Genomic DNA, 60,948 nt, shown 5'->3' on the forward strand with positions numbered 1-60,948 from the left:
GCCGATCGAATGGGTCAAAACAGCGCGGTATCTGGGGGTCACCCTTGACGCCGGGCTTACCTGGTCGGCGCACGTCAACCAGGTGGGAAAGAAGGCGGCGCAACGATTAGGTGTGCTAGGCCCGCTCATCAATAGGAGAAGTGGCCTGTCCATCAGGAACGGTGTGCTGCTCTATAAGCAGCTCATCCGTCCCATGATGGATTACGCATGCCCGATCTGGAGGTCAGCTGCCCGCACCCACGTCCGGAAGCTGCAAGTTCTGCAATCCAAGTGTCTCCGCATTGTTACTAACGCGCCCTGGTACGTTAGTAACAGGCAAATACATGAGGATCTGGGGGTCCCTTTCTTTGCCGACCACACCAGAGCACTGACTGAGAGATTTGACTCGAGGTTAGCTGGTGTGGGGAACCCCTTAGTTCGGCAACTCGGGAGGCACTCGTGCCGAACGAGGGCTGCCAGAGGTCGCCCAAGGGCAACCGAGGGCGACCGATGTCCAGCAGGCCAGCCGAGGCCGTCCCCAAACGACGGCCAAGTCGGCACAACGAGTGGTTAGACTACTCGGCTACCCTGACTGAGGTTTTCCGTGCTTTTCCTCAGTTGTAAGGCGAATGCCAGGGTATAACTTAATAGGGGCACGGCCCGCCACCCTCCCCCCCCGATCGTGGAGGCCATCAGCTGAAATGATCTTCCCCCCACGCCGCAGAGGCCTTCAGCCGAAACGGCCCCTCCCTCTCTGGGTTCAAACCCCAGAGATCCAACCAACCAAATTCCTTTGGACAACTTGCCTGACGGGATAACCTCCCATCAGCAGCAACAGATCCCAGTTTGAATGGTCGAGGCTCCAGCCACGGCGTAACCCTGTTAGCGTCAGCAAAATTTTCGTTTTTTTTTTTTTTATATTAAGACCGTTTACCATTTCCAGCAATGCGCCTTGAGTGCAGGAATGGTGTCACCTAGGTAGGGACGATGCTTGCGCTTGCGCAGGCCTCCGCCCTCGGTTAGCTTTTTGGTTGGTTGGTTGGTGCCTATTGGCATATTCATCGCCCTGATGACGGAGGCAGTATGACCTCTGAAACGTTGGTTAACATCGACCAGACTACACAGCGCAATAACCCAGAAGACAGAAATCTTCATATTCACCGCTGTGAGAACCTCAAGTCTTACAAAGCATAATTTCTTCAGATGTTAGAACTCCTTAGTAAGCCATCTGAAACTAAACCAAGATATTAAAGTTATTTCACTTTCAAATCGTTTTACGAGGACGCTTGCAGCATAGTCCTTCTTGAGAAGCTGATAGTCGCCCATTCAGTAAACATATTCCACGCCTTTAGTGGAACTTGAAGGTTTATTTTGGTGTTCACAAAAGCCCCACGACGCAGTAGTGCTGAAATATGAATTACCTGTTTGTAATTTTCGCAATTCGTACCATATATCTGTGCTACTCATTATACGTAGAAGAATATAAGGATGAGATAGATATATTAGGTGGACTTTAATTTATTGGGCTGAACAGATTTAGAGTAGTCCACGTTAGTGGGTTATCAATTAGTGATGTATAAAGTACTCAGTATTATGGACGTGAACGAAAGGCGATAAAATATCCATTTAACACCGTGGATTATTTTTTATATTTTTAGTGATGCGAATGTAAATTTTCAGACCACTGAATGAACATAAAAATTACGCTGAACACATCTACATAATACCCGAAAATATATGAGTGGATGGTCGGTGGTTACCCAAAAAAGTTCCCATTATTTTAAACTGGGACAAACTCGGTAAAAGAAATATCATACCAGTGATTAATTATACGAGTTCATCAGACCTTATTAACGTATAATTAGTTTATACAAATTCAGGACACCTGTTGCCGATATATGGCTTTGGCCCAACAATTAACATCTGTAATTAAATTTTAAGTTAATATTGGAATATATGGAATTTATTAAAGCTGGTGTCTTGCTCGCTCATACACTCTGTCCAAAAACATGGACACTCATTTAGTGAATAAAATAAATATATTTTAATAAAGTAAACAATTACATACGTCGGAATTGGCACTTAGTGAATTAGCGAATCTGGTCCGAAGGCGTACGAATTTTATTGGTTGGCATCAGAACGACCACATAGACACTGCACCTTAACGTTTGTGTCTTCAGTGACTGCGCTGTTTTCAGGTTAGGTGGACAGACAGACAGATTGATTGATAAATGCAAGAGTAGATGGGGGCATGGGTGGTCAGACTGTCGGGCATGCAGATAAACAGGTAGACCCGATAATTACGTAAAGTCTTGCAGCTAAGCATGAAATGCCACCTGCTCTCCTTATGTACGACGTGCGGAGTTGTATCCCGGTCGGTCCTAATGGTACAACGCTTAATCACACGATAAAATTCTCCTTTCCTGTTGCCTGGTACTCGGTGTATATTTAAAGCCATTCAGCTGTATATTTTTATTAAGATGTGTTATATTTATCATAAAACTCTTTGTGCCCAAGAAGACGGAAATGCGATTTGTGTACATAAAAATGCACAAGAAACTATTGTTTATTGGCAACTCTCCTCTGCACGCGTTGGAAATTCTGCAAAGCGACACTCGGCAATCACGTGTTCGTTCTGAAGAAGAAAGATGAATGAATTGTGTGGTCTGGAAAGGGAACGTGCCCTTTGTGGCAGGATTCTTCTTGAGAAGCTTGTATGGCCCCTCATCTGTCGAAGCAATCTGTGGCTTTTATGGAAACTGAATGTTTACTATTATCTTCTCACGAATCAAGCAAAGATTTCTGTTCTCACCTAGACGAAATCTGCCCTCACACTCTCACCGTAGTTGATAACCAATTAAAATTACATACATTTTAATATGATTCAAGATGATACAGAATTATTTTCCAGCTTCTGAAAACATTGTCATCGGCATGTGAATTAACGTGGATGATTATGGGGGTTGCGTTAGGGTGTACTCTGTAGGCTGAATTGTATGAGCCTTCAAATCGACTCGCCATTTATGTCGCGCTCAAAACAGCTTTGGCCGACAGCCGCGGGTATTCGACGCGCGTTATTTGCAAGCGAATCATCTGATGATTCTCTCTCCCGTTTGTGCTCAGCGTTAAAAAATATTGCGACTACACGTTTTGACGATTGGTGGGTCTTCGAGTGAGGAGCTGACAGAGAAGCGATGTTGTTCCGCCTGAACTGGGGCTTGCTACGTCGTGCGCATGCGTGTCTAGGGAGCCTCAATACGCGACTCTACTCTAGTCATCACTGTGCAACATTTCGCCACCAGCGAACGGCTTCTGTTTCTTCAGAATAAGACTGCGTAGGCTTGGAGCTCCCTAACGAAAGTCGATTTTAGGTTAAACACGTCGCATCTCTTACTCCGTGAATTGCGATGCTCACATTTTATACGACAGAGGACTCTGCTGTACTGTGAAGTACTATTGAGGAATTTTACAACTGTAGTTCAAGGTTCGATATTTATTGTCTTGGCAATATACACAGAGCATCGTTCGACTTTGTTTGCTCTCTCTAACAGATTTTATGGGGCCCTGCGTTGCCAGCCATCTGGTCCACACTATTCCGCCCCAACAGATCCTTACTTTGTTGTCAAATTGATGTTCGCAAGACTTTATGGACTGTTAGGAGTACAAATATGTGACGACTTTCATTTTATAGGTGGAAAGTTAATTACCTACGAACAGTGTTGACAAGTTGTTCATGATAATTTCAATAAATTTTCAGTGGAACTTGTTTAAACAAATTAATAATAAATACGAAAAGAATAAACTTATAGTACGAAGTACAAAGTTGTTTTGTTAATAGGGACATGGATTCGGAGTGTCAGACTGTCATACTAAGTTCTTTTCGACGTTGCATCAGCAGACGTTTCGTGCCCTAATTGACGTATTCGCTAAATGAAAACTTTCCGCCTACTGAAGTCGTGTCTGCCCTGGTTTCTGTCCACCGCGGGGGGCGTGTTGGAATGTACTTCGGTGATGAAACTTAACCTCACGTTTTGCTCATTGTGAGGTCAGCGAGGTCACGGTCCTTTAAGTCCGTGCATGTTAGATTCAAAGCCCATTTGAAGCACGTAGAAAACCTGCAATATAAATTAAAAACAAAACATTTGCAGTGTGAAATTTTCCCATTTGTATCCCACCATCGTGTGTTGAACAGGAGGAAAGAGACAATTAGGAAGACCTAGACGTGGGTGGGGGAACTTAGAGGTGTAAGACAGAGTGTTGTGGACTGGATTCATCTGGCTCAGTATCGGAACATGTGGCGGGCTCTAGTGGACAGGGTACTGAACCTTCGGGTTCCATAAAATGTTGGGAATTTCTTGCGACTGTTAGCGTTTCAACTGGCAGTTTATACGGACAAATCGGTGCATACAGAGTGTGTCCAAAGTAGCTTGACCTTTCAAATTCACGCATGTACACTTATTGTTAGAGAAATCGTTCTTTGTAAATTTTATAATTGGACGCAAAAGTTATCGAAGTTCCATTTCATGTGATATAAAACCGGTTTCGAAAATATAACTACATTTCATGGGTTTTTTTTCCATAACGTGAGACGCGAGTAAAGTATTTAATTAAATTTACCATAAAACCAGGATATCTGCAGCTGTGGTCAAAGTGGATGAATTTCAAACGAAACGATAAGAGTATGAAAATTAAGAATTCTGAGCGCAGATAAATGATCCCGCTTGTCTCATTGTGGTTTCTGCCTTGCATTTTCTTGTTCGAGTCGCCTGTAAATGAGAATCTTCGCGGTGGTACCCAGAATTAATAATAGGGTAGGCTGTACCGCGTTGCTCTGTCAAGTTCCATACGCATCCTCGTTTATTTTCGAGAGCTCGAGAGCTGTAATTACAAGTAGCCGAGAGAGCGCGCAGTGAACGCTGGAACTCAGTCCACAGACCAGGGGACGCGTTCCAGTCCATCTTATTATCTCTCTTGTGATTCAATATTCGTGCGCTCTGTGCAGAGGCCATTGGCGGGGAAGGGGTTAGGTTAGGTTGCATTCTACACGAGTGGAAGTCGAGAAGTGCACAGTCGTCTCAATGTATTATAAAAGTTCTGTTCCGATTTCCCGATAAATTCTAAAAAAAAACGTTCCAGGAATCTGTTTGTGCCCGTGATTGAGTTACACAAAAGCCAATTCTGACTCGCCGAAACCAAAACCCACTTGGCTTATCTGAAAAATTAAATTTTGGTAGTAAAATGTCAACAACGAAATCCTGCGTGGATTTGTATAATAAAAGAAGGAATGATATCTCACCAGGCGTCCTTGAATCAAATCCTGGAGTATATATTTCTTACTGATGCTGTACGTACCTACAGTTTCGAGTCTTTCTGCAGTAAATGTTTACTTTTACACGAAATCCATGCAACAGACTTCTTAAAAAAATACATCCAATTACGAAGTCATATATAAAATTTTCTGACATGTAAGTATTTTACGTTTAGGTATTTGTCACTCTGTATCAGGCCTCAGGCTTAAGAACCACCCTTTGTCAGCTGTCAGTAACTGATTTTTTAACATATACGCTCCGTGCTGTGAGTACCAGGGACCCACAGTAAATCAACATATATTTCTATACCTACTCAGTTTAAATAAATGACTTTACTTCTGTTTGTTCAGCACTACGAGTAGATTAGTTTTCTTGGAAGACGTGACTGTTCTGAAACATTGCAGTTCTATTAAAAAATTGTTTTAGAAGCTTAAATAAGCTCCCTAGAATTTTACATAGATATTTTGCCTCGTACTCCAATAGTCGATTAGACTGTAAATATCCCAGAAATAAGCAATACACAAATTATTATATTGTTTAATCATCTGTGTGTCACGGATTGTTGAAGTGTGTGTATTGTTTGTCTAAAATGTAAAGTGCTAAATGCTAAGTATAGAACGCGCATTTCACAAATGGTTTACCCACTCGAAGTAAATTGCGATATTTCGTCTAACCAACTGGACTGGTGTAGTAATGCCCACTCTCTATTATGTGCACAAAGAATATTAAGTGGTGTCAACTGGGCTTTGTTGAATGATGCTCTGTGACCATGTGCATAGACGTCGATGGATCAGGTCTTACTGACGTTAAACAAAACGCCTCGACTCGTATAAACAGCAAATGATACTCACCTAAAATAACTCATCAGTCTTGTTGTGGTGCTTATTGTAAAATGCAAATATTCATGTTTGTTCCAATCCTGTAATTACTTCCTCGTGGACAAAACAATGAAGTCTCATTAAATGATTTTTTTTGTCATTATACGAACAATATCAGCATTAATTTTATGATTACTTTTCCATTGTAATTGTGTTTTATAGATGACCACGGGATGTACCACAAACTTAACAATAAATACTTACAACTTTGCATAGCGAATTGTTAGTAAAACGTGTTTAATTAGTTGTGTTTGAAATCTGTGTTGATAATTTCACAATTTAATGTCGCAGTTGTCTGTTATCACTGAATTTAAGCTAAAAATGTAGATTTTTGGGAAGGTATAGATGTTTGATGCTGTTATTGAAATCATTTGACGTGATTTCTTGTGGAAAACACATGGATTGAAAATATTTATATAATTTATAAAGAAATAAATAGCCGAAGACAAATGTCTTCTGGGTTGTTGTGCCTTGAAAACCTCAAATCATAAAAAAATAAACAGCCAATTACTATTGTAAAAGTGATTAGTGTATTCATACTTTTGCAATTCGTTTAATTTAATTTTTTTTTCAAACTATTTTTTATTTTCATTACCAGTTCTACTTCGTTTTCAGTAGGTCTGTAGTTCGGTTCTCGGGTAAGCAGACAGCGGGCTTTATAAAGAGGCTTAGTGATTTATTTACTCTCTCAAGGAAAGGTTGCTACTTCTTCGTTAACCCCCCCCCCCGCCCCCCCCAACGCTGTGTCGTTGACAAAGAGTCGCTACCTATTTGCTTTGAGTGCGTAAATTCCAGGCAGAGAAGCCAGTCGACAGTTAATTAATCTAAAATTAGACATGTTCTATATAATTAAAACGCCCGAAGACTTAGTAGTTGTAAATTCCGGGAAAGCCGTGTACGGTAATATACCCCGGAATATGGACAATCTCCAAAATAATAACAGAACTATGAATTATTAATCAATGCCACGGGACTTCAGACAACTCTGATGTTAATTAACTTGTCTTTTATACTCTGATATTTAAACACATGATAGTGTCTTAAATTTAAGCAAGGATGACGCACTGTCCCGTCAAATGACCAGGTTAAAGATACGAATCGATACCAAAATTTCCATAAATGGCGGCTTGTATGACAGTCTTTATGAAGCTAGATCGTGAGTACCAGATTTTTTTTTAACTGGAATGTCACAGGCAGATTGGGCGTCATCCAAATTCCAAAACAAAACACCTTTCTTTTTGCGAACCGCCTTTGCTGCGGGAGAGAAATGCATTGTGGGCGCAAAATAGCTCTACGCTGTAAGAATGACTCAGAAAATGCACTCGGTTTATTAAATATCGTTTTAGACAAAGTATCTTGCAACATGGAATATAATTTCGTTCATCTGTTCCAAATAAACATTGCATTTGAGACCACGTTTTACAGTATTACCCAGTGAAGAACCAATTGATCTGTTTAATGTTTGAACATTTGCTGTTGAGCAGCTCCAATCTAAAAGACAGATATGATTCGATTTACTTCGCCATGTTTGTTGATAGTTTAGTATTTAAAAATTATCTCCGACCAATAGGCTTACAGCTTATTATTCACATGACAGAAAACATAGATGGGAAGATAAATATATGTAGTCACCCGTTTGGGTGGGCCTTAAGAAAATCTCGAAGTTGGTATACATTTTTCCCTGAGCGTTACTGCTGAATATCAGCTTTTCCTGGTGTCTGTGTTGCTTTAAAGCAGGCGTCGAGACTGTTTTATAGTTTTAAATGAGTGTGCCAGCTGCTAATTACATTATACCAGAGTTTCTCATCCTATGGTACGCGTACTAATGGTGGTACACGATCCAATGTTGAGTGGTACTCGAACTAAGTCAGAAAATCAAATGTTGATATTAACATAAATAAGTTTTCCCAGAACCCATTTTGTTAGTGGTACATTTAAATTTAGAATTAGTGGTAAGCCAGCGAAAAAGGGTGAGAATCCCTGCATTAGATAGTTGTCGCAATTGGCAGTGCTTAATGTGTACACAGTTGTTATCTCATTCGTCTGTAGTGGACTTCAAATAATCAGTGGTAATTTCGCTTGCAATACTTTGTAATAACGCATTTCAATTCGAGTCATTTCATGTGATGGAAATTAACGCTAATCAGAGAGTGCAGAAGGCATTGTTTATAGGTTAGAAATAATTAGTTTCAAATCAAGACTGATTAGAGGACTCACCATCATCACCTACGTTAATTATTTAATTGGAATAGATTGAAATATTCATAAAATAACCTTTGTTGGTGATCGAACTTCATTACTTCGTGGCTGGTAACTAACGCAGAGAACTTTACAAAATGCTTATCCCAGACCCTGTCACCGATCGTGGACAAATTACCTTTTGACACTGGTAACATTTCGATGAGATTATTTGGGTCCTACAGTTTGCACGAGTGGGAAGCGAGCTGTTTATTTAGGGGCTCGGAATTTGCTGGTACTAAACCTCTGCGTTCAAGGCAGAAAAATCATGTTTGTCAGACATCGATAGTCGCACTCGTAAAACTTCAGGGTTTGTTTGTCTAACGTCGTATTGGAACTCATCACGATATGCCCACTTGTTCGTAATGAAATGACGTGTGGGTGTGATTGCAGAAATGACTGGGGGGTCGTGTCGCCGTGCCACGAAGCACGTACTGATCTCGTGTGTTATTATAAATTGTTTACGCCGGACGGTAGGTAGTTATTTTATTTTTCGCCGAAACGTCGAGGCCAGCTCTTTCCAGATCGTTTCTCTTCGCGCGATCCGCAGCGTTAATGCGACCGGAGCGTGAAGCCTATTACAGACCTTCGTGGACTACCGGAGTTAAGAATGTGTCGAGCTATACCTCGATCCTTAATTACGTATATTTCATCTTCAACACTGCTGAATCCTTATTTTGACGTAAATACGTCTATATTTTAGGGTCAGTGTCATTCCGCAAAAACGTGTGACGAAAATGTGTAAGATGGTTACCTAGGAAACTTCATCTGTTTACTCGGAATTGTTGTTACCTATAAAACATTTCATTACTTTACATTACATTCAGCTACCACAGAGCCATCTTAAGCGTAACTAATCCAAGTTAAATAACCAATGTCTTAATCAAACTTTACTCAATTGTAAAGCATGTATAAAGGAAATATTTAGAATAAAGCCAATATATAAACTTCCTTTCCGTATAGACGTATTTACGTCAAATTCTCCGGAACCGTGGTTCCACTGACAATTTTTTACGATGTGTAAGAAGTCACTGCTTCGGATTGTTTGACTAGAATTAGTGTTGATCGAAAATTAATGACGATAATAATAGGTTATGTTATCGAAACTGATTTTTTAAAGACTTGAGAGCCGTGTCGAGTCATTTCCCATTTTTACGAGCGCGGAGTAGAAGATATTCTGCTAACATCTGACTTACTTACAAGAATTGAATTTTTCTGTGACGATGTTGGCAAGAATCGAAAAATTGGTTCTTAGCTATTTATTCTTACACAGAGAAATTTATTTATGTTATGTTCGTTTCTGTTTCTGAGACTGAAATGGGGCTGTGGTCAGAGACTATTTAGTACAAGATGACAGCATGACAGGAGAAATGATGATAAGATGAAGTTGGGAAAATAAAATAACGAAGGATATTAAATAAATAAAGAAAATGAAGCTATAATAAAAGATCATGCCCTCGTTATACTTTTAACAAAATCTTGTTCTCCTTTGAGGTAAGGACGATGATAAAGCAAAATAAATTGCTACTAAATTGGGTTTACAGAAAAGGCTAAAGGAAGGCCAGAAAATATGGTAGCTACACTGAAGTTCACTGAGAAATACGAGGGGAGACGGAGAACGAGTGAATTCAGATTGGAATGGCGGAACTAAAAATGGGGAAATGTTGCACTGGGAAAGAATCAAAGCGATTTTGGAAGTGAAACACATTCGGGGGAGGAAAGATACACATGTGTGTGTGTGTGTGTGTATGGAATGACGTGAAGTAGGACGTCACGTAGGATGAAGGAAACAACGAGCGATCGTAATTTAAAGTGTGGAAGAATTTGGCGTAAGTAGAAGTAAGGTTTGAATGCTTCGTGAGTAAATTGTGTTAACCAAAATAGTTTTAGGGCGAGGGGAGGGTGGAGTGAATTGTGGTTAAAAAATAGTGAATGATGAGAGTCTCAAATAAACATTGTTACTATGGCAACGAATGTGGTGGAGTAGTTAATGCATGGATGCACTGAGGATGGGACGACCTTTTGATCAAGAGCGGTTATCAGGATAGTGGGTTTTTTTTTTTGGTACGGAAGACCGCGCTCACAAATACGTTTTAGAGGCATCTTCATTTTTTAAAAGAACTTTCGTCGACACTGACGGGAAGTTTCTTTCAGGAGACGGTAATGCTGTACTTAAAGCAGACTCAACGTCTTCCTTGTAGGGACAATTTATCTTTTACGAAACCTGTGATGGCATATAACAGTTGCCTAATAAAGTGTCGTGATGAAACATCGCTTGGCTCTATTTCGCATGAAAAGTGATTCGTAATATTAATATGAAGAGAGTGAATCGATTATGAAAATTTTTATAGTCTTGAACTTATTACTATTACTGATACAACACACTAATAATATAGAATTTAATTGAATTGAATTTGTATTATTTGAATAAAAATTTTCTTGGATATTATCCATCGTCTAGTAAATAAAATATAATACGTAAAACGACGTTTCGGAGATGAGGCTTTATCTGAAGACAGAGATAGAGCCCCATCTCCGAAACGTCGTTTTACGTTTTATATTTTTAAGATGGTAAAGTTGCGTCATATTGTGACATAATAAGTATATATTAAATCTTCTTTTAGGAACTGAAACATGTCGTGAAACATGAAAAATGATGGTCTAATGTAAATCGAATATTTCGATAAAGAACATTATTTAATATTTTAAATGTTTTAAATGTTAATTATTGTAATATTTTAATATTTAATAAGAATTTATTGTGATTAGACGGACAAGATTTAATATATACGTTTTATATTTTATTTACTAGACGATGGATAATATCCAAGAAAATTTTTATTCAAATGCTTATCACCATCGTCAAGAACTTTTAGATTTGATATGAATTTTGTATTAATTTAATTTATTATTTTTTCTACTATTACTGACAGGTGTGTGTGTGTGGATAGATATTGCCTCGCAGGACACAGATTAAAGGCATTTAAAAATGGTGCGAAGGAGAATATTTGGATTTAAGAGGGAGGAATTATGAGATGGTAAAGTTGCGTCATATTGTGATATAATAAATATTATTAATGTAAATCGAATATTTCGATAAAGAACACCATTAAATATTTTAAATGTTAATTATTATAATATTTTAATATTTAATAAGAATTTATTGTGATTAGACGGACAAGGGAGGAATTAGTAGGGAACTTGATATTTCGTAACATTAAGTTAATACTAATGTGATGAAATGAAAGTGTATGAGGTGGGTGGGACAAGTAGCACGCATTTAACAGATTTTCACAAGATCTGAAGGCAGAAGATTACTCGGTGAAATCTCGACATATGGGGATAATATTAAAATGGTCATTACGGAAACAGATATAATGTGGACCGGATTTATACATACTGCACTCTTAATTTTTCAACTTTAATTAAAGTCACTACGTCAGGATTCTTATTAAAACGTTGTCCGCGCGTTTCTTGCAGAAATTGTTTTTGCTGGTAGGAGGAACAGAAAATTAAATATTGTAGTTCTGAAGCCGTTGCCCGCTTGTAATTTTGAAGATAATTTACACGAAGAAGCTTCAGCTCATAATCTGAGTTTCTTTCATAAAGTTGCTCACCTTAAAAAAAATATGTACATAATATAAAACGTGTCTAACTCGACTCAATGCCCTTTGTATGAAACTGTTCTATATCTGTGTTTGGCCAAACGTGTACAATTACAAGTCCCAAGTGGTCGATAAAGTCAAATAGTAATTAAATAGACAGTTTCGTGTTTGCTTTGAAGTAGACCCTGACTTTTTAAATTCATGAAGTGTACAAATTAAAGTATGAAATAACCCGGCGTGTGACCTTTTATTCAGGTCACACAGTGAAGTCAAATTCCTCCGTCAGAGTGGCCCAACATTAAAGTTTCTGTTCATTGGTGTTCGCTGAGTTTCCCACACGTGGCACGCGTACCATCGGAGTGCAGAAATTAAGAAATGGGACTTAAGAATTGTCTTAAATGTACAAATATTTTGTATCTGGCCTTTCACTGTATCCACGTTGTATTTCATGCAAAAAGGACTCGTGTGGCGAAGCATGGTAAAAGTGGCACTGTTTTATATGTTACGAGTCTAATTACCTGCTAAATGTAGTGAACTGAGCTGTTATGTCAGATAGCCCTTTGTTTGAAAACAGTGTTAATGTAAGGGTTGCAGTGTGTCCAACTTAATTCGCAATTATATCCCTAAAGCCACGATGTATGACGTCATAATTTAGAAGTTGATATGTGGAATATACCGAAACGTAGAGCCTTGTGTTGTCGATGCTGAAACTGGTAAAACCTCACTTGAGGCGGGGAAAAATCTATCTGCGTTATAAAATTATACACACACGCATCAACCCTCAGACATCATACCATCGATCTAACTTTCCTTAGAAGTGGAAATGGAGTAAATTTGCATCTTAGGGAAATAAGTTGAGAAGATGCCAATTTGACTCAAACAAACTCATGTTAGCTCCGAATGGCGCGAGATTCTCTAAACAAGAAGACGATGCTCGGTCTCCCAAAATGCAACGAAATCTTGACAAGCTAAATAATTCCAATTGCTCATGGAATATGAAGTAATATTCTCGTGATACAATATTTTTTAGGATTATACTATCTGTTGTACTTCCATTATGCTATGTCAGAACTTATATAATATTAAAAACATGTAATTAATTTATTTACATAAGCGAAGGCAAAGTAGAATCTTTCGTAAAAGTGCTATTACGGATTTTCGAGGGCAGTATGAGAAATGACACTTGGTCTACTGCTGATTTAGCGCTGTTTAGAACTTTTATTTAAAATTGTCGCCAGATATACAGCGTTTGCTACCATATAAATTAACTTGTTTCAGATTAACAGATAAAGATTTGGGCACAGACGGAGCGTGTTCAGCGTTACTCAGAACACCAATATTGCAACGTTTTATTCCGTACAAGACCTTCGGTTCACTTGTGGGTCGCGATTTACCGTCTAGGGACTCCAATACGTCTTGTCCACTCTCTCTTCGTCTGTGTTACTTTCTCCAATCGATCTGCCAGTCAGAGGCTTCATTTCAGTCGAACCTTAGCCCTTGGCTGTAATAGCATCACTTTAACAAACTTTCCCCTTTATCCTATCTCGTAACTAAGCGCTCGTAGATCAAAAACTCAACGCTTTCTTTACAGTTGTCGTATATAATAATAAGCTCCTCGAGTCTGACACTCTTTTTCATTCCCATGACAATTCTCTAGAACAAGAAGTGAAAATATAAATTGTCGGTTGTCTCGTGCAGCGAGGTGTGGCGTGCGGTTCTGTAGTCCGTGGTTAAACATTTGTCTAAGTTAACAGAAGTGTTAAACGTCGGATGAAACCAACGGGTGGCACATGTGAGTGACTTGAGAGGGAATCAGCTGTGAATTTGAACTCAAATCTCCTCGGTCTATCAGCTGTGAAGTTCTAAATGACTTCCCAACTTTCGGAGACTGTCTCTTAAAGCCACGCCCTGATTATGGTGGAAGATCTGTTTCCAAAGCTTTCAATACTGACACGGTTTGTGACCCTAGAATACTACATTTCGTTCACTTGCCATGAATATCAAGTGAAAGGATTAATTAAATAAGCATAAATCCTCCAAATAATCTTTGATAATTATGTAATTCGAATTTGATACTCTTGGAAGCAAGTCAGAATGGTAAGATATTATAGAATGCTGAGATTTGCCACCAAGGCTTTGCAGTCGATAATTTTATAAAACAAAGTCTCGTAATTCATGACTTAGGGCTTGGCTGCTGTCCAATACCGTTTGCTCTCTGGTAGAAAATTATACAAAATCTCGTTTATTTACGAAAAGTTGCCGAATTTTGACAATATCATGTTGAAGATGTAATGCATTACGAGATAAATTCCTTAAATGCATAATATGACATTTTGTATTAATCACATGCTTGTTTGTTACAAAGTTAACAGCACTTTTCTCAAAATTTCAGAATATATATAAAAAATATTGTGTAGAATATACCCACTGAATACAATAAGATAATAGCCCTATAGGGTTATACTGAAATATGATACAACTATTTATGTGTATTAGCTAACTAAACAAAAATTTTGTAAGCTGTAAGTTTATAATATGAAAAACATCTTTTTTCAAAGGTACATTGTTTCATTTAAATATAGCGGCAAATATACGAACTAGCTGCTCTAAAAATCAATACGAATAAATTTGATTGCTTGTTTATGTGTGTCGTGTGATTGTCACAATAAATAATTATTTTCTAACAGTAAAAACCTTTTGATCTTTGAAATGGTGAAATGTTGTGTTCTCTGTGTCGAACGGACTGAATTATTAAATATTATTCGGACGAGTTTCGGATTTAAAGGATTAATAAAGTGAATACAGTGATGTTAATAACTTACATTGTATAAATCTAAGAATTACTTATCAAAATCAAAAATGTTTGAAAAGTAAGACCCCAATCTTTTGAGAGTGAACTCATTTGTATGAAGAATTATCTGCTCTCCGTTTAAACTTATCCAGTTTCGTTTGCTGTCCACAAAACTTTTTCTGCGTTCCTTAACAGAGATATGAGATTATCAGTTTATTGTGTGATTATAATTCTATTTTAGGTTTGTATACTGCATATTCGCTCATACCTATTATGTTCTTTGTATGCAAATGTTTGTGTATTTGGTTACACAGAACGTTGAAATAATACTTTCCCACGAACAGTCACGAAGACCGGAAAATATCTGCTCGTTTCTTTAGCAGAAACTTTAATAAAAAAAATAATTAACGCTCAGTTGTTTTCAGTGTTGTCGTCCGTCCAACTTCACGCTCCATTCTGACGCTGAACATCAGAGTCGGTAATGGTCTTTGTTCTCAGAAGAGATTTATGAATTTTGTCGAGTCTCCCAATGTAGGTCGGGATTTGATGTTCATTGTTCTGACGCTGACTAGAAATTCAGCAGCGAGTTTGGGACATCAGTGAATAATTTGACGTTGTAGTCCATAACGGAAGGGATGAGATTTTCCACCGCCCGATAAATCGGTTCGCTCTCGTGTTGAAACGAGACATGTTTACAGCAGTTTCTAACTGCGTGACGCACAGTCTTTCCGGAAGAGCTGATGGCTCTTAGCGGGTTAGGTATTCTCGGTCTCTTAAGGCACCCGAAATTCCAGTAATATTTTACAAGAGCCTCTCTGATAATTTCTGTAAAGAATATTGTTTTAAATGCTGTTACAATTATATTATAAACATGGTAGCGATAAGCCTTACATATTATATACTCATGCGTTCTTTGCAACCATATTTCATCTTCGTCATAAACATAATCAGGTATCATTACCACACATATATATGTATAATCAAAAATTTCCGGGTCGTCATACCTAAATTAAATTGTATTTTTATTGATTTCTTTTCTGAGTAGTTTATCAGGTCCCTTGGGTAGGCAACCAACTTTTCGCAGGGCAAGTTCAGTGGTGGGAGTACCACGATAAGCCTCTGGACAGGCCAGTTGGTCACACTTTGGTCTGATCTCTCCCCTTCGACTTTATCGACATGGTTAGACCTTCCAGGAGGTTGAGTCCTTGCCGACAACGCTCCCGGGATCATAGAGACACTCGAATCCTCTCACCGCTACAAGGAACTTGACCGACCAACTTGTAGAGTGTGAAAACTGCTTTAAATCGGCCTTATTCTATTGTTCCCACTTTGGCCACCAGATCGCAGCACATCAGTGTCCACCTCATGATATTTCCACATCCGTCGTTTTTGTTATCACCTCTCATATGATATTCAAAAGTACGATTTTGAGGATGTGCAGAATGAGAACTTCCATATCAAATTTCATCGAAATCCGTCCAGTAATTCTCTAGTTGAATCAGCTTGACAGACGGACAGACAGATATGATCAGCCCATAATGCTTACTCACTTTGGGTTTCGTGCGAAGAACACGCGATAATTCTAAACATAAATTCAGAGTGTAGGATCTGAAATTTTCACGGCGGTGAGTCTGAAGTTGGCTATCTTCTGGGTCGTTGAGCCATGTAGATACCCTAATTATGGAGGCAGCAAGTTCCTCTGAAACGTCGGGAAAATTATACCAGACTACACGGGGCAGCAACCAAATTCAGTATCTTTATGTAAACTGGTTTTAACTTTTTAAAAATATAATTCTGGATTGTGGTACACAATCATTTAACAGTGGAGAAATATTTTTCACTATAAAAGTTGCTGAATTTTTATGTATCCCACATTTTTAGTCCTGTCCGACTAGAAAGTTTTTCTGTATTCTATACGTGGCTATGACATGGACCAGGAGATATGTCTAAAATCATTAGTTTTCGGCTGCTGTGGTAGGAGTGAATAGACTGTGGAGTCTCGCCCCAGGAGAGAACCGTAAGTCTCAAAGGAAATCCTTTAGTGTACAATGGTATATGCTCGGATGATGGGAGTTTGTCTATCTGGACCCAGGACGTGGAACATAACTATTCGACGTTAAATTGAACCGGCGTCCTGGAGAACCAGGTTAGGAATGATACACAAGGGATGGAAACATTCCTACGACCTTACTCATTACTGCAGCTAGTTCTGGAGATAAAGACTGACCCCGTCTGCCATTTGTCTTGGAAGGATTCCCTGGTACCTAACCGCAAGATTAAACAACTCTTGCTAGAGAATAATTGAGTTTTGCTAACGGAAGGAACATCTAACCCAACAAAATAACTGTCGCATTTCCGTGGAAACTTCTATCCGAAGTAAGATTCTGAAGTGCGAGAAGCCACCTTCTGAAGTGTGCAATAATTGAAGCTGAAGCGAATTTATTCAGCACAAGAGAAAATGAAACAAGACGACTCGGATACTGATTAAGTAACACTGGCCTTTAACGCAATTACACGCGGTTATTCAATTATTAAGTAGCTTCAGTATTTATTTATATTTATTTAATATTAGTGTTCTGTCTGACGACAGGTCCATATGAACAGGATCCTTCCATCCTTTTCTCGGACTGGGACCTGTTCATATACGTTCTTGGCAGATGATCCAGAAGTGGTTTGCCATTGCCTTCTTCTGTGTGTGAATGGAGTAATTGTTGGGATGCCACGGAGGAAAACTCCGTGTTGCCTAGACCACGGACTTGCCCAACACAAGTTATAAATTCGGGCACCGCCGGGAATCGAACCCGAGACCCCAGGATTACAAGGCCAGCGTTCTAACCGCTAGACCACCTCATCTTATTATTATTTAGTATTCTGTCTGACGACAGGTCCATATGAACAGGATCCGTCCATCCTTTTCTCGGACTGGGACCTGTTCATATACGTTCTTGGCAGATGATCCAGAAGTAGTTTGCCATTGCCTTCTTCTGTGTGTGAATGGAGTAATTGTTGGGATGCCACGGAGGAAAACTCCGTGGTGCCTAGACCACGGCCTTGCCCAACACAAGTTATAAATTCGAACCCGAGACCCCAGGATTACAAGGCCAGCGTTCTAACCGCTAGACCACCGTGGCCGTTAGCTTCAGTGTAAGTAAACTCATATCATTAATTGATTGGCATTGATGAAACTACTGATTTTATGAATTATGTTTTTTTAAATGCGAAGAATTGTTTTTGTTGTTCGCCGTGTGTACGCGCATGGGTTTTACCAGGGTCTACTCTCCCCATTGAAAAGACTAATAGATACTTCGCCAAGTATTGATCAGTTCTGACGTAATTGGTCCAAGTGGGAGGAGAAACATTTCGTTTTGAGATTGTCTCTTTCTTATAATGAACGTTTTGCGAGAGCGTGCAGGGAAACTGTTGTTCTATTGTTTTTCGTATTTGTAAAATGGAAATTAAGGCTAACCGCTCTACGATTTGTCTGATTACTCATTGATGTTGTTCTTGTCAGCGGCACACAAAATTGTGTCTAAAGTTCTTCTGTCAACTTGAATCGTAGACGAAATTATTGGGTATCGTTAATGAAGAATTCGATGTAATTGCTTAATTACTGATCAGATATTCCGGATTTATGAGATGCCGGACAGTAAATGCTAAATTAATCTGTTTTGTAATCTTTAAGAAAGGCTGTTATTCTGTTACGAGAAAATTATTATACAGAATTCTAATTGAATTTTGTATAAATTCGGTTAATTGTAGTGTGTTTAAACGAAACTTATAATTTGGTAAGTATAGATAAAATGTTAGGTATATTTATTATTCAGAATTATCTAGAAAAAGATCTTTATCGCCAATGCTATTCAACGTTGCTACGGAATACCAACTTAAGAAGTCAAAAAACACGAAGAAGGACTGAAACTGAATGGGATAAATTTGATAAACTATTTTAAAATATTAAAATCTCAAATAGAATTGCGGTTTGGGGAGTATTAGGTGATGAATTTGACGGGATTTGAGGATTTCACGGCTGTGAGTCCGAATGTAGCAGATTAAATACGGAGATTTCAGTTTATGGAGACTAGAATGTTTGCAGGTTGAAACAGAAAAACACGAGAAGGCCTCGCTCTCACTTTTATTGAAGAACAGTCGAAATGCTGGAAGTTTTGTCGACGGTGATGTTTCTGCAGATAACAGCGAGACAGTTTGGCCTGACTTGGACCACTCGGGCATTCGGTCTGCGCCCTGGGCCGACAGGGGCAGAGCCCAAACGCCTTGTCGTGAAATTGCCTGCCATCCATTTGCGGTCCTTCACGGCATTGCTTTTAATCGATTACGGGCTTGTTCAAACTTGAATGATTTATCATTGAATAATTGATTTACTGATTTATGTCGGCACCAGCGATTTAATCAAGCGGCGAAATCAGAAGCTGATGTTTAAAATCTCCAAAGACCCCAAGCGCTGTGAAAAGACAATGAATTAGTATTTATGGACAGTAGGTTATTTACGACACTCTATCAGTTGCAGACATTATGTAGCGTCAGATAATTTGAGGAGATGGCTTTCAGTAAATGAGATGCTTGGGGAGGAAGTGGCCGTGGCATATTTTGTGTTAGTGTCCTGTGCATTCCCGAAGATACGCTGAGAAAGACCGCGGAGAACAGGTGTCGATCAGTGCCGAGCTCTGGTTTAAAAAAATTACCTCTTGGTTGCGCCGTGACGCTGTCCGTGGTTTCCTGCAGTTGACACACAGAATTTAAGTTTTATAATCCTTGAACGCTTATGCTCCATCTGAAATGAAAATGGTGTATAAAGTTATGGGAAAATCGCCTCGTCTTCTAAAGATATTCATCTTCCTTTAAATAATGCAATGAGTTGTGTGCTAATTTATGTTTTCTACGAAGTTAAAATTGTGGTTACGTTTGTATATCTGTATTTTAGCTAGTAAAAAGTAAAAGTAAAGTTTGTCCCACTATACGCCATGTAGGCGCTTGGGGTGAGTGGAGGTATAGCTCCTCTCTTCCTTGACCTCGGCACTAGATGGGGGGTGAGTGGTCAGCATCACGCCCCGGCCGGCTTTACCCCCGGGAAAGGACCCCCGGTACCCATTGTAGAGGAGGCTGGGTGGGCCCCAGAGCCGGTCTGGACGCAGAGGCTAGAGGAAAAATCCTTTGCCCCCGTCGGGGATCGAACCCCGGTCGTCCAGCCCGTAGCTAGTCACTATACTGACTGAGCTATCCCGGCTCATGTATTTTAGCTAGCCTGTAGCATAATAGTCGCTTCATAACCTATGATTTTTTCTGACTGTTCTGAAAGTGGCTAAGATTTTAACATAAGTACAATGTGTGCCTTATTCCCGTTTTCCATTAAAGGAACTGCATTTATTTGGGTCAATTGAATGACTCGTAGGTCTGCCTCGTAAAAATATTAATGTGCTCCATGATGTTATGTGTAATGTACTTTAATACACTTTTGTAGAATTAAATGTGTATGGGCTAGGTTAATGGCTTTAAAGTTAACTGAACTGGTAACGCTCTGAAATGTATCAGTCCGTAAGTGAACACTAACTTTGGCTTAATGCGTTTTGCTAGTGGGATTAACGCCATGGTAAACCTTACATTTATACTGAAATCACTTCGTCTTCTTAAATTAGGTAGCGTCTCCACGGTTATACCACCACGACTCTTACGAAAGAGCGTGGTTTTGCAAAATGGAGTACGTATACACTGCTTGGCGTTGGAGGCTGGTATCAGAATCCTTAAGAGGATTTCGCCACAGATGTGTACGGAAACACATCACATTAATTAACGTTGCTTAACAAAGAGCTACAGAATTGGTGTATGTTTTGAACTCCGTACCGCGTGACCTTACACGTTTCTAAACATGACATTTACCACACGCGCAAAGTAATATAGTTTAATTTTCGCTACGGTTCACGCTGTACTGTCAGCCGACCGTCGGCACACACATATCTGCTCCATTCGCATGATTAATTGGTAACTGAAAAGTTTCTGAATAAATGGGACGTAGCGAGTTTGTAATATAAGTTCGTTAAACCATTATACTGGATCCATTTCGTAAACTGTTAATAATAATTAATGTATCGTGTAAGAGTTAACAACAACAGTAATCAGAGGGTTGATTACGGTGTCAATGAATCCTGACCTCATCCAGGCAAAGGCAGTCGGCATTGTCAATCATATTTTCATAACATCCTTTTTAATATTATCGTCCCATCTGAGCCTCTGCATCAGAAATGTCTGTGACCTTTTAGACTTATAGTCGTTCTTCAGGCTTTAGTTTTAGCTAAGAACACGTTACAGGCCCGTCCATATCTGTCTGTCCGTCTGTCTTACATTATATCATAAAACATAAGATTGTTTTGTAAGATTGTGTTCCCGCTTGGGTTCGAAGTCATGGTTGTAGCTCTTTTTCAGGTGCGTACGAGCTATTTTATTTTCAAAAGCGGCGGTAAATTACGGCACGTCTAGTTGTCCCCTGAATGAGTCCCCGTTCCCTTGCTCTCAACGCCGTGCGTCGCTTTGTCGAAAGAAGTTTCCTGAAGCCAAGTCGTACCCACTCGTAACGAGTGCTACCAACATGACGTAGATACAAATACCTGTGGAATATAATTTCATCCAGCCATTGAATATGATATAATGTAACAGAGTTTGTTGTTGAAACAATTTAAAATTTAAATACCTATGTTACGCACTTGAACTGATGTACATTTATTTTGAGGTGTTAACTAAATCGAGTTTGGTGTCAATCGATATACCACTTGCATGAATGCGGATAATGTTTTGTGATTGTACTGGAGATTACGGTAATCTTGACGAAGCACGTAAATAATAATTCATAATAAGGAACAAAACCAAAACCATGAACAAACATAAGAACCACAAAATCCGCGGTAATTCATAGTCATAATACCCCCAACAACGGACAACCGAAACTCGTCTGCAAAAACCACACGTTTTGTGTAAAAGTTTACATAGAAGATAAATACAAAGTCAGCACATAAAGTTTGGGGTCTATTTTACGTAGTGGGAGCAACACTTAAATCGTCATATGACTATATATTTTTTTAAGTCGCGATGATTATTTGAAAACTTCTCATTGAACAGATGAAATCAAAACATACGATACACGATAATAATATTAACGTCAGGGGACTGGAGAAAATTACATCAGGACCTTCATAACTTTATCTTTCATCAGATATCAATTTAATCAAACCGCGGAAAGTAATTGCGAAATGAATACAGAATTTTAACTGAAATATTGCATGGGATCATACCAACTGGGAATGGTGCGTGAAGCTGTGGATTGGATTGGACTGACCGTGGATGGACACCACAGCCAACTTAGTTCTGTGACAGCGTGGCAGTTTCTTAACCAATAGACGATCGACTTTCCTTCAAGAGAAATTGGGTTAATAAGACAAACCCCTTGAGAAGTTGTAGTCTCGATGTCCCGAATTAGGGTAAGTTTTGATGGTGATATTTTATCTGCAGCGGATATTGTATGACTTAATTGCAGTCACCGTTTTGAGAGCCTCGTTTGGGGGAAACGGGGTACACAGTTTGCATTTAAGGCCGACGTTATAGAGCGCGGTACGTGTATGGAATTCCAGCAGTGCATGTTGCGAATTGCGATGAAATATTCCAGTAATCTTTAAAAAAAAAATTATTATCGTGGTCTTGATGTGGAAAATACTATTATGTGGTCATAAGATTCTTGGAATTCTCTGCGGTCTGTCACGAGCATTTCATAACAGTCCATAACAGAATTCCATCGCCTTGTTAGCAGTAAAGGATCGATTATGGATGTCACCGGCTGGCGTTAACATGATCCTTGTATCTCTGTGGCATAACTTCGTGAACGACTCGACCACTGGAATTTTTGTGACGAAAAATATCCCCCCACCCCCGCCCCGCCCCGTCACAAAATGAGACTGGGAGGTGTTTAAAGCTTCCTGTGAAATCAGCAAACATTTCGCCCACTTTCAATTCTTGTTATTATGCGTTAGAATTCGTAGGTTACTGGTACTTGGGTTCTTGGTTGTTGGGATATTTTAAAATGTATATCACGTGCTGAGGTTATGTAACGGCCGATTCTTCTGTGTAGGATAATTATGGATGATGTGGAAGGACTCCGTCCTGGTATATTATTAAGATATTTTCCAGGGATGTTGTAAAATATTCAGAAAACCTTAAGTTCGTTTACAGCTTATCTGCAGAATTAAGACTTTTTATTACTGAAAATGTTTCGCTTCTGAGACATCGTGCTCGGCGCTGGTTTAGCTTTCGCTAACATAAAATTTGAAGTTTTAAAATGCATGTTAATACATTGAGGTCACTGAAGGATTTGAACGCACCGCCAAGCGGCGAAAGGTTTTCAGTATATCGGCTGTCCCTTCCGGTAGACGGGAAGAGACACAAGCGTTCAACTTTATCAGTGAACGAACTGTATATTTTTTCGAATAAAATTAATCATTCTGTGTTGATAGAAAAACAGTTTTGCGATTTGAATAGTGAGAACAGAGAAGCGATGAGATCTCCTGGACCCGAAAGGGAGAAAGTAACGAAGATTTTGTGATGAGAAGCTTCACAATTTTACAAAATTCTCCGTACGATATTTAGGTTAAGGTAAATGATTAAGGAATGTTGAAATAGGTGGCGGATTGAACGATAGGAAACATAAAACTTGCTCGCTAAAGTTTGAGAGGAGTATCTGAGGAGAAGATAATTTTGTAGACCAAGGCTTAGATAAGAGGTTAGTAACACGGATCTTAAATAACCAGGTTGGAATTGTCTACCTGACTCCCGATAGGAAGCAGTGGTGTGCTGTAACGAATTTTCAGGTTAATTAAAAGCCAGGAATTTATCTTTCCGTACGACTGTTGTTAGCTCCTGGAGCTTTTCGAGAAACACTCTGATGTTTGGAGTTAGTTAATTCTGAATTCGTTTCCTTTGATGGATTTCAAATGTATTTGGTTCGTGTTAAACTCATTTAATTTAGAATTCTAAAACATGTTATGGAAGCCTGGAACTATGTTTAAACTTAAAAGGATGGGTTATAATGATGAATGTTTTATCTGTAGTTTATGTTCTTGTACGTCACCCAGCTTACTTCAGCGGAGCAGTGAGACATCTCTGAGCCGACTCAGGCATTGAACTAGTCAGGCCTATAAAGCAAAGAGTATTAGTTAAAGTGCGATTAGTGGAGAAATATGGTGGAGGGAGGAAGTTAGCATAAAATCAGATTAGATCTGCTTTCCGCAAATTATTTAGTAGTGTCACCGTGTACAAGAAGTGGTTTGCAGAAGGAAATAGATCAAAATATAATTTGAAGTTTAATCTGAGCAAGTCTAAAATAGTAGTTGTTTATTTGAAACAGGTGATATATTGAAAACACTGAAAGATATAATACGGGTGGTTAAATATAGAAGTAATAGGTATATTTAAATAATTAGGAATAAGTAAGACTTGAGGTTCTCACAGCGGTGAGTATGAAGATTTCCGTCTTCTGGGTTGTTGCGCTGTGTAGTCTGGTCGATGTTAACCAACGTTTCAGAGGCCATACTGCCTCCGTCATCAGGGCGATCGCCCTGATGACGGAGGCAGTATGGCCTCCGAAACGTTGGTAAACATCGACCAGACTACACAGCGCAACAACCCAGAAGACGGAAATCTTCATACTCATCGCCCTGGTGATGGAGGCAGTATGACCTCTGAAACGTTGGTTAACATCGACCAGACTACACGGCGCAATAACCCAGAAGACGGATATCTTCAATTAGGAATAACTTTAGAAAATACTCAATGATGGAAGAATCATAAATAATCCATTAAATCAGAAGGCAATCCTTCATTAAACAGTTGTTGACAAGTTTTTAGCTACAAATCTTAATACGAAAGTCAGGATATTAGGTTATATATATATGTAATGTTGTGGTAATCCAGGATAATGTACGTTGTTGAAGCTTGGAAGGAAGTTGACAGAATTCGCATAAGATTTCATAATAAAATTCTGCGTCTACGAAAATTCGCGGTTTATTTGATAAACGTTGAGCTAGGGACGGACAACAGAGCCGTAAATGCTATGTCTTTGACAGTTAAATACTCTGATATCTGGTTTGAGATACTATTCAGAAACAAAAACAAACAGGCCTCAGTAATGATACAGTTATCTCTTAAATACGTCACAAATTTTATGTTTTATCCGTGGACATAAATTTCGTGGGGGGGGGGGTTCTATTCTTATTATTTCTTGGTTCGTTGACCAGTGATAGTGCAACGAACCAAGAAATAATACGAGGGTCGCTCATTAAATAATGCCCCACATTTTTTTTCTCAGCCAATAATGAAGATAGAAAAGTGTACTTTTACATGCTTGATATTTGATGTTTCCCGCGTTCGTGTACGGAGTTTCAAATGAATCCAACCGATGGCGGAGCTGTAGTGAACTGTTAAAATGGCGTCTGTGAACGACTCTCGTTTCAAGCAACGAGCTGTAATTGAATTCTTTTTTGCTGAAAAAGAAACGGTGGTGAACATTCATAAACGTTTGTGTGCTGTGTATGGAAGCTGTGCAGTCGATAGGAGCACCGTTGGTCGCGGGGCTAAGAGAGTTAAAGCTTCAGGAAGTGAAGAAACCGAGCTCCGTGATCTGCCGCGCTCTGGGCGTCCTGCCACAGCCACCACTCCAGACATGTTGAACCGCGCGGATGCCATTATTCGTGAGGATCGGCGCATCACAACTCGACAATTGGCCCAACAGCTTTCAGTCAGTAATGGAAGTGTGATTGCAATTATCCGGGCTCTTGCATATTCGAAGGTGTGCGCAAGATGGGTTCCACGAAGTCTCACAGCAGACCACAGGATTCAAAGGAAAAAGATTTCTTCTGAATTGTTGGAGCGTTTTGATGCTGAGGGAGACGTCTTTATGTCCCGGATCATTACAGGTGACGAAACCTGGATACACCACTTTGAGCCGGAGACAAAAAGACAGACAATGGAGTGGCATCATCCTCAATCACCGAGAAAGAAGAAATTCAAGACAACTCCCTCCGCCGGAAAAGTCATGATGACTGTCTTTTGGGACAGTGATGGAATCATTCTTGTGGATGTGATGCCAAGAGGTGCGACCATCAATTCAGACGCGTACATCAGGACCCTGAAAACCCTCAAGAAGCGTTTTCGACGAGTTCGGCCTCACAAGCATCCAGCAGAAATTTTGCTCCTGCACGACAATGCACGCCCTCACACAAGTCTGAGAACCCGGGAAGAAATCACCAAATTGGGTTGGACGGTGCTACCCCATCCACCCTACAGTCCAGATCTGGCACCCTCCGACTTCCATCTCTTTGGGCCACTTAAAGATGCTATCCGCGGAACAAGATTTGAAGATGACGAGAGCGTGATTCAAGCGGTGAGGACATGGCTACGTGCACAGGACAAGAGCTGGTACCGGCAAGGCATGCATGCACTTGTTCCACGCTGGCGTAAAACCGTACAAGTTGATGGGGACTATGTGGAAAAATAGTATGTGTAAAGGAGACATTGATTTATATTGTCACTAAATTTGAGCCATCTTGAATAAATATATTCTGAGGAAAAAAATGTGGGGCATTACTTAATGAGCGACCCTCGTAGAAGACAAGAACACTATCAGAAAATGAAGACTGTGAAACATAGAGAACAATAAAAATCAGTAATTAGTGATAGGTTTATACTACATACACCCGTTCATGGCTAAATTGTAGCCGAAACTAGTTGTGTAATTAAATGATGTTTTAATCTTTTAATCTTTTAACATTATTATAATTGTGATTGACGGTAAATTTTTAATATATATTTTTAATAGGGTGCCATTTGCTGAGCGTCAGAATATCGTAACCGCACGGTTCAATTCTCTTCTCGAGGAGCGAAATTTTCTTCTTTTAGTTAAGAAATTCCCTGCGTTTAAGTGAACCTGAAGTTGTATTACCACGCTCAAAGGAATACAGTCTTTTAATATGGTATCATTCTGTTTTATTTATTAATATATTTATACTATCTCATCTGAATAGCATTAAAATATCATTTTTGTTTAGCAACAGATGATTTTTTCTTAATACCTTAAATGATGTCAGCGTTATATTTGTTACCTTTATTTTTAAACTTTCTAACATTTACAACAGATTTTTTTAAATAAAATTTAATTTTCGTTTAAACGCGACGGACCGCCTTAAATCCTCCCCCGTGTAATAGGGAATCCACTGTAGTAGCAAAAACCCACTGAATTGTGATCTCTTCTCAGTTTATCGGTGAATTTAATCTTCGTTTGTTAAGATGGTAAAGTTGCGTCATATTGTGATATAATAAGTATATATTAAATCTTGTCCGTCTAATCACAATAATTCTTATTAAATATTAAAATATTACAATATTAACATTTCAACGTTTAAAATATTTTAAATTTTTTAAATATTTTAAATGTTGAAATGTTAATTATTGTAATATATATTTAATATATATTCGTTTGTTGGTTTCGTCGGATCTGTTTCTCAAAAGTTGTTCGTAGTTTCGTCGAGGTGCTCCCTCGGCTGTGGGTCTGGAATAATGCTCTCTTTATATGTTCTTGTGAACAGCGTTCCTCCTTGTCCGTGTGCTCCTGCGTCTACATTCCTGGTTAGAGCTGACCGTCCCTTTCTTTTACGCTTCGCACTTTCATCTGTTTCGAACTTCGCTAACGAGCTGACCAGTGGCGCCTTCGGCCAGCGGAAATTTCCAGCGGAGTTGAAGGCAAGAACAAAGTACATTCGGTTCTAGCACCAACCATTATATTTATTGAAGGTGGTAGAATGTGCAGAGGCATCCGACGTAACTGAGAGGAGGGTGGGATCTGGGCATGTGACTAACTTACAGACTCATTTTGCGTCTTCAGCGTCTGAGTTGACGTCCTGGCGTCATGCAGTCGACGAAATTTTACGAAAGTGTATCTTGAGATGCAAAACTTGGGGTCCTCTCCCGTCAAGGGAAGAATGGATTTAGATTGCCTGACAATGGAATGCTGACGAGAACATTTGCAGAGAAAACTAGAAATATGTTTACTATGAAGAGGTTCATATTTCACAATGTACTCTGAATATTTTTACCGTCATCAAACAGACAGAAAACAGTACGAAAGACGAATAATGCATAGAAAATTGTAGTTGGGATGCGTAGGAAAGAGACATTTTGATAGAACTAAGTATAGATGGAAGGGAAGTATTTAAACGAGTCTTAAGTAAATGAGGTTTGATGTAAACTATATTAATTTGGCTTAGTTTTGGGGACAGTATCATTCTGTTAAGAATATAGTAACACAATTAGGAGAAGCAGACGAATCATGAATTAGCTGAAAGGATTAGTTTTTTTTAGGCGATGGAATTGGCTGTGTATAAGTAATGGTCGAAAATGTTTTGGACTGTAGATCCTCTGGTGATGAACACACGTCCAGTGCTGTTCGCCGTTCGTGTCTTTGGCCGGGGTGTTAGTGCAATCAGCGCCATGAAGAATAATTCCACGGATTCTTGAAGTCGGCATTAATTGGAGTTGACTGCTTATATTCATGCTCCTTTCTCAATTACGTAATAATAAATATATTAATTTCATACTTTTTATTTTGTTACATTACGCAGAAACGTGAACAATAAAAAATAGACGTTTTAATTTTTAACGTGGAAGGTACAAGGCTACTGATCTATCTTTTAGTCTTAAATTGTATCACCCTGACGATATGTGTGTGGAGCGGTACGCACTATGAAAGCTGTCGTTACGAAATTTTGTCCAGATCCGTACATTTCAGTCCCCTTTTCTTATAGTAATTGATTTCGTATCGTGACAGTTTCTTGGATTCTGTGCCCCCCCCCCCCCCCCGCCTAAAATTCAGGCTAGAGATCAGCTGGTACTTCTTTTCAATTACATTCAAGTCTCCCGTCCATTAGAATTCTCAAAAAAATTGAAATCCATTTTGATGTACGGCAGTTTTATTTGTGTTGGATTGGTTCTGAGTCCGCTCTCTTCCTTTGCTCTCATATTAGAACTTCATTTAGTGAATAATGGTCTGTAGGATATGGCTGGCCGAGCCCCTCAGAAGAGATGGGCTTCGGTTTGATTTCCCGTCACATTCAGGCCGCCCTCACCATTCAGTCTCCTACCTTTCTCACCCCGTGATCCCAGGACCCACTAATGGACGCTAATGGAAGACGGAGCCCTTAGAATCTCAGCGGCGAGGCGCCCAGCTAAATGCCTCATAACGCAAACCAATGGAAATCGGTGTAGGAGTCTGTGACGTGAATTATAACCAAGCTCCAAAGGCAAACAGATGTTCTTTGTTGTGATTTACAGGGCTTCGATAACATCTGGAACAGCGAAACATTCCAATAAAATTGTACTCCTGTATTCGTTTGACAGTCACTCTCAGGTATATTTAAATCGCCGAAAATTATTCGCATTTATTATTTAAATATTGTTGGGAAACTTTTAAATAATTTTTAACAAAGTTTACTAACACAGTCTATTGCAAGATAATTATTTCACATGAATAAATTTTGTCCCCAAAAAAAGAATTAAAAAAGTGACACGCAGTCTTTATAGTCCGTTTTATCCCTTAAAACTCCGGGAAATTAAACTTACCCCTCCGCCTATACGTTCTTTTTAATAATATACCATAAGATAGTAATAAAATTCTGTGACGTACAGTCGGAAGAAAGAATAAAGGACATGTGACCCTGTTTGGGGTTCATATGACCTCCTGTGTACCCAGAGGCGCTAGTGCTAATGACAGGTGTGATTGTACTCTGTTTCCCTCTGTCTACACAATATTCTGTGTACTAAATAATTAGCGATTAATTTCAGAGCAGTCATTAACATACTAAATTATTAGCTGACGTAATGCTGTCTCTACATGAACTGCACTGAGCTAGGAGCATTCAGAAACGCAAAGCTGAAAGTGTGTGTCCCTCGGCGCAGTCCACATCTGTGAATTCTTTAATGGCCTTTGGGATATTATTTATGGTGACCAAACGTTTGAGGCTTCAAAATAGGACGAAAATGAATTTTAATATTTTTTCCGTCTGTTAAGGATTTGATGCCGTTGAGAGCTGTGTCCACGGCTTACCCTGGTCCTCACCAGAATGTACCAAGGGCTCTGAGGCCGATAATTGTGACACTCGAATTAGTTTAATTAAAAACAATCCCATCCACATTGCTCAGGTCATAACTGTAGGGCCGCTGGTCTGATTTTGTTTGCATTTTATGTTGGAGGTCCTTGTTTGTTGACCTCGGCAACAAAGGAGGGAGAGAAACGAATTCTAGGTTCCACGAACTGAAAATCTAGGGAAAAGGGCAGAGCGAAATCGCGTGATGCTGGTATTTGCAAACCTTATTTCTACAAAATCTAACATAATGACCGCTGGATGAAGATGTCGTATATGTCTCTTGTCACTCCTCACGACTTATCGACGTGTTTATGCGAAATTTAGTATTGCAGTTAATGTTGAAGTATATAAAGTGAATTAGTTTAGGTTCATACTCTAAGTGGGCTTTACCAAGCTCCTGAAAATGTTTCTTGCACAAAATGTTGTACGCACAGGATTGACATATTTTTGGCATGATAAATATTTACTGAAATGCAAAGACACTTAATTATTTACTTTTTTTTTACGAATTTTCAGTGAATGATTGAGTATACACGGCCTTGTGTTTTATGAAGTTGCAAAACATTAAAATTCGTATTCTGAATTATCTTTTGTAACGTATAGTGCTGTCAAAAATTCTGCCCTCTGCTTGTTTACACGTCTAATTGAAGTCTGAAGACCCAAGAACTATAAATCCTTTTATTGTTTATGTTACAGACAACGGAATTACCACTGGAGTGCAGAACATCTCGAGAAGGGCCAACGACACCAAACATAGCTCTCTTGACGACAACGGTAAGGCAGAATTTTACTATTCTAATCCGAAATTAAACCGAAAACATTTAGCCTATCCATGAGGTTCATAATCTTACCAGTGGCGGAGTCTTATATTTTCGGTTCCCAAACTCTGATCTTCAGTGACATTTTCTTTAATAACCTAACCTAACCTAACCTTTCAAACTAGTTTATTTTGTATTGCTTAGAGCGGAAGGTGTAACGAGACGAATTGATTATTTTCAATATTTAGAATACATTTTTGTTTTATTCTCTAATTTATTCCAGCTACTCCAGAGTAATCGAAAATAGTGCGTATTCTTTGAAGATTAAAAAAATGAAAGTATTATATCTTACTAACTCTGTGATGTATAGTCTATCTTGAAAAGTCAATGGCCACTCATCTGTTCAAGAAATTCTCCAGATTTTGCGAAAACCAAATATTCAGTAACGTGTTCAAAAGAGCCACCGCGATTTCTTGCCCTGATCCGAATAAGTGCAGTCAACACACTCATATTATACATTAGATCCATTTTAATATCATTCCTCTATCTAGATTTTAATCTCCCACACGGAATTTTTTCTGTAGGTTTTTCCGGGTAAAATGTTGCACAAAGGTAGTTTGTGTTCTCGGTTATTTTGCTGTGTAGAATGTTTTTGACTAGGCCTACAACCGTGAGAAATTACGTCTTGGTATGTAGAACCGATTTTAAAATGTCTCTAGACCCCATTCAGTAAGAATCACTTCAGTCTCTGCGTCTTCATAAAGGTAAATTAATGTAGAATAATTTGGTTTCGCGCTACGTATTTCACGCGTTGTGTAAAACTCCACACACTTTTAAGTGATGCACTATAATAAACCAACGAGAAACTGAAACATTTGTTATTGTTGATTATTAATTATGTAAGCTACAGACAATTTTAAAAACTCGGTTTCATGTTTTCCTGTTATGGATATGTTAATAACTTCGCCTATTCTGATGTTTTGAATATTCCTCGTATCTCTGTTGATGATGTTACGCGGGCAATTAGTCGTCTCCGTTCGACGAAATGCGTCGGACCCGATGAAATCCCGACTTTCGTCATAAAAGGTTGTTCTGAGATTTTAACTCCTCTTTTACGCCATATTTTCAACCTTAGTTTATCTAGTGGGAACTTTCCTTTGTTATGGAAGCGAGCGGCTGTTGTGCCGATTTTTAAGAAAGGCAACAGCGCCTTAGTATCTAACTATAGGCCTATTTCGATCCTTAATAACCTCTCCAAAATTTTTGAAAGCATTGTTCATGATCACCTTTCCTTTTATTTCAAATTCAAATTACACCCCAGTCAACATGGTTTTTGTAAATAAAAATCTACGGTAACTAATTTAGTTACCTACCTTAATGATGTTCAGCCGTCGGTTTGTTCACAGGGACAGATCGACTCTGTGTATTTTGATCTTAGGCAGGCCTTTGATTCAGTCCCGCATTCTATTCTTTTGAAAAAGCTAAATAAATTTGGACTATCTTCTCCTTATGTCAAGTGGTTCCAAAGTTATTTATCATCCAGATCTGCCTTTGTTCGCATTTTAGGACAGTCTTCTTCTCTCTACGCGGTGTTATCTGGAGTTCCACAAGGCTCTACCTTGGGACCTCTCTTATTTAATATTTTTATTAACGACCTTTGCGACAAAATTAAGTATTCTAAATTTCTCTTATTTGCCGATGACTTGAAACTATATCACGATATTAAATCTGTGCATGACTGCAGAGCTCTTCAAGCAGATATCGATTCCGTACATGAGTGGTGTAATGATAACAATATGGAACTTAACATAGAGAAAACCAAAATTATATCGTTCACACGTAAAACCAACAGTATCCATTTTAATTACATTGTTAGTGACTTTTTAATCTTGCGTACAAATTGTATAAAAGATCTTGGTGTTTTGTTAGACAGTAAACTGTATTTTCACTGTCATGTAAATTGTGTTCATTCCCAGGCACTAAGGACCTTAGGGCTTATTCGTTTTATTACTTATAATTTTTCCTCTCTAGACAGCCTTGTTGTTTTATATAATGCTTTAATTAGGTCAAAGCTTGAGTATGCCTCGGTCGTTTGGAATAATCTTACACAGACAGATTCTAATAAATTAGAAAATATTCAAAGAAAATTTGCCAGTTTATGCAATTACCGATTTTTCCAGTTTAATATCCCCCGAAAATATGAACTGATCCTATCTACTTTAAATTTTAGAACACTTTATTCCAGACAACGACATCTCGATGCGTTATTTCTTATTAATGTATTTAAGGGCAAAATAAATTGCCATTCCATTATGGACGCTGTTGGTTTACGTGTGCCGGCGAGGCAAATAAGAGAATTTTCTACTTTTAGTGTGAGCAGTGCACTAAGGCATAGTCCTTCAGCCAGGTGCGTCATCGCTGCAAATGACGTATGTAAATCTTTGGACGTATTTAGCACAAACATTGTCTCCCTTGAGCGAACGTTCTCAACAAGGGAAATGATCTAGCTTGGTTATCTGTCTTTTTATATTTTTTAAAGTTTTACAATTATATTAGTGTTCCCTACGTGGATTATTTGTTTTTATTTATATTCCTTCATTTTTTGCTCTGTGTTAATATTGTTTCTATTTTGGGTTTGCCTGTACTGTATATTTATAAGTTTAGTTAATCCGTTTGTGTAATATTTTTAATTTTTATTTCACTATTATTGTATATATTATCAGTGTTTGCCTGTTATTGGCTTCTTGCTGTTGGCAAACACGTAAATAAATTAATTGAATTGAATTGAATTGAATTGAATAACTGTGAAAATAAAATCATTGTGGACTGTGACACAAAACAGTTTCAGTTTAGCCAGTAGTTGGTCTCTCCAGGTTTTTAAAAAAAAGCTAATAACGCCGTGCTTGTACGGCATCTTCTCCGACAGCTCTATGCGCCGGGTAGTCTGGCATTGCAGGCGCTTCCAAAGAGAGAGAGTGGCTACTTCAATTTAGACGAAAGTTTCGTAAATACGCTACGACATTGAAGGTTTTCATTCAGATTCTAAATTGTTGAAGCGGCTACTGTTATTAATGAACGAATCTTTTCTTATGGTAGTCGATGAAAATGGTTAAGGTTAGTGTTCGGTATTGGACTTTATTTATACGGATTTTGAGTCAGGATTGTGCTGCCACAGTGTATATTATTATTATTATCCCATCTCTTCACCACTTCCATGTACCCGAGACAGACCTTGTCCCTAAGGTACATAGGGCAGCAGCTATTTCCGGGATCCATATTCTTTTTAGCAAGTGTCACATGTGTTATATAATTTTATTTTATGAGTGTCTTATACTACTACTACTACTATTACGTCTGTGAGACATAGCTCATAGTTTCTCAGTAAACATTCTTGCAACTGATATGCATAATTTTCTTTCATTCTAGTATATCTTACATTTGTGTTGCCAGCAATGAGCAGGAAGTATGTTTGCAGTTTGTACACGGAAATAGCAGCTGTAACTTGGCTTTAGCTTACATGTATTGTTTACGAAACCACGTCACGTAAAGTGGGCGACGTTCCAGCTAGTATCCCCGCCAGTGAAATATTTAATGTCGTCTAAAATAATAATTAACATAATGCAACTCAGAATTTTTAAACCCAGTTTCAGCTTTTGTGCTGTGAGTACTGAAACGTAGAAACCACGTACATGAATGTAACGATTAAATACTCTGGTAGGCTGAAAGACTGTAGTACAATTGTTTATTTCACGACTCTTAAGTAGTTGAATGTTTTATGCAACGTAAAGTTGTAGCACGGTAGTTAGTAATAAAATTAGTGGATGTAAAGGAAGGGTCCATGACCTACTTTTAGGGGTACGAACTCAGAATTTTATGAAGATGGTCTCAGAAAAATTACGAAAAACAACAAACTTCTGTGGGATGGTTTTTAGACTCGGGCGTGTTTTATATGGGTTATGATTAATATGAATCTGTAATAAGCTCAACTTTAAATACCATTTTGTGTGTATTTGTGAAATGGAATGTCGTTGTTCAAGCCCCAAGAGTGAAAGCTTACGTTTGCTCGTGATCATTGATGCAACAACGTACACACTGGAGGGTGAAACATAATAGAATTTAAAGTGTCACATATCAAAAATTTTGAAATTTGAGTGTATGGTATTGTGTTGCGCTTTTTCAATGTGATATAATATAATGTAATTTGCGGGAACAGTTGAGTGACACTACAATCCATACCCTGTCGTTGCATCCGCTCAGGTTAACGTCACTGAATGATAAAAATGTCGTCATTTCAGTGTCAAAGCATTGGCTATACACAGCGAACTCACGATAATCATGAAAATGGAATCAAGACGTGATTATGTAAACTATCCGAATGATACGTTACGTAAATTTCCCATAGGGAACACAGAATGGGGAAGTGTTAACCATCTCAGGGGCTATCGGCCCGTCGAGGACTCTGTTCCATGAAAGGGTTGCAGCCACGTTTAGTGAGAATCTGTCACGTCATAAAATGGATTGAAGTGGATCTGTGCTGTTGAAATGACGTCAGTTACACCAGCTGTATTCTGAGCGAGAAGAGTGTATTTGTCTGTCTTATCACGGCGCTTTCCTTCAAAATAAATATTCGCCATTTTTCCAGGCTCCCGGTTTTGATCATATTTCAGTGAAGAAAAATTTCCGTTTTCAATTTTTATTTCTGTAATCATCAAAGCAAAATTAGTTACGTAAAATGTTCAACAAACTTACACAATACGCAGAAAGTGCAGTGCATTGTCAGGGAATTACAATTGCAAGGGAATGAGTCGTGTTTTCTACTTTTATTCAAACCAAGCTTTTGGTTAGTTTATTATGAACTCTTGCTTTCAGATGCTTTTATAAAGTCTGTTATAACGAATGTCGAAAACTTTTACGGATACCTTCCAAGTATCGATGATTCCGAAAACAAAATTTCTTTCGAGTTGGTATATATTCAATGATCCGACAGTACAGCTGTCGAATTAAAGGAGAGAGAACAATAACACATTACATTGTATCATATTTATTATTATTTATTTAGTGTTCTGTCTGACGACAGGTCCATATGAACAGGATCCTTGCATCCTTTTCTCGGACTGGGACCTGTTCATATACGTTCTTGGCAGATGATCCAGAAGTGGTTTGCCATTGCCTTCTTCTGTGTGTGAATGGAGTAATTGTTGGGATGCCACGGAGGAAAACTCCGTGTTCCCTAGACCACGGCCTTGCCCAACACAAGTTATAAATTCGGGCACCGCCGGGAATCGAACCCGAGATCCCAGGATTACAAGGCCAGCGTTCTAACCGCTAGACCACCTCATCTTATTATTATTTAGTGTTCTGTCTGACGACAGGTCCATATGAACAGGATCCTTCCATCCTTTTCTCTTCTCGGACTGGGACCTGTTCATATACGTTCTTGGCAGATGATCCAGAAGTGGTTTGCCATTGCCTTCTTCTGTGTGTGAATTGAGTAATTATTGGGATGCCACGGAGGAAAACTCCGTGTTGCCTAGACCACGGCCTTGCCTAACACAAGTTATAAATTCGGGCATGACGAATACAGTTTTCATTATTAGGCCTATTATATCAAGACAAAGTAACTCTTTTAAAATTACTTTAATTTGTATAATAGTTGACTAATACTTGAGTGTTATATGCGCGTATAGACACTGTTTCTGTAAATGTATATTGAAATTAGAAATAGCTGAAGTAATTTCACGGTGAAGCGATTCGTTCAAAATTCCGCGACACTAATAACGCAGAAAGGTTAGGGTACTCACCCCCTACGTCCTTATAGGGAAATAATTACTCTCGTAGTTTTCCACAGGAATTGTAATCGCCATCGGAGGAAGGTAAAAGGAATTTTAGCGCAAATTTCGTTCGATTAATAAACTGAACGACACTGTTATTACAAGGAACGTTGCCACCTCCCACGGGGGACGTGAAACTTCTGCTTTTGGGGATGAAAGAAGTCGAATGTTGAAAGTTACCCGACGTTAAAGTTGATGAACCCTTTATGCGAAAACCTAAGGACGAGAGACATAAGTAGGATACGTCGTGCGAATTACAAATTGGCAGTGCTCTGTTTTGAGGGTGATTGTACTTGTAATGTCCTGTAAACAGTAGTTTCTACGTCAGAATTGTGTCGAGCCATTTTGCTGTTTGCAGTACTCATTATGCAGAAGTGCACATATAAAAGATTCACACCGCTGTAAATAAAAAGCTGAGTTAAGTATGACATTAATATTTCCTTGAGTTATTAAAACCCTTTAATTTTTTCTTAGTAAGATATTTCTTGCCGAGAATCCTGTACATTTGATCCGAACCGAATTACGCAAGATTTCGTACTTCATTACAACTCAATAATTTTATATTATTTTACGGGCATATAGGCTATGAACAAACATTAAAATAATGTGGTTTACAACACACTTATCAATTAAAGTTCTAAAGCTCTTTGTCATAAATTGCTTAGATAGGATTGTCTTTCTTTGGATTTAATTTAATTTGCCGCGGAATGTGGAAAACACGAGCCCGGGTCCCTCTCAATCAGTGAGAGATGGATGGAACCAAACATGGCCGCCTTCCGAAGTGTCTGTGGTCGCTTTGTGCCTCGTGCGATAATTTTGAGGGACAAGAAGGGAATGAACGCAGGTTTAGGCCCTGGAACTTTCATGTCCCTGAATAAGGAAACACAAACAGTGAACTTTTTCTAAAGTGACTTCAGAGGATTTGTGAAGCCTCGCGTTGAAAGGAAAGTGTTGCTGGCGTAACATGGACATTGAACACATTCAGAAAAGCTCGTAATCACTCAATTAGCTCGATAAAACTACCAGGACACAGAATGTTTCTGCCACAGTTTCTGTACGTTGCCAGCTTTAAACTTTTAGCTACTCGTTATTTTGTTTGCTGAAATAATGAAATTTTAAGGTAAAAGTATGTAAAATATTTAAATTTTTAACGCAATATAGCATTTTTGTACAACTTCAAGTTCTTCAGACTGGGTTTCAGCGGCGTGTATACCAACAAAAATTATTTTTATTTGTATTTCGGTGAAGTGGAATGTCGGAGAGGAAGGAGTAATGGATGGTTATTCGAGTCCAGACGAATATCAGAGAAATAGGGTTAAATCTTCTGAGACAGACTGTGATGAGGACTAATCCTGATGAGAGGTTAACACAGAGTAGCCCAGACGATAACCCAAATGACAATTTTTTAGTCCACTCTTTCACTCATTAGTCACTTCCGACCGCCACTGCAAAACGCGAAATGAGCATGGAAAATGGGTGGCGCTGATGTCCAGAAAACAATCAGTTAAGGAGTCGCAGAAGGAGAAAAAGAAATTTGGGATAAAAAATAAACGAAAATACATAGTGCAAAGGAAAAAGAAATGAAACTGAAGGCTGATCCGAAAGTATCAGGGAGACGGAAATTGAATTTTTCCAACAACTTTGCCGTGGAATCCAGCACAGCTGAATGGCTCTGTTTCCTCTGTGACGGAGGCGACGGTACTCTGTGTAATGGGCAAGCGAGACGAACCAATTATATTTCTGATGTCTGTCGTTTCTGTCATGATTAATGCCAACATCACATTTATCACTATTAACGTTAATCTCGCTGTTGCCAGTAATTTCAAACTACTTTGCTACTTTTCTACAATCATTATTTCAAATAATTAGGTTTTAATTAAATATAGTTTGAGCCAGTATATGATTTTACTTTTTTTTTTTTTGAATTTAATGAATATTTTTCATTAACTTTGTGCAGCCTCCTTTTGGCGGGGGGGGGGTAAGGGGACTGTAGTCCGTGGCTCAACAAGTGACAAGATTCATAAAATGCTCAGATGTAATTACCAACCTCCCAGAAGAGGGTGGCCTTTAAACGAAATGAGCCCCCGGACACCGAGAGGCCGAAAGTGACCTCTCAAATTCCTGATATTTAACAAGCAAAATTTCGCCCACATTTCATGTAGAACCAATTTACGAGACAATTTGCTAATGTCTTGCCACTTGCAAGGATTTTAGAAATCGCTGTGAGAAATCGCTTTAAATCTTTCGATATTTATTTATTTATTTATATTTTATATAATGACGCTTTCCAGTTTCTACTGAAGGCGATAAAATAGGCCTGTGAGTCTTTGAGCTGTATAATCTTGTTCTTCTTTTTCACTCGAATGAATAGACAATTGCCTTAAACGTCTTTACAATACATCTCGCCGTCTTTTAGACACATTATAAATATAATATTCTGATATTATTCAGTTCATGTTTCGTCATAATATACGGTAATGTTTTCATGTTGATTTCAAATTCCAATACATGACAAAAATAATATCATAATTTGAATTCAGTTTATTTCTGAAAAAAAGTCATTAATAGGCCATCAGTTTATCTGTTTATCTACATTTTAATAGCGGGGTAATACTTGTAACCACTCCTTTAGAAAAGTAATATAATCATTTATTAATTACGACAGCGTGTTAAGTGCAGGACACTGATTTGTGAGTATCGTTCGGTTTTAAATTTGCCCGTATAGGAGGAGAATTATTTTTTTGTATAATTTATCTGTTCAGTCCATTGACAGTGGATCGTAGGAATTATGCTGTACATCAGACCCAACTTCATATCAATTGGCCACTCAGTATGATCGTCCTATTAATCGCATGAATTGAGTGAAAAGTCGATGTATAAACGCGGGCGGACCTTCATTAAGGTCGCGGGCGCCAATGAGAGCGATTCAAGCTTGGGCAGAGAACAGTCGGCTGGCTTAGGATTACCTGCCGTATGCCCTGTGGTGTTAGTTGAATGAAACTGTGAGCATGTCCTATTTTAATGAAAGAGATTTATAATGCACAGGGTGTGTGTATTTGTACGCACGAAATGCAAGAAACGTTTTGCTGTAAAATACGTTAATATTTTCTTCTAAGCGCAAAATGTACCTACCTGCTAAGTTTAAACTCAGTTTTGTCCTCGAGTCATTAAAATTAAAAAAAAAACAGAAACTTTACTAACGCATTGTGGTACTCAAGCCATTTGCTTGTTATTTGTTTTCGTTGGATTTTGTACAGTACCGAGCAGAGGATATTCATCATTTTTAGAATTTAAGGTATTAATTGTTATTTCAAGAGATCTTAATGAAATCTTCCCGGGGGACAAACCGCGTCAAGGCGAAGGCGTATTCAAGCTTTTTACAGACAATCTGTCTCCATCATCAGGGTATGATGTGAAGGGTGTCCAACCAACCAAAAAGCTAACTAAATTCTGTTTTGGGTCATTTTTTTAACCTCGACAGGTTTTCGTTCAAAGACGTGTAAGGTGTCTTCGACTGGGAATAGTGGTCTTAAGAGGGTCATTGTCTTTCTTTCTTTATTTCTAGTCCTGTCTTATTTGTTTTCGCGAGTTTTCAACAGCGACTTGCTTTGCTGTCGATGGTGCAATAGAGAAGATGTGTTGAACCTCGGTTTGACATGAAGGCGATCATTCGGATGTGACTGAAGAAGACCATGACCATGATGAAGACTTTATCACTTCGTTTTGAACTTATATGACTCGTTAATTCTCGTAACTGCGAGGCACGTATCTGCCGTTAAAGCGTCTCTGGTTTCACTGGAAATGGGTCATACCACTGTCGCACGTGACTGAATTTTAATGAGGTACAAGGGTGGATTTCCCGTGCAATTCCAGACGAGGTTCTGTTGAGGCAAATGCGGAAAGGGATTTCGAGGCACCGCAGACCCAAGTCAATCACAGTTCGGTCCATTCCGCTCCAGAATCTCGTCTGATGGCACTTCGGCTGTAAGATGAACAAGTCAGAAGCTTTTGAACGCTACAAGACTTTCGCTGAAGCTGCCCGTGAACCTCTTATAATTATAAATAATACAGGTCTATTTTAGAGCCACGGTGGTCTAGCGGTCAGAACGCTGGCCTTGTAATCCTGGGGTCTCGGGTTCGAATTTATAACTTGTGTTGGGCAAGGCCGTGGTCTAGGCAACACGGAGATTTCCTCCGTGGCATCCCAACAATTACTCCATTCACACACAGAAGAAGGCAATGGCAAACCACTTCTGGATCATCTGCCAAGAACGTATATGACCAGGTCCCAGTCCGAGAAAAGGATCGAAGGATCCTGTTCATATTGACCTGTCGTCAGACAGAACACACACACACAAAAAGGTCTGTTTATTATTACGTAAATAATTTTGACGCGAATTATCAGCGGCTAACACTTCGTCCTCATTCAGTTTTGAGCATGCGCACTTGCGGTAGTAGTATTAATGTGTCTGTTTCCTTAGGACTGATGTGTTAACTTTGCAATCGTCCTGATGATGTAGGCAGGGAGTACCTCAGAATCGTAAACCTCTGCCGGACTGCGGACTGTAACATCCCCAGAAGACGTCTGTCTCTTTCTTTTCGCCGTCGTGAGGATAAGAAATCTCTCGAAATGTGGTACAGGCCTTTGGATTTCTCTGTAGCTTCGCGCTTCTGTTGTTTTCGTCTACAGAAATGAGATGCTCTATTGCAAAAAAAAAAAGGAAGATAAATCATATTGTGAGAAAATCTAGTTACTAGGTCGTTTACCTAGACGTCAACACGCGCCATCGGTCACTGTACTGAATGAGGCATGGATTTGCCGTAACTCTTCCATTGTATTTCATTACCTGAGTATATTTATTCATTTTATCGAGAATTTCTGTTGGTGAAGGAATGCCAAATTCTTAGGCTTGGGTTCAGAGCTGATAATGTCAGTCAAAAATTTGAAATCTTATATGAATAAACGAAGCGAAAGGCAGTGCACGAACCTTTGGAAACGGCAATTAATACCTTGTATTTGCTGCTTCGCAGTATGGCCTGTAATTATTCCGGCTGATTTATTAGCGTAGCACAGTTCAAAATTCACTACGAAATGCGGGTATGCGTAATTACTAGGTTTTCGTACATTTTATACATGAATCCACGTTCGATTTTACAGTAACATGTCTTCTGAATTCATTAGTTCTGTTTCCTCCATCCACGTTAAAAAGTATTCCGGTTACATACTTAAACATAAAATTGGACTAACCACATCCGTCTCGTGGTTCAAAAGTTGTTATCGTTTATTACGACGCAGACTTTTTCACGTATTATATTTCCTTCTGAAACTGAGACTGTTCCAAATTTGCACTGAAATTCGATGGCACGAGCGTTCTTTGGTTCCTAACTCACATCTCTGCAGAAATATAATTGCATGGGAAACGTTGGTATTATGGAACCCCATTTATTTAGAGCTCTTTTCAGGACCTTTCGGTTTCACTAAATATGATGACTGACGACCTCGTCTTCTGCTTTAATATATGCGCCGATGTTCTTCAATGGATTTCATCAATGCGCGGAGGAGATTCGCATTTAATGCAGGGTTTATCGTACCGAAATTTTTCTTAAATTTTCTTATTTGAACATAGAATTAAATGTGGATTAAAATAGATTTATTATAGGTCTAAGTGTTGACAGTTAACGCTGCATTTGGACTTTACGTGATTACTCTGCCCCCAGATGAATTTTTTTTCAACGATTCACATTTTCCTGATGTCATCAGAATAACATGTTCTCGGCGGCTATAAGCTGTCCTTGCTCAGTTTTCTTCAATGACTGATGACTATTTTAGATGAAATTTCGTTAATACATATTACTCTGTTGTTCCGGATACCATGATGAATTTGCTTCTTAAATTCATTTATTTAATCGATGTACTCCCAGAACACGTAATTTTAAACTTCCCACATTTTGTGAACTCTCTTGGAAAATTTCAATGTATAATATACATGGCCATTAAGCGTAAATACGAGGTGAATTATAAGACTCGAAAGGCGAGGTGAGATATTTTTCAGGTTTTTAGAGGATTTTTTCTCTCTCCAGAGGATAAACATGGGGCGGTTACATCGGCAGACGTCGGTGTCCGTATTACGCCTCCACATCTCGAAATCAAGGACCCTGAAAATATTCAGCTTGGCGTATTCGTGGCCTGTGTTGTGAGAACAATTAACTGCAGCAATTTGGGTTCTTGTATTGTAAATCCCCCGATTTATTACGCTCTTGCACACAACAGGGCACTCGTTGAGAGTACTATTAGATTTCGAAGAACATGTATATTCCGCGAAGTTGGTTCCACGGCATGTTTCAAATTTTGTTCAAATTGCCCGTAGTGTATATATTTGATGGTTGTTTACTGACGTGCGACAGATGAGCCCCGGTGGGTCTGACCGTTTTGTTGACAGCAACGATTTCCCCAATGATGAGATTTAAAAGTCAACAGGGGAAGAAATCGTCCTCCGCTAGGTTTGACTGCAGAATTGTCTCCTCCCCGGACTTTTCCGTGGGCTAGCAAAAACAAATAAGACCAGTTCATTTCTTTCTCCGACTACACGGAACTCCACGTTTTGGAAAGTTAACCCCGGAAATGAAATTCGAAGACCGAAATCTTAGCTGAAATAAGAACGTTGACTGGATAACTCTTTTGGCATATATTTTATGAACAAAGTAAACAGTGCATTGAATTCAGTTCACTTTTGAAGCGTCTGACTAAAGTGGATTTTGTCATAAATTTTTATCCGTGTTTGTAGCAGTTAAAATCTGTCCACGTTTCAGAGGGACTTTTAGGAAAATGTCGGGAGAAGATTCCTGGTTTATTTAAAGGTGCCTATTCAACTGTTGTGGTTATTTATCTCCCGGTGATACGGTGATTGCAAATCGGAATTGGGTAGATTCAAAATAGAGTCCTATAATGACCTATTTTGAAGTAGCAGTTTTACCGGAGGAATTGGGGAAAATTAAAAAAAATATCTCAAATAAAATACTAAAATTCGGAGGGGATAATGAAGTATAAGACTTGCTAGATGGGAAATAAGTTGCCAACCACTACACTGCGATGTTAGATGTTTGGTGGCGAATAAAAACAGTATATGTGGTAGAAGTATCGGCCGCTTTAACGTAGCTCCATACAGTTGCTAAAATTCAGTGATTAGAACGCTTAAGATAGCATATTGTCTACTTCTGTACCACACTACGATGCCAGGCTTAATATTAGTTGTCGTCACACTAAAACCCAAAGAAAACTTTCGCACTGCCGCCATTTTATAGTTAGTTTTAGTTTTATAGATTGCATCTTTCTATAGTCAAGACTGCTTCGCTAACAATTATACATCTGCGGTCCAGATTACAATGCAATGTTTCAAGTATCACCCTGTCTTCCGGATTGCTTGTGCTGTTGTAGTCTAGTGGAAGTTTAACGATGATTCAGAGATGTTTGGTGCCTACATCATCAGATCTCATCGCCACGAAACGTTGGTAAACTTCTACCAAACTACACGGCGTAGCAACCAGAGAAATAGCCATCTCCATTTCACATTGGCATGTATTATAAAACAATTTATATCACTTGATTTGTGGCTGGCGTTAACGTGAGATCAACATTTAAGTAGTCAAAGTATATTTTTGCATCATATCTGTCTGTGAAACTATAAACTTCATTGCCGCTTCTGTTAAAGACAATAGTGAACCACAAAATAGTGTTCCCACAGAAATTAGCCACTTGAATAATACCAAATTTAATATTTTCTCACAGAGATCACGTTAACGGCAACGTGTCTTGCGTAATTTGTGTTCGTTTCTCTGCCAGAAAACGAATAATCCTAATTCGCCTTTGTCTTATCTCCAGAGATACAGAATCAGGAATTGAAGTAGGTATATACTCCGAAACGTTTGGTGCAGTATTCTTAATCTGGGCTTATATTTGGGAGGTATCTGATACAATTATCTAATACTATGAGACGTTTCAGTGGTTTTCCTCAGTATCTCCAGGCGAATACTAGCCATTGTTGTTTCAGTCTAGTTGACGCAATATTAACTCTGTGGTTGTAAGAGTATTATCAAATAAGTCAAAATCAGGTGATCATGTCGCCAGCTCAAAAGGTAAAGGAGGATGATGCTCTGTGTTTGTAAACTTCTTTCCAAAGACTCAGGAACTCCGTTACGATTTCTTGGTTCTCCTGAGTACAATCTGTGAGAGTCCTCTCAGGGGAAACATCTCAGCGGACTTTTGTACATCTTCAGAAGTAGTCCCAGAATTTGTTTTAGTATCAGGTTTAAGTGTGTTGATTTTATGAAGTGCAGAGTCTAATGAATTTCTGGATACAGTGTTTAAATTCGTTTCCAGTTCGTATACTGAAAATAAAATGTAATGTATTATTTTATTGAAAATAAGGAGGCTCCATGCATATCTCTTATCTCCGTACATTCCTTTCTTTTCGTGTGATTTTATGTGAGCCACCACAGAACTTAATACTAAAGAGGACGTGGGGTGAAGTTCGACGTTTCGGAGCCAGTTTGTAAACATTGCGCGCTTTATCTTATTATCGACACTCGAGGAAACAATGAAATGCATACAGAATTTTGAATGTAAGGCTTCAGAGGAATAGACCACTTGAAATAAAAAATTTAAAATCAGTCGTACAGAAATTGAATTTGAAGTGTGGATTGAACTGACTAAGCTCTATGCTTATTGAAAGTTTGACTGTATCCGAAATTAACTACCGTGTATTATAAAAGCATGAAACGTCTTGGCCGTCTAATATAGTCAATTTTTTAGCAAAAGACTGTATCATAGAATAATCATTTTAAATATTTTAAAACAATTCTTATTCATAGAATTATTACAAGTATGAAGACAGTAGTTTGTTTGATTATGTCTCGAGTCATATTGTACAGAATATTAAATTGTTGAAATTAAACCAATATTACCCATAGCTGAAGATTTTGTACACGCCTGCCGATTTGGTTGAATCAGCTGAAAAATTATGTAAATATTAATTTTACAATTTCTTACATAAATTACATATTGTGATGTGTTGGGGTTGGCATTGTTGAACTATTTAATGACATTGTTGTATTCATGCATAGTTGCGTTTAGCATTGTTGTATTTCCATTGTTGCGTCTGTTTATTGGCATTGTTGCATAGCCATTGTTGTAATTGTATAAAAGCCGATTGACAATCGCCTTTGAGAGCAGTGTAGTAGGTGAGAGTGGAAAAGAACGGCTGCGAAGAGAGTTGAATTGTGAACAGAGCGAGTAGATAAAGTGTGTTGTAGACGAGATTATTTTCTTGCTAATTCACAGAAGATAAGTAAGTACTTTGGTTTCTCTGAAAGGTTTTTAATAGCACAAAATAATCTCGTCTACAACACACTTTATCTACTCGCTCTGTTCACAATTCAACTCTCTTCGCAGCCGTTCTTTTCCACTCTCACCTACTACACTGCTCTCAAAGGCGATTGTCAATCGGCTTTTATACAATTACAACAATGGCTATGCAACAATGCCAATAAACAGACGCAACAATGGAAACACAACAATGCTAAACGCAACAATGCATGGATACAACAATGTCATTAAATAGTTCAACAATGCCAACCCCAACACATCACACTACCCCCTCCTTAAAGCTGCTCGTCCCGAGCAGCACCCGAATACGGCGCCAACCTGTCCAGGTGGACTACCATCATCCGGGCCCGGGTATGCCGCTGAATCCGATAAACCACGTCGTTGATTCTGGTCACCACCCTATAGGGGCCCTCCCAAGATGTTTGTAGCTTGGGAGACTTCCCTTTTGTCCGGGTAGGATGATATAACCACACGCGATCTCCCTCCTGGAAGCCAGCCGAGTTTGCCAGGCGATCATAGCGTGCCTTCATCCGGTCACTGGCCATCTTCAGATGCTGGCGGTTATGCGCGTCATAGAGTCGTTCCTGCTTCTCTTTTCTTAGTGTCACCCGGTCCCAGCCATCCGCGACTGTAGCGGCGACGGCTCGCACCTTTACTCGACCCGCTCGTTGCTCGACCTTCTGGCTGTGGCCACAGTCCTCCGAGCATGGCCTTCTAGAGAGAGCGTCGGCGTTGGTATGCCTCCGTCCCTGGGATAACACGCCTCCGATCCCAACGCTGCTTGCGTCGGTGTCTACCAGGAACTTCTCGCCAGGTCGTGGATATCCTAAAATGGGCGATGCACACAGCGACTCTTTCAAGGACTCGAATGCGACGTCTGCCTCCGGGAACCTGTGGAACGTTCTTTTCTCCTCGCTCGCTAATGTCAGGCGTGTGGATTGGGGTCTGCTTCGAGGGCCCCATAGAGATATCTCTTCTTTGCCCAGCCGCAGCACTTGGCGTCCTAGGTCCACCGTCGCATCGTAAGCTCGCAGGACGTCCAGCCCCAGGATGATCTCGTCCGTGATGTCGGCTACAAAAATCCAGGTGCGGATGACACTTTGCCCCAGCGTTAGCTCAACTAACACCTCTTTCAAAACGGGGATGGTTTCACCGGACGCTGTCTGCAGCACGTACGGTCTGCTCGGCTCCCGCTCTGATTCTCCCGCTACGACGTCGGGCCTGGCGATGGTCACTGCAGCTCCGGTGTCGATGGTCACATTACAGCGTCTTCCCCGAATCCAGCCTTCGGTGATCAGACCGTCGTCACTCCTCTTGGTGACCACGCTCAGTGTAAAGCGAGGGGAAGGGGGTGGTGGGGCCGACGGTCCCCTCCATACGCCGGCCATTACTCGTTTTCCCGAGACCTGGTTGGTCCTTGCGGAGACCTGCGGACACCATCTCATAAGGTGGCCGGGGGCGCCGCACTGCCAGCACACTGGTCGCCCCCATCCAGAACGTCTATCCTGGGGCGATCGCTCCTCCGTCGGGTCCTTTGACCGTATTTGACGCACCGTTAGTGTTGATCCTGCGGCTGTCTTTGCTGCCTGTATCTTCAGAGCCTGTCCGAGTGCTTCATTGAGGGATCGGTCCCCGCCCATTAGAAGGTGTTGCTTAATCTCTCGGTCTCCCAGGCCGTCGATGAAAGCGTGAGCGGTCTCCTTCTGCAGGAAATCTGCGGGAAGCCCTACGAACGCTCGATGGGCCAGCTTCTCTATTGCCGCTGCGAATTCCTGCAGAGTTTCGCCCTTCCCCTGCGTCCTTGATTTCAACTGAGATCGGTAGACCGCCGCCAGCTGATGGTCCCCGTAACGGCCCTCTAATGCGTTGAGGATGTCGTCGTAGGCCGCCCCAACAGGAACGCCATGCAGGATGTCAGCAGCCTGCCCCTGAAGTACGGCAAGGAGATGCGTGACCTTCTCCCCAGACGTCCAGCCATTGTGGTTGGCCACAGCCTCAAACTGCCGATGAAATACTGTCCAAGACGTGGATCCGTCGAACTTAGGCGGTTTCACACGGTCCGTGCCACCCACGAACGTTCCGGCCCCTCCGTGCCTTGATCGGGCCTCCACCGTCTGCAGCCGTGTCTCAAACTCGCGCCGCGTGGCCTCTAACTTTTGTCCGAGATCGTCGGTGATCCTTTTCTCTAATTCCACCTGACTGCACCTCAGGGCGCTTATTTCTTTCGAAAACTGTGCGCCTAGATTTTCTTGTAGCTGTTTCTGGCTGGCATCCATCTTGTCTTCAAGATTGTCCTGAAGCTGTTGCTGGATGCATGTAAACTGGTCTCGTAGTTGTTTCTGGCTGGCATCCATCTTGTCTTTAAAATTGTCCTGAAGCTGTCTCTGGCTGGCATCCATCTTGTCTTCAAGATTGTCCTGCAGCTGTTGCTGGTCGTTGCTCAGCCTCTGCAATCTCCCCAGTATTTCTTGCAGTACACAATCCATGGTTGACAATCCCACTTCTGACACCAATGTAGCGTGGGACGGTATACAACCTTGATTGTCAACCCTTGATTTCTTGCAGGGTCTACTACCTCAAATCCGATCTCAGTTGTAAACTTGGTTGGATTGTAAGAGACCACAATGTCCTCCAGCAATAATGAATTTAATCAACTAAAACGTCTTTTACAATCCAACCAAGTTGTTGTAATTGTATAAAAGCCGATTGACAATCGCCTTTGAGAGCAGTGTAGTAGGTGAGAGTGGAAAAGAACGGCTGCGAAGAGAGTTGAATTGTGAACAGAGCGAGTAGATAAAGTGTGTTGTAGACGAGATTATTTTGTGCTATTAAAAACCTTTCAGAGAAACCAAAGTACTTACTTATCTTCTGTGAATTAGCAAGAAATCAAGGGTTGACAATCAAGGTTGTATACCGTCCCACGCTACAATATATTTAAGAACTATAAATTAAGAGTCATGTATCAGCTAAAATGAAAATCGAATTACAAATGTATGGCTGTTACAGAGGAAGGCCAATAATTATCCAGGGCATTTAAATACAAATGTGAAAAGACCGCTAGAATTACCGTGTAAAACAGAGTTTTGTAGCCTTAGGGTCATCGGCGTCACCCTGTTGGTAATACATGTCACGGTCAGTTTAGATGTAATATCGTTAAATCTATTTAATGAAATCTGAAGGGACCTGGTAATTCTCAGTCCTTTTATGAACTCAGAAGTTTCTTCCGATCATTAAACCCTTCCTGTAACTGAAGGATCCGTTATAGGAAAGGTTCATTTCCGTCCAACCATTCCGTTTCAGAGCAGGTGACACTTATCATCAAAAGTTCTTAAATATAATCTGAAATATAAATGGAAGTTATGTAACTGTGATATCTAAGAATATTACGCCCCTGAAGAGGTCGATTTTGAAAACGACATTAAATCCTGTAGGTGAAGATTTCTGTCTTCTGGGTTGTTGCGCTGTGTAGTCTGGTCGATGTTTACCAACGTTTCAGAGGTCATGCTCCCTCCGTCATCAGGGCGATAAGTCGCCCTGATGACGGATCACGCCTTAAATTACAGTAAATATTTGTTTATCTCAATTATTGCCAACATTCATAAGAAATACTCCCTTGACGAAAATAACATAAGATTGTAGACATATTTATGATATCTAACCTGTCGAAATATATACCGAATTATATAAATTAAGAAATAATAATTAGATATGGACTAAATGTAGTCCTTTTTTTACTTTCGGATTTTAATAATAAATAGAATAATTATAATAATAAGTAAAATAAATAGAATCGTTATTCATTAAAACGTTATCACCACATAAAATTTTATAATCTCGCAGTTCGTAACGACACGGAGATAATTTTCTTCTTGTCTCATACCCGCCTTATTTACAGTACATTCAACAGGTGTCTGATGAAGGTAAATGTGAGGTAATCTGCATGAATATTTCCTGAGAACGGTAAAAATTCTTAAAAGTGACCACAAATACAAGGACGTCCCCGTGTTTACGTTGTAATAGGCCGTGGCTGTTACTTCTGGTGAAAAGCGGGCCAGCAGGAATTCTACATAACATGGAACCTGCTCCATCTTATCGCTTCCATATCAGTCATTTTAACATTTTATTTTAAATATAAAACGTCCATTTCAACTGTTTTCCTACGCGAAATAAATTGTAATATCTTGCTTGGAAAAAGAACATAAATTACAGGATTTTCCCACATTTCAAAAAAAAAATTTGGTCCTAAAAGTATGAATTAGATGGGCGATGTGTAGTATTACGTATCTAGGAACGTAGTCTTTTATAAAAGCCACTGAAGTTTTTCACAATATTGAAATCTGTGTTACCATTATGGATTTTTCGTGTTTCTGCGTTGTGGGAAGCAAGGCGTAAAGACACAATATTGATAGGAAATCGCTCGGAAAACTACCACATGGAAGATGGATGAGGATATCGGATGCAATATTGGGATTGACCGTGGATGAACGAATTGTGAGAATTGAGGGTGTCCAGTGGCCCAAATTTTGCAATGTCATTGCCGAGATTTGACTTTCTTTTATTATATTCCTGTTGTTACTGAGCTTTATACTTGTTCATGTTTTGAATCATGTATTTTCAATTCCGTTCTCGAAATCTGCTTATATTGTTCCGAGCGTATTTAGTCGGGAGATAAAGCAACATGTCTTCTGCGCGAAAACACTAGGACTGTAGGGACATAATTTCTAATATTCTTCAGGTCAGAAACATTGTGACTTAAAAGCACTTAAACGATGGACAGATTCGAAAAGAAACATTAACGTACAAACACTTTGCGCTACGAACATCAGACAACTATAAAATTCATTCAATTTTTTATTTACTGAAGTGATCATGTGGTCCATGAAACCACCAATTTCGACTGTTATTTGCAAATTATGTGTTCCCGAAACAGTGTTATTGAAATTGAACAACGGATATTTTTAATGGCCGTATTCGTTAATTTAACAGTTCGTTAAATTTTGCTGGGAACGAAGCCCGATTTGTTGACCCATTACAACCAATGATTGATGTTATTTTGGGATTGAATTATTGTTGAGCCAACGAATATGGCGTGTATTCAAATTTGGTTTGAAATCATATAAGCAGCATCTCTAAAATGTAAATCAAAATTGGATTTTAGATTGCAATTGCCAAATATAAATGAAAGTTTTTTGATTTGGGTTAAACGTGAACCAATGGCAAAACTGTGTGTTTAACACACACACAAAAAAAAGAAAATTGGATTTATAATTGTGAAAATGTAAATGTCTTTTTATGACTTAACAACAGTGGATCATGTACACAGATTATATGGTAGGTAGACCTCCCCCTCTGGTAATGTATGTGGTGTTTAAAAATTATTTCATTTTTATTTTAACCCGGATGAGAGTCGAAAAACCTCAAGTGAAGAGACTACTCGGAATACATATGCATACAGGTTAATGATTTAATGACACTGGCAATAGATCAGATCCACTGATAATGAACAAAGAATGAAAAATTGTATGGAAAGAATAGGTGGGGGCCTGGCATATACTTGGAGGTTTTGAGGAAAACCACGAAAAACTCAGTTACTGTAGCCGGTTAAGTGGGAGAGACTTGAACCCGAGCCTACAGAATACGCAGAAGGAATTTTAACCACTCGAGTGCGACATTCGGTATGTGAAGATGTTATTAAAATGAATCTTAAACAATGTGAGAGGGCGTGGTGTGGTTCAAAATGGATGCAATTAGCGACATCTGGTAAATGCGGTAGTAAACTTCGAATTACAGAACTTTCTTGACCGTCAAAGCTAATATCGATTTGTGAATAAGATCTTTTCTCCATTTGGTGATTACATAGTCAATACATAGCTGCATGAAGAGAAGAGTAGAACCAGCTTCCGAAACGTCGTATATATTAAATATACCTCAGACAGTATAAAATGCGGTGTAATCAAAGCATGTGGAAAGCCAGAAATTCACAAATGAAGGTGTTATTTGAAGAGCTTGTATTGGGGAGCATTCCGCGGTCCGCATGTTTGTTGTTTGTCATTGCAGTAATACTGTGTTTCTGCTCTTGTGCAGTGAAAGGGTCCTCCAGCCAGTGCAGTGCCTCTGTCGTCATGGTTGCGGTCATGACGTCACTCCTTCTCTCGACTGTCACGTGACTTGGTCATCATCTTTAATCTGTTAACTACCACAACGTAACGAGTTTGATACACATCAGATTTCTGGGACACAGAAATTGACTCTATCCCGTTCTAAGTGCTGAAGAGTTTCCTAAATACTGAAGAATACGTAATCAGCAGTCCTGAAAGGGTGTCGATTATCACAGAAATCTATAGTAAAGTTTAAATCGAGTGGAAGGGGTTTGTCTTTCTCAGTTAGATCTCATGTGATATTTAGCATGGATGATTTGCCAATGTAATTGATACAGATTTTCATACAATAAAAATCCGCTCTCAAGAATATCAACTGAAGATAAAATACTGTAGGTGGACGCTGTGGAAAATGTGGCGAGTCATTGTCAAATTTAAATCCTGTATCAGGCCAAGTTCGTTCTGTTCCCTTTTATACTCGACAAATTTTCTCGGTGATTGACAGGCATCAGCTTAATTTTTAAAGCCCTTAAATCGTATTTTATTTTAATTTATCGTCATAACTTAATGTGCTGTAATATTTCAGGAAACACGTACTCTGCCGAGAACAGGAACTACTAAAATAATTTTCGACGCTTAAGGAAAGTAGTCGCAATATGTGGCAACAGGGTGCTGGGAATGTAGCACGCATAGGGCAGAATAAAACATTTAATCTGAAATCATGAAGGGAAGAAGCCACGTGAGGCTTCTTTGCGTTTGTAGCATGTTAATATTAAAGTTTATCTTATAAATAATTTTTTGTGACGTATGGACTGAATTTGTTTGACATTCGGGTTTAATGAAAGGATGAGAATTTGTTGACTGAGATACTGTCACCTTATCGAAAAGGGATCTATTGTGTAATCAATTCAATTTTTTTACCTTGGTGCAGACTATATATATAGATATAAGGATGAGGATAGCTCATCCAAGTGACCCAGCAGATAGGCTTTCTGCCCTCTTCTCCCTTTCTTACCTGAAGAAGGAAGCCTAATATAGCTTCCGAAACGTTCTAATTTTATTAATTTATCATTCGGAAGATCGTAAATTTCAGAAGAACAATCTTACATACTCCAACAAATTGTCTTCAGGATCCATTACACTTGGACAATTTAATTCAGGGCTGAGAAGATTCCGTGTTTAAAATATTGTTTTACAGAATCTTACAGTTTAATCCAGATCGGGCCGTTTACTAAATTTGAAACTCATTTGTCTTTATATATGTGACTAGTAAACAAATATGTTATGCCATATCAAATGAATCCAGCTGTAAGGTTACGCGAATCGTAATCTGGGTGTTAGTATCATGAAGCTGTAGGGAATCACTGCTGCCTTAGTCTTCAAGGTAACCATTGTTACTTGTTCAAAGGTTGGTGGTAAAAGTTACTGATTTTTTATTCATGATACCATTAAAAATCTAGACAATGATCAGTTCAAGATTGAGAGCTAGAAAATGTTATATTTCTGACATTATTACATGTACGTGTCTAAAGTACTTCGTGAAACTAATTGGAAATCTGAATTTTAGTGAGCGATATAATAGTTTAATCAAACGGGTTTGGGCATGAGTTTTAGAAAAAAAAAACATAGAAATGATATCGCGTGCAGTGGACAGCTGAAGGAACATTTTACCACAGCTCAGTGAGTGTGAATGTTCAGAACTTATGGATCGTCTCTGTCCGTGATGAAATTCTGTTTCTATTATTCTAATCCAGGGAGGTAACATCGTATATTCTCAAACCAGAACAAAACGATTTAGCAGCGAAATGGTGAGCAACGTTACAGAATTTGAATTGTTCCTTGTAAGGCGATATGAATAATACTGACGCATGTAGCAGTCGGGATGTCAGTTTTCTGTACACAAAAGACGGTTGTGTTTTCAAGCTCATCAACAGAATGAGTTTTGCTGTCTTTAAAACGTTCAGCAGGCTGAAATTAGCTCTACTTTGTAAACATGGGAGACGAAATATTTTCGCCGTACTGAATGAACAGAATTAAATCGGGGCGATTAAGTGTTTTCCCATTTTCGGTGTATGATCCACATACTTATTAATTAATAGGAATATTTTCGGAAATACAATTTCCTTAAGTGGAACGGAATTATTGTCAGATGAATGTTCGTGTTAAATTACAAGGATTTCGACATATTTCTTGTTTAGCTGTCGTTGAAAGAATATACTTTACACTTGTGATAAGCCACTGAAACTTTAAAAGTGTTCGTTTAAATGTCTGCACGTTTGATCAAAGCACTTTTTATGAAACGTAAAGCTGTCACAGCTTAGAAACTGTGGATTGTGGCCTCCTGGAATTTGAATCCACCATAAGGAATACTCGGTGTTATAAAGGATAAGACCATCATCCACAATCCTATCTTTTCACGGTACACATTTATTTATTTCTCCGACTATACTCTTCGTAACTTTGTAAAATATAATCTCTTCATGGACAGTTTTACAGCCCTTAGCAAAACTTTAAACTTGGAGGAACATGTCTTTTCTGTCAAGGTTGTATCCTTTCGACTTTATCCCCTGCTCATTCCTGTAAGCACCCCGCCTTTCTCCAACCCCTCCTTCCCCAAACTGCCTTGTTTTCTCTTTGACTGGACTGGGTAGAACATTTGGCTATAAGACAAGAATTTTTAATCCCGAAGTTGATGCATCTATACGAAAAAATACAAAGAAAAATCCAGGGAAATTATAAAAAAGGTAAATAGTTTTATTCTTTGTAATCGGATAAGGCCAGAAGGTTAATCAGTGACATTTCTGATGATGTATTTAAAGGAAAGTCTGAGATACAACATTGTATTGCAACCACATTTTTTTTTTAATCAACATGAGACATGTCTGTTGAAACTTTATGTAAAGAGAAAAGTTTCTTTCCCGTTTTATTTCTGTATGCATATTCAAAGACGGTAATATTTCTTTATTTTCTCCGGCCATAGCAACTGTGCAGCGATATAAAAGGGAACAGAAAGATGTCTCGCCTGTAATTTAGTGGAGACGCTCAACAAGTAAGTTGGGAGAAATGTACCTAAATTCCAATTCTGCACGCCGCGTCCCATCTGTTGGGTTTGAACCAAACTCGCCTGCATTGTTAATTTGCAGGGTAATCAATCACTGAGGACACAACCGTCTAATGGCGGAGGATTCTTGTACTTTATTATGGTGCTGTGGCTCCAAAGCAGAGGAAATGGAATGTTTTTGTGACCAGATGCTGAAAACTTAGAGTGAAATGAACGTTAACGGAAGTGTGATAATTGTCTGTGACCCCTATCCACCACACACGAATCCCTGAACACGTAATCCCCAGATGCATGTGTAATGTCTTGTTATCTTCATTAATAAAACTGGTAACATGCATTTCTGTTGTAGCCTTGTTGATAGAACTCTGAAGTATTGTGTTTCAGCAGAAGGAGCGAAGTCAGGCTTATTATATTTCGTGGTTTAATTAAAAATGTGTGAAATCATCCCAATCTTTGTAATATATTACACGAGGAGACTGTCTAATTCGTAGATATGGTTTGGTAAAACACTTTGACTGAAAACGTAAACAAATTGAGCAGAACTATAAATTCGCTGCTTTATTTGAAACCGAAATTCAAGACAAGCAAGTGACGTGAATAACATCTAGAGAAATACAAATATTTAACAATAAAATAGAAGTATTTTGGATTTTCGATAACCGAAAACAGAATATTCGTATTATCGATGATGTTAACAAAATAATCTGGGTGCAGTGTATATATAATTTTGTTTTAATTGGAAATGGGCACTTCAGTCCATACAAACTGTAAAACGAGTAGTCAATTATTCTTAATATCCGGTTTTAGTTAGTGTAATATATAAATGTTTTTAATGCAAAGAAATCACAATTAAGTGTTTCTTTAGCAAAAGACTATCAATCCGAAATAACAAATGAGACATTTCTACTAAATAACTTATTTTTAACTTTTCAATGCAGGTATTCATAGTCAAAATTTTAAATGGAATTTCGATGGAATTTTGTTACAGGATAATCGTTTTCGAGTTCTATAAAGTTCTAATTCTGTTAAACGTAATGGAAATGAGATCTGTATCCTCAGAAACTGGATATCTACAGCTACAGTTTAAAGTTTGAGGTTTCAAAGGCGGCGCGGATTACATTTGTGTTCTGTGTTATGTCGCCTTTAAATCTTTGTGGTGACAAGCAACATTTCTGAGCGACATGCAGGTAGAAGTTCTCTGATGATGGAGACTGTATGTTCCTCTGAAACGTTGATAATAACCTGTAAGACCAAACGGCGTCATAATCTAGAAGGCCACGATGCGAAATGAATATTTATTTACAGTTTATTTAACGACGCCTTTTCAGTAGCGTCGAATGAGAAGATATGGTGAATATGAATTGGAAAGGTGTGAAAAGAATCGACCGTGGCCTAATTTAAGGCACTATCCTGGCATTTGCCCGAGGAACTCAGAGATATTTCAGTAAGGATAGCCGGTCTCCGGGTCCAGATTTAAACCCGGGCCTTCCCGAAGCAGTAGGACTAACAATTCGACCATGACGTTCGGTGATCCACAATAAAGTTATTGCTATAACCTTCTTCAGGACGTATAAAGTTCTCACGGTTAGAGGAAGTGTTTTTACTGTGTAATCACACGGATATGCCTGTGTTTACGAAACAGACGTAAAGAAACTTATTGCTTGTGTAGATTTTTGTTCCTAAAGAGAGAGAAAACTTGTGTGTACTAAAATAATGTTTTTATTTTTATTAGTACATTTTAAATACGCCGAAATATCGTGAATTTTGAACACCTGTGTCCCAGATAATTGCTAACCGCTTCAATCTTTGCTTCTTAATAATTATCTACTTCTATTATCCTACTGTTGTCCAGTACAGGAATTAGTTGTATTTGGATATTAAAAAAGTAACGAAAAAGAAAAATATAGATTTCCTAATTCACACATTTCAGACCTAAATAAATTATGCATTAGTTACTCATTTTATTCCATTAACTCTTTCGCTGTTCGGTTTCAATGGACTGTAAAATTTGAAAGAATGAATGTAATTAAATTAATACAATTTTAGCCATTATTATGTTGGGCAGTTTTTATGGATGGTTGATGATTGTCGTTAAAATAACATATTTTATTATGTTAATAGTTTACATGACAGTGAAATTGTTTAATGTGGGCTTGGTTCGTGGCACCGTGTAGTCTTTAATGTCGGAGCAAACGCTTCGGATGACCTCATCATCTCCAACTTCAGGACAATGCAGTTCATATAATAATATTTATATCTCTTCATGTTTTGATTTTACCTTATATTTGTCGAAGGTTTGGAGACGATCTCGGCACACACGTATGCCAAAATAATTCACATACAAAATCCAATTACACGCATACTAATATACACGTAAAAAGAGTGTTTTATAAACCTACATGCACCCACACACAAGTATATTCTTTCAAATAACATTCTTGCATGTACCTTAACACATATTTACACACTTACATACGTTCGTACATAAACACATACACACAGTAATGTTTTAAAATCACTTAGTATCACCTCGCTGTTTCAAAGGGTATTTAGGAAATACCTGGTACCTGGAAAAATTCCTCTGTGAATACTTTGTAATACTCACCGCAGACCAAATCGTGATCGATGTCACATCCAGGTGCCATAGAAATTAATAATGACCCTCTAATAATGTTTCTATATTTCAAAATTGATACTGAATATTGCAACCAAATAAAATACTGTTGTAAGCATTTAGTGGACAATTTTAATGTGGCAATGAAATGTTTGTTTTAAACACGGAAGTGATGCAGTACATTGCAGCGAAAGAGTTGATAGATTTTTCTGAATAATTCAATATCAATTTCCGAGTTCTGGCAATTTGTATGTGGTTAGATATGGAGGAAAATTATTTTTCATTAAGCTATAACATTTTGCTAAAGAAATATATGTGCTCTGTGTACACCGTAATCATGTGCCATTTCTTGTTTTCGTACATAAATTTGGATTTGTTCTTTCTTTGTATTTCGTCCCTGGGATTGTTATTTAATGATTGTGGCGTCTTATATTTTAAGGAATTTTCAAAAGTAAATAATAATAATACAATTTGATTCAGTGTTAAGATATAAAAGAAACCTTGAATCGTGTTATTTCCCCAAATAGACTGAATTACCGCATTTATAAGGTCTGACAACCTGTGATTAATGAATAGTATTAAGATAACTCTTCAATTTATGTAATGTATAATTTGAAATTGACTTAGCTACTCAGTGCCTCTTTTAACAATATTCAAACTAACGCATTATTTTTTCAGAGTTGTTTGCTTAAGATATATTATTTGTCATGTTCGGTGTGATAATTCTCTTCGTGTCTAATTTTGAAGTGAACGTGATCGATACTGCCCTCATCTATGTTGAGGATGAGTGTCGAGTGCGTAGAGCTCAAATGAAACATGCAACAATCCTGAATTGAACAGACAGTGTGAAATTTCAGAAACATCTTAGCTACAGCAAACATAATTGTTTAAACTGTAAATTGTACAGAATCGACATTGGTACAGTGGTACAAATGTAAATAAGTATTTGAAGTTTAATATCAAGGCCTCATATTACAAGAGTAAAACGACTGAATTTGTGGGGGAAAAGTTGTCTGTTAACGCTGTTTTGGTGTTACGTGATAGTTAAATTTATATTTTAGGTTTTTCTTTAAAGTTTATATTTATAAGTACTTAATATCTGTGCATTATTGGGGAATTATTGACATCGTGTGTTTTGTAAATGTTAGGTGATATATAGACGATGTTCTTTTCAACTGCAGGAATTTGAATAATATTTAGTTATTGGTACAGAGAGCTACATTATAAGAAACACTATACGTACATAATATCAGGTCGATATACGCGAAGAATTATTTTTGGAGCGCTCAGGTTTGCAAGGCGGAAAGTATGAAGATGACTATCATCTGGGCTGTTGCGCGGTGCAGCAACCCAGAACACAGAAATAGTAATTTTTTAAAATTAAATTTATAATTAGGCCTATAATGCCATTCAAACATAACACGAAGATATTATAAACAGTGGTTTTTCTATGATTTATATGCTTAATATTCTGTACAGAAACTACCTGTTCTGGACATTTATTAGGTAGGTTACTCGACGTCAATTATATGGCACTTTTATTGTCTCACAACTAAATTATATAATTTTTATATTTCGTGCATAATAATTTACATTTCAGAGCGCATGAATTTGTATTGTGTGTTATTGCAAACACATGATAAATATAACATCGAAAAGGACCAACGATAATACTTTGTGTTAGATATAATTCTTTGAAAATTCTTCGGAAGTTACGTTGGTTATACGTAAGCATTTGTACGTTAACAAGGGGACAGAGAAAGCTACTACTTATTTCTTGCTAAATAGCATGGAAATGTTATATTCAGTTTTTCTCACTTTAATTCATAAAGTTATTTGTAATTTCTTTAAATATCTGAAATATTGTTCCTGAAGCAAACAGTTTCAGTTTTAACAAATAATGTCGGTTGTGATGTTATTTGCATCAAATATTTATCCATAGTCTCTTAACATCGCGGTAAACTTTTAACGCAGTTTTCAACCATTAGAAGCCTATTTTATACTGGTTTCAACAAACAGACACAGAAGTACGTGACATGAATAAAAAAGTGTCAACATTTCTAGTGTTTTAAAAGGTTCTATTTACAAACTTGTTTGATATAGAGACTAACAGATTTAAGGAAATATGTTCTAATTAAGTTTAAAGTAATTATTTGCTGGGGGTAAATAAATGATTCGCATAATTGTATACAGGTATTTGTGGGGTAAGGAGTCACTCTAAATAAATATTGTTGTAAGTTTTCGAATTAAAACCACAGGCAAATATGTACCAAGAATGTAAATAATAAACTATATGAGCTTTAGTAACTGCTTATCGATGAAAGAGGCATATTTTCATTATAAATAATAATAACGATATTGATATTACATTAATATTTCTTGAAGGAAATGTTAATATTATGTATGATATAGCCCACTCTTTAATTTCTGTCTTCTTATTTTTGTCGATGATGCATCAGTTACATTGGTCACAATTAAAGTAGTTATTTCGCATAATATTGTGTGTTATTTATTAGAATATTATTCATGTTTTTATGTTATTTTATTATGCACAGTTATTGTCGTCACACAGTAAATTTGCATAATCTGCGACGAAGTATTGTGTTAGAGGTGAAGGCCCAAAGTGCTGAATCGTGCTGGCTGTTTCAGCCTGCAGGGACTGAGACCCTTATGCACTGTTACATGCATGTTGATTAGCACGGATAAATTAAAGTACTCGGAGGCAAAACTCCCCATTTCCACTTTACCAAACATGTGTCCAATGCCGCAGGTACAGTCCGCAGATCAGGAGAAAATTCCTGCTAGGAATTCGACATACGCGCATGCGTAAGATTTCGCGGTGAGTGACGATCCATCCTAAAAGCATTCGTTTCACAACCACTGAACGAACAACAGACGACAGGCTTTCACGTGTTCTAATGGGTACAGCTTTAAGATTACCTCACAGCGGCACAGCGATTTAATCTAGAATATTATCGTAACACCCACAGAACACATTAAAAGTGCACTCACTACACGCTACTCGTAACTGATTGATGTTTTCAGTCTGTGTAGTAGCCTTAAACTCTGACGTATCACACTTCCCACCAATAGCAGCCCTCTAGTCCACCAGGCAGTAAACATCCCCCCCGCAAAGACCAGAAACGACTTCCCCCATCAGGGCTTTTCTCGTGGTCGGTGGACAGTATAGGCCGTTTGCTGGGACAAGAGCTATGG

At 38.6% G+C, this 60,948-nt stretch overlaps 1 long non-coding RNA gene across 1 annotated transcript; it reads left to right on the forward strand.

Annotated features, from left to right (window-relative positions):
* The first annotated feature begins 30,681 nt into the window (after positions 1-30,681).
* Positions 30,682-60,328, forward strand: LOC147871958 (uncharacterized). Its single transcript, XR_015538138.1, has 2 exons — positions 30,682-30,762; positions 52,044-60,328. It is a non-coding gene; the product is annotated as an uncharacterized LOC147871958 (long non-coding RNA).
* The last annotated feature ends 620 nt before the right edge of the window (positions 60,329-60,948 follow it).

The sequence above is a fragment of the Zootermopsis nevadensis genome, unplaced genomic scaffold, assembly GCF_977971745.1.
Source record: "Zootermopsis nevadensis isolate Lab colony 2312 unplaced genomic scaffold, Znev_1.0 Znev_ptg000034l, whole genome shotgun sequence".
Classification (NCBI taxonomy): domain Eukaryota; kingdom Metazoa; phylum Arthropoda; class Insecta; order Blattodea; family Termopsidae; genus Zootermopsis; species Zootermopsis nevadensis.